This window comes from Sus scrofa, chromosome 6 (genome assembly GCF_000003025.6).
Source record: "Sus scrofa isolate TJ Tabasco breed Duroc chromosome 6, Sscrofa11.1, whole genome shotgun sequence".
Taxonomy (NCBI): domain Eukaryota; kingdom Metazoa; phylum Chordata; class Mammalia; order Artiodactyla; family Suidae; genus Sus; species Sus scrofa.
Genome location: NC_010448.4, coordinates 74,426,122 through 74,487,069, shown reverse-complemented (window position 1 = coordinate 74,487,069; position 60,948 = coordinate 74,426,122). Strand labels below are relative to the sequence as shown.

Below are 60,948 nucleotides of genomic sequence, written 5' to 3'. Positions count from 1 at the left end.
CAGGCTCTGGAGGCCTGGGTTCAAATCCCAGCTCTGCCACTTAGCAGCGGTGTGACAGGGGCCCCTTTAATGAAACTGATTCTCTGTGAACTAACCTATAACATGGTAGTAAGACCTGGCTTGGGTACGGTTGAAAATGGGATGAATATGGGAAGTGCTTAGCACAGCGTCTGCCCTAAACTAAATGTGCAGTATCTATTAGCCAGTGTCACTCTCAGCAGGGAGGTTTCTCCCTCAGCAAATCCGTTTTGGAAGCGCCGCTAAAGTAATTCGGCACCAAGTATATGACATATAAAACATTTTATTACAAAAAGCTCAACTGCACGGCTTTAGAGGGAACAGAACATCTCATACAGCTTTTCCTTTTTTGCCATTTCACATGAGACGAGTAAAGTCGACCGATTAAAACGAGGATCTTGTGCATCCTCAGGCCTTGGGCCCTCACAAGAACTGATGGCATTAGGGGCTCTGAGAACCCCTCCCTCCACCCCAGGCCTCACCCCCATGTAATCCTCCAGCCTCTCGTTTTGCTTAACTCATGAAACGGGCCCATGTCCTTTCTACAAAGCTGGTCCTATCTCCTACCCACAGTTAGGGACGCCAGTGAGAGAGCAAAGGCATTAACTTGTTATCTTTTGGGAACCAAACTGTCCTAGTGGAAGCAAAACAAAACCAGACACACTAAACCAGCTGCTGGGTATCCTTTCCTAACTGGATTGAGGAGGGCTGTCCTGGACCATTCAGAGCTGAGCAAGAACAGGGAAGATGCTTGTGTGCCGAGTCCCTGGATGGGGTCACTGCATCCCGAGATCCAAGGCAGCAGCTCTTTCCGATGCACCTGCTACATGAGGGTCTGGGGACAGCAGAGTCGCTCCTAAATCCCAGAACCTCTCACCTCCCCCACCCCCAGGCCAAACTGCTAAGTACACATCCGGCCCCTCCGCTTCTCAACAGTGACTGTAGTGGCTTCATCTGGGGTCTGTTGGTGCAGAGGATGAGTGACAGGAGGGAACACGCCCGGGAGGGTCCGTCAGTCGGGAGGCCGGGCATCGGGGGCCTTCTCCTGGACCTCCTCGTACTGTGGAGGGGGAGTCAAAGGCTCGATGGATGGGGGAGGCACATTTTTGTCTGGCAGGTTGATCCTAAAGTCTTTGAGGTGCAGCTTTTCGGATTTTATCCTTCGAACTTTCAGCGGCTTCAGGCGTTTGGCCAGCTTGGAGTTCTGCCTGTCGGGGGGGTTCCCTGGGCTGGTCTCTATGTCGGCCCTAGTTGTGGTGGGGGTCGTCTCGTCCAGCCCCGTCAGAGACTCATAGGAGGGGAGAGAAATGCTCATCCTGGGGTTCTGGTCCGGTTCCCTCGCTTCCGAGTAATTCGTGTTCATCACTTCCTCGTAGCTGGGGACATAGTACCTTGAAGAGGCCTCCTCCTCCTCTTCCTGGCTGCGAGACAGTGAACACAGACACGGGAGGGTCAGCATGTGCTCAAGTCATTTAAGATCACAAGTAGGTGGACTCCAAATCCTGTGTTGCCACTGTGACCACACATCCCAGCCTTGCAAACAACAAGCTTGTGTCCAAGGAGTAGTAAAAGCTAACACTTCAACAATTGGCCATAAGTCAGGCACTATTCTAAGTGCCTATGAACCAATATCATCTTGCTAATGACACCATGGGGAAGGTGCAGATGGAGAAACCGATACCTCGAGGTAAAGTGATTTGGTCATACCTCTAGGAAGTGGGAGGGCAGGAAATGAATGCCACACTGTCAGCTACTACACCATATCATCTGGATGTTAACCGCCAACTCCCACCCCAACACACCTCGCCTTTAAGCCTCACACTGAACCACAAGCCAGCTGGGCTATTCTGATGCCCAGCTGGGGCTCCTTTGACCAAAGGCAGCAATGGACATGCATGAAACAGCTGCTGATCTGAAGCAAAATGGTTGTCCCTGGGTAGAGAAGGAACATCTGGACTATAAAATTTACAGGTATCTCAAATTAGTCTGTCCTCTTGTCTTCGAAGTTCACCATTAGACTCAAAGGCTAGGTCAGATCCTCAGCCTTACTCTCATTTGAAAGTCAGGGCAATTTTTACACTTTTTTTTTTTTTTTTTTTTTTTTGGCTGAACCCATGGCATGCGGAAGTTCCTGGGCCAGGGGTGGAACCCTCAACACAGCAGTGACCTGAGCCACAGCAGTGACAATCCCGGATCCTCCACCCACAGAGCCACCAGGGAATTTCTTTTCACACATTTATAGGGATTAATACCAACAGCCATTTTCCACTGTCTTACACTTGAACTTGTGTAGGAGATAATGGCCAACATCAGAAACCTCAAGGTTTATCTGGGTTTTCCTCTCATCTCCTTTAGGAAGGAACTTGTGAGCTCATGGCCAGGATGGGTAATGATAGGTGACGGATTTTCTCTGTTCTTCTTTCTATTCCCCAAGTTTTCTAGAATATGCAGGATTAACTTTTACTATCGGAAAGTCGCTTTAACTTTTCCAAAACTAAAAACAACTCCCGTCCTGCTATACAGACATACCTAGCAGAAAATTCAAACAACACAGAACACTCTAATGAAGAAAATAAAACTACCTGATATCTTTCCACCTGGAGATAATCACTGTTTGCATTCTGCTGTGTACCTTTTCAGATCCTTCTCTAATCCCCCAGCCACAACACTGGATGCAATAAAGCCCTTCCCAAGCATGCTGGGTTATAGCCTCCTTTTCTCAATGTGGTGGATACGGACCTGCATTATCAAATATAGATCCACAAGGGCTGTGTAGAACTCCACTGAATGGGCCTGTCGTACTTCAGCTTGACTGATGGATACTTAGATTGTCTCTAAGTTTCTGCTATTCTAAGTGATGTTTTGATGAACATAGGGGTACACACCCTTTTGTACTTGTGTGACGGTCTCCCAGAGATAAGCTCTTAGGAACAGAACTGACAGGTGCACGCATCTTTCATACGGGCTCTTAGTGGGAATGACCCTTCAGTAAGATCAATCAACACTCTCATCACAACCCATTTCCCTACAGATCTCCAACAGCAGGGGCACAGTCTATCTTGGCCAATGGCACAGTCAAAGAATGATGATGCCTTATTTTGGTTGTTTGCATTTCCTGACTAATAAGGTTGCATACCTATTGTTCGTGTGTCTATGAAATGCTTCTGTCCTTTGTCCCTTCCTTTGGAAGGGCTCTTTTTCTAACAGGGAAATCAATCTTTATCATATATTCCTCCATTTACCACCTGTCTTTTAAATTTCTTCATGGGATTTTTGGTCCAACCGAACACTGTTTCTCAACCTTTCCAACTCAAAGCATAAACACAGAGGACACTGGGGTGAATGGACAAGCAGCCAGCCCGGAGGCTCCGGTCACCCCAAGCACCATGCAGCACCCCCCCCCCCAGGAGGGTGTCCACATCTTGGTACCCCTGTAATCCATTCCTACCACATCATTTGCCAAACTTTGGGCTGGAAGGACAAAGTTATTTGTAACATGATAAACTGTCTCACAGAAGCCATAACAGGAGGAAGCCTCGTGGGCGAATGTGGTCTCATCCTCACTGGGCCCTGTGCGTGCGGCTGTGCATGTCCATCCCCCACTGGGAGAGGGCCAGCCGGTCCTCACCTGTCTTCCTCCTGGGCGTGAGGCTCGACCCCCGGCTGCTGGATGTGCGCCAGCTCCTCGCCTTGCCGCTGCTTCCTCTTGTCCCGGATGCTCAGGCAGATGGACAGCAGCAGGAGCATCACCCCAGCGCCCACCAGCACGTAGGCCACGGAGAAGGTCTTGCTCTTGAGGATGCTGCTCCCGATTTCTGTCTTATTGTTCCCCTGAGCGGTCGGCTTTTCAGAAGCACTGAACCCGGGGACCAAGTTCCACATGGCCATGATGACCCCGAGGACAAGCATCCCCAGGCCGATGGCGGTCAGCGCATAGTGTGAGCCATTGGCCTTGGACTGGGCCATCTTGCCAGGTGGGGCAGGGCAAGAGCCGGGGTCAAAGGAAGAAAATAAATAAATACAAAGCAGCAGCAGCAGCAGCAGCAGCAGCAACAACAACAAAAAACCCTTAAATGCCCTGAAGGAAAACCCTAGTGCCACACTAAGAAGACAGCAGTCAGACTCTGGTTTCAAGGGCTGGTTTCAAGCAGATGCGAGGCATCCCAGGTGGACCGTTGCGGCTGGGAGGTCTGCAAGGAAAGCAAGAGAGAGGCGTGAGGAAAATCAGTTCTGATTCAAGCCCGTTTGCGGAACACAGGGGCTGTCCTTTCGAAGGGGTTAAGGCACAGGACTGAGTCACGGGCCAGCAGGGCTGCCGCTGATGCATTCCACAGCTCTTACGCTTCTGCTGCTCCTGGGAGCCCGTGGCAGGAGGGCTGACCCGCCTACCCCAACCCGAAAAGGAAAAGCCAGACCTTTCCCTGCAGGGGCTCAGAAAGATCAAGCTGCAGGTCCCGCAAACATTTTGTGGGATTTCATGAAATGCGAGGAGAGGGGGCGACAGGCATGCCTGAGCCGTGATCAACAGTCATAAGAGGATCGCCTGGGCAGCCAGCTTCGGTCAGGGATACGACCCAGCCCAGGCAGGTGTTGTTCACCACCCTCAATGCCTCCCCGTTTGTTGCAGGAGAAAATCCGGGCTCCTCAGAGTCACCCTCACAGCTGGCTTAACCGGCCCTGCCCCTCCTGCTCATCTCACACCTTGTTCTCCTTTGAATACACCCTCCCTCCCCACACTCAGCTGCCCTTCTGTGTGTCCTGCAAGAACCCAGCAACTGCTGGGACGAGTCTTTCTCTTCTCGTGCCTACATCTTCTTCGCTGTGCTCCCGGAACACGGCAGGGACTCAAAAAATGCCTGCCGAACCCAATGAATGACAGGAACAGAGGCCAGGTGAAGCTGTCCTGCAAGATACACTTCTTTTCAGCCACATGGAAGTTTTGCTTTTCTTAAAGGGGCAGAAGCCCGCACATCCCGCACCTGAGCTGCTGTGCCCAGCTGGATGAGAAACCCTCCCCCTGTGAAACAGCTCAGACGCTTTGGGCTAAGGGAGCTGTCAGCCATCCTGGGAGCCCATAGCCATTTGCTGGCTGCAAGAGGGAGCCAGATAAGCCAGTGACCTCAGGGCTGAGCTTAGAACACTTTTGGGAGTTCCCTGGTGGTGCAGTGGGTTAAGGATCTGGCATTGTTGTGGCTCTGGTTACAGCTGTGGAGTGGGTTCGACCCCTGGCCCGGGAACTTCTGCATACCATGGGCACACACACACACACAAAAGAAAAAAAAAGAAAAAAAAAAAAAAAAAAAGGAAAAACTCTTTCAAGGGGCAGGAGGACCATGGAGCAAGGCTCCTGATTAATTCCTCCTCACATCCGTTATTCCTGCCACAGCAACTTTTGCAGGACAGTAAAACTTTGTGGCTGTTTAGATGGGCAAGGTCCTATTTGCAATTCTGCATTCTTTCCATTCCTTGCAAAAGGATGGCTAACCAGGCCACCTGAAATCTGATGCTGCAGAGAGATTTTGCTCATCAAGCAGCAGGCTCCACCTGAAACTGGCCGCTTGGTTCAAAAATACTCTAAAAATATTTGGGCTAACAGCTTTTATCGGCTTGAAGAACATTCCTCCTCCTCCTCTTCCTTCTTTTTTTCCCACACTCAACAAATATTTCTTGTGCATCCGCTGAGCGGTGTCAGGCACTGGAGAAACTGGCGAGCACGTTAAGGATCCGGGGGGCTTCCAGGCCAGCAGGAAAGCAGGCTATGGGGAATAACAAGGAAGTGGGAAGGGAGTATAGGAACTGTGGCATTCAGCACCCGGGTGTCCTAACTCGGGCTGGAGGGTGCATGCAAAGTCTCGGGGAGGGAAGCCGCACTTCACATGATAGGGTCTGCCCCCTGAATGTGCTGCACCACATGTGTAGACACGGGTGTGTGTGCACATACATGCCCCCACGAGCACATGTGCTGGTGTTTGAACGTGCACGCAGAGCTCTGAGCAGGAATCCCACTGGAGATGGTGGCAGTGAGACCAGCTGGGAACAGTCTCCTATTACACACAAGGCTCCCTGCTTCTCACATCGCTCATGGGCTGCAAAGGGAAGGGTGAAGGGGTTGGTAGCCCTAGGAAAGCACTGGTTCTGCCAAGCGGATCAGAGGCAAGGCCAGACTTGGTGGGCTCCGTGGTGGAGAGATGCAGCCTGGGGCTCATGCTGGAAGCAGGAGAGATGAGAACACCTGCCGAGTACCTGCTCCTGACCCGACAAAGAGCCCGGGAGGCTGATAAACCTCCTTATTAAACTAGTGATGGGGCCTTGTTACCCTTGCTGCCTCTTGTTCTCATGAATTCTCAATTCAAGCTTTGCCTTATGCTGGCACGTGAGTAGAAAAAACCCCCTGATGGGAGATATGGGCCAAGATGACAATGTCAGAAATAACACATTTTGGGCCTGTTAAATTGCCAATGACAGAAAACAGGCATTAATAGTGTGGGTGAGGGTGTGGGGACGGGCAATTTCACACAATTTTTCTGGATGGCAAGTTTTGGCCTTTGTGGATCAAAAGTTTCAAAAATGTTTATACCCTTAAGCTCTGTACCTCAAGGAATTATGTACAAGGCAAGGATATTCATTATAGCCTTTTTTTTTTTTTTTTTTTTGTCTTTTTGTCCATCTAGGGCCACACCCATGGCATATGGAGGTTCCCAAGCTAGGAGTCCAATTGGAGCTGTAGCCTCTGGCCTGCGCCACAGCCACAGCAACACCAGATCTGAGCTGCATCTGTGACCTACACCACAGCTCACGGCAACACCGGATCCTTAGCCCACTGAGCAAGGCCAGGGATTGAACCCACAACCTCATGGTTCCTAGTCAGATTCGTTTCCGCTGTGCCATGATAGGAACTCCTCATCATAGCTTTATAGTAGTGAGAAACTAGAAAGTACTTAAATAGCCAATAAGCTGGATCTGCTTGAATTAAAATATGGTACCATACACATATTAAATTATGGTCTCAAAGCAGCTAATGATACCTTTTAAATCAAACAACAGTTTAGGGTTTGGTGTGTTGCTCATTTTAATAGAACCCTATACATGGGTATGTATATATGAATATATAGGGGAAAAGGCTGAATGATCCTATTTCTGTTAAAATAAAAAAGAGACAATACATTTTCATACGTGCAAAGATGTGAAAATCTCAGACAAGGGGCATGTTCCAAACTTGTGCCAACGACTGCTTTTGAGGATGGAGGGAGCTTGGAAGTGTAACTTTTACTCTATTTCTGTTTTGTTTTGTTTTGCTTTGCTTTTGCTTTTTAGGGCTGCACCTGTGGCATATGGAGGTTCCCAGGCTAGGGGTTGAATAGGAGATACAGCTGCCAGCCTACACCACAGCCACAGCAATGCCAGATCCGAGACATGTCTTCAACCTATACTATAGCTCACAGCAACACCAATCCTTAACTCACTGAGCGAGGCCAGGGATAGAACCCGCATCCTCATGGATCCTAGTCAGGTTTGTTAACTGCTGAGCCACGAAGGGAACTCTCTTTACTCTACTTCTGTATATTGAACTTTTTACAGCCAGATCATGTTGTTGCAAGGCAGCACAGCTCAGTGGTTAAGTGTGAACTTTGGAACCAGGCTACCTGGGCTCCCATCTTCACTCTGTACCTCCCCAGCTGTGTGACCTTGGACAAGTTTCTTAACCTCTCTGTGCCTCAGTTGCCACAACTGTCAAATGGAGCTAGAAGCTCTCTTAGACTCACCTCACAGGGGAGTTAGGATAAGCAAACAAGTAAATGTACACAAAGTACCCAGAACAGTATGTGACCAGCTCGCAGTGAGTCCTTATACTGAGGTTTGTTACTGAAGATTATTTAAAGCCTGCATTCGCAACGGGGCAAGATCACCCACCAGGGGGAAAACACTGGCTCCTGGGGATGGTGCAAAATAATCGTGGCTATTATCATCGCTTGCGATCCTCCGCAGTAATATAAACAGATACCCAGCACACGAAGGGTGTTAAAATTTCATGGGGTGGGACGTGGGTGAGCATTGCAAAAGGAATGTCTGAAAAGACTCCTTGGAGAATGACAGTGGGGAGAAAAGGTTGAGAAACCGCTGAATGTATTATATTCAATTTCCAAACACTCAAATCCTACATACCGTGATGTTGGTAGTTATTTTCTCTGCGTGGTGCGATTAGAATGATTTTGATTTTCGTTTGCTTTCCTGGGAGGACAGAACTTGGGAGACAAAGGAATGTGTTGCTTTTCGCATAAGAACATGCAATAAAGGTGTATGTGTTTCGGGGTTCACAGCAGCGTGAGGTGCCCGGTGGTAGCTTAGAATTGTTCACGCTTCCTCTGGAGACCAGGAACTCGAAGGTTCACCGGGGTGGGGGTGGGTGGGGTGGAAACCCAGCTCCCTGAGGTACAGCTGGTGGCTATTTATCTTGTTTCTGGCTTGTTGACCCAGGCTATATTTAGCACGGTGTTCTTTCCCTTCCAAAAATATGGAAAGAAGCTAATTTTGTGCTTAGAGGATTTGGACCTCACAGTTTCCAAGACATCCCTAAAACAGAACAGCCTTGGTCCCAGTGCTGCCAGACTCAACCCAGGACCCAGGCACTGGATCCATCAGGGCTCTGGTTCAAGGAGGCTCTAAGGGTTGAGTGAGTGATCCTGTATCTGGGTTTTCAAGAGAAACTGTTAACGAGTTAAGAGAGGCACCTACCTGTGGTTACCTGGGGAGGCTCTGGGCAGGCCTGACAAGTCTTCATGCTAAAATCTTGAATTAAGGACCCACCTGTAAAAAACCAGAAATGCAGCCTTCTAAGTAAGCTGTGAGCATGTCAATTTGAGGTGCTCATGGGGGACGCACGAGTTGTCTTTGCTTCTTAGGGGGAGGCTACATGCAAGAAAAGATCAAAAGATGCCAAGATCCTGTACCAGAGTGCCGTTACAGAAGGATGACAATATGGTAGCTACAGTGACAAAATCTCTCCCCATTTTTTTTTCCATCTTACACAAGGGCTCCAGAGGGTACTTTTTCAGGTCATTTTATGAGGAATGTATAAGTTTGGCTCCAAAATCGACAAGGCAGGAAAGGAAAATGACAGGCCGATCTGATCTGCCAGCAAGAAACAAAAATCCTAAACATTAGCAGATGGAATCCAGCAAAGTGTTTTTTTAAAAGATAATAAATATATTAGGAGTTTCTTTGTGGCACAGTGGGTTTAGAATCCGGCATTGTCACTGCAGCGTCCTGGGTTAGCTGCTGCAGTGTGGGTTCAATCCCTGGCCCAGGAACTTCCACATGCTGTAGGTGTGGCCAAAAAAAAAAAAAAAAAGATAATCTCAAGTTGGATTTATCCCAAGAATGAAGAGCTGATTCAAGATCAGAAAACCAAATAAAGTCATGTCCCAGGAGAAAGGATAAACCATGACAGTGGCCGACAGTGCAGTTACTATCCAGTGGAGTACTATGCAGCAGATAAAAGGAATAAACTGTAGCTATATGCACCAGCGTGGACCTTTCTGACACATGTGAAGCTGAACAGGAAAACAAACTGCAGAAGAACACACACAGCATGATTCTATTTATATGAACTTCAAAATCAGGCAAAACTAGAGAATATATTGCTCTATTTTTGTAACATCAGGAAGAAACAGAAAATTATAAACCATAATTTAGGATAAGAGCTACCTCCCTGGGGAGTGAGAAATGATGTTGGGAGAGGAATAGTGAAGAGCACATGGGTGTTTATTATATTATTCCTTAAATTCACATATATCTTACATATACTCTTTTTTTTTTTTTTAGGGCCACGCCCTTGGCACATGGAAGTTCCCAGCCTAGGCAGGCTAGGGGGTTGAATCATGCAGCCGCCAGCCTACGTCACAGCCACAGCAATGTCAGATCCAAGCCGCTCGTGTGACCTACACCACAGCTCACGGCAACGCCGGATCCTTAACCCACAGAGTGAGGCCAGGGATCAAACCCACATCCTCATGGATACTAGTCGAGTTCGTTATGACTGAGCCACAGTGGGAACTCCTTATATATACTCTTTTGGTTGGCTAAAATATTTTGCAGTAGGAGACTCTAAAAGTCCATCAATGTCTTTCCATTACTCTTAGCATCAAATCAAAACTCCTCTGCCATGGCCTTCAAAACCCACCAGGCTGGAACGGACTCTTGCCTCCCTCCTATCTTATCTCTTGGCTCACCAACCCTCAGTGGCTTCTTTTCTGCTTCTAGTCACACCAAGCACATCCTGCCCCAGGCCTTTGCACTTACTTTCCTGATACCTGAAACTGTTCCATCTGTCTCTCTCGTATGTCCACTTCTCAACTACCTCAGTCTCTCAGCTAATGCCACCTCCTCAGCAAGGACTTCTTTTTTTTCTTGCCATTTCTAGGGCCGCACCTGCAGCATATGGAGGTCCCCAGGCTAGGGGTCTAATCGGAGCTGTAGCTGCCGGCCTATACCAGAGCCACAGCAATGCTGGATCCGAGCCGCATCTGCAACCTACACCACAGTTCACGGCAACGCCAGATCGTTAACCCACTGAGCAAGGCCAGGGATCCAACCCGCAACCTCATGGTTCCTAGTCGGATTCGTTAACCACTGAGCCATGACGGGAACGCCCAGCAAGGACTTCTCTAACCACCCTTTATAATGTCCCCTTCCTCACCCAGCTACGCTCAAGCCCCAAGCTTAGGTCCTTATGACATTGCTTCCTGAGGGTGGATGGTGGTACCTCGGTCTAAGATAGCCTTGTTTTGCTTTCTTTTTGCCTCCTTGTCTCCCCCACTGGTGTATAAACTCCCCGAAAGAAAGTCTCCTCTGCCTTGTCTATCTGTTTGCCCAGCGCCCAGCACCCAGTACCCAGCATCACACGGCAAGAACAGAATGGATGCTTGGTATCTCTTCATAGAATGAATAAATGACGGTCTAGCAAGTTACAAAGTTTAACTGGTGTTCCATATCGATTAGGGGAAAATGCCTCGTCCAAGGCTGGCCCTGAGGGGGAAAGGATTAGATAAAACTAATCAGGATACCCAAAGCTTGTATCCATATGCAAATGATTTGCCAGCAACAAGGGAAAGGCACCTAGGTTAAATGGGACTTCCATTCTGACCTGAGTGTGAGATTCTATCAATAGTCTCTGGTCGGGGGAGCTCCCAGGTGGCCTAGTGGGTTGGGGAACCGGCATCACTGCTGTGGCTTGGGTCATTGCTGCGGCTCAGGTTCGATCCCTGGCTCAGGAATTTCTGCATGGCCAAAAAAAAAGAAAGAAAGAAAGAAAGAAAAAAATTCCCTGGTGGGTTCGAGGTTTCAGATGGCCCCTGGTCTTCCCACAAGGTAGAAGTGGGCAGGGCTGACAGCCCTGAATCTGTTCCGCCCAACCTGGGCAGCCGCTGTCTTTACTCCCACCAACATCTTTGGCCAACTACAGCCAGAGCCAGGGGGTTCCCGGGGGACGGGGGACGGGCTGTCCCTGGGGAAAAGCAGGCACGGCTCTGACCACAGGGTTGCTCACCTGGCTGGGGGTTACTCCCACCCACCCACACGTGGCCTGGAGTCTCTCTGAATCTAACAGAAAGACCGCGATTTCAATCAAACAGAAAACAGCACTGCTCTGGCTGAAACAGGGCAGAGGGTTCCAGGGGCTCACGGGCAAGCCTCCCCATGCCCTCCTCTCGCTGAATCCCGGCAATTCTACGGAACACAGTTTTAGAAACCAGGGCACTGATTTAGACCCTCCCGTGGCCTTGGAGCTCCAACCTCTGGCCCCCAAAGGCACAGTTCCTGAAGCATCCAGCCCAGCCGGCTGGAGGAGGGAAATCTCAGCAGTCAGAGGTGTCTGGCAGCAGCACCAGCCCAGCGACAAAGGGGCTCCTTGACCACTCTCCCTGCACCCCGACCTCTCCCTGCCAAGCTGCATAACTGGGAAAGGGATCCCTGGGCTCCATTCGCAGGGAGCCAGGCTGTGCTGCATCCCCGTCACAAAGGAGGAATTCAGTGGGGCCCTTTCGGCCAAGTTTGAGCCCACAGTCAACTTTTGTCCCATGCCATGGGGAGGGGACGGGGGCAGGAAGAAAGGCTCTGAGCTACCTCAGCCGCTGCCTCTGTCCCGCTTGGGATTTTCAGGCCATCAGCCGAAGAGTCCAGGTCAAAGGGTGTCAGGTTCCTGTTCTTTTAGAACAGGTCCTTGTAGACTGTGCACTCAGGAAAAACTGTGCAAATGAGTCATGAGGGTAGAGGAGAGGGGAGGGGGGCTGCCTGAGCCAGCGGGGGCTGAAGGGAAAAAGAAAATCAAAGGCTGTTGAGCAATCTGCCAGGCAGAGGGATGATCAGAGTAGGAACAGGGAGAGCAGGAAACAGGCACCCCTTCTAAAGGCAGCCAAGCTGAGTCTCAGAGAGGGTAAGTCATTTGTGCTAGGTCACACAGCTGTAAGCAACCGAGTCAAGATTCACAGTCACATCTAGCTGACCTTGAAGCCCACCTCCTCTCCCTTGCACCATGCCAGCCCCCACGAGGCCGAGTCCCTGTGGGCCACTCCCCGGGTGGGACCTGCAGGCCAGAAAAGGGCAATGCACAGCTCACCCCAGAGACACCTCATCACCAAAGCATGAGGGGTAACAGGTGTGCATTTCTTCTTTTTTTTTGGCCATGCCTGTGGCATTAAATTCTCAGGCCGGGGATGGAACCCAAGCCACCAGGGACAACAACAGATCCTTAACATGCTGTGCCACCAGGGAACTCCCAAGTGTGCATTTATTTTTATTTTGATTTTTTGCTTTTTAGGGCCGCACCTGTGGCATATGGAAGTTCCCGGGCTAGAGGTCGAATCAGAGATACAGCTGCCAGCCTACACCACAGCTCACGGCAATGTGGATCCTTAACCCACTGATCAAGGCTAGGAATCAAACCCACATCCTCATGGATACTAGTTGGGTTCTTAACCTGCTGAGCCACAATGGGAACTCCAAAGCTGCCATTCTTCTTCTTTTTTTAAATGGCTGCATCCCAGTCAGAGCTGTGACCTACACCAAAGCTGTGGCAATGCCAGATTCTTTACTGTGCCAGGCTGGGTATCGAACCCACACCTCCGTAGAGACCTGAGTGGCTACAGTTGGATTCTTAACCCACTGCACCAGAGTGGGAACTCCATCTTTTCAAATGGCTTTTTAAAGAGTTTGATTCCAATAATTTCCAGTTCCCTACTATGTGCCAGGGGCTTTGGGGGACACACAGTGTCTGAGACACTTTTAGAATCCAGCAGGAAGACAAGTGATTCCTCCTCTAGAAGGGAAGAGGGAACATGTGTTAAATGCCGACTCTGCGCCAGACCTTCTGCTGAGCTCTTTCCATGTATAGTCATTGAGTAGCTATTAGTTCTATTTATAGATAAGGATGCTGAGGTTCAGAGAGGTAAAGTAACTGGTCCACAGTCACACAGTTAGCATGAGGCAGGAGTATGGGTATGTCTGATTCTAAAGCCCTTCCTTTTTTTTTTTTTTTTTCTTTTTGCACTTTAGTGCTGCGGGTGCGGCATAAGGAAGGTCTCAGGCCCAGGGGCTGAATCAGATCTACAGCTGCCGGCCACAGCCACAGTCATGGCCACAGCCATGCCAGGTCTGAGCTGAGTCTGCAACCTACACCATAGTTCACGGCAATGCTGGATCCTTAACCCACTGAGCAGGGCCAGGGATTGAACCCGCATCTGCATGGAAACTAGTCGGGTTCATTTCCACTGAGCCACAATGCGAATTTCCTAAAACCCATGCTTTTCACCACTAAGCAGTACTGCCAAGATAGGGCATGTAAAGAGTGTGAAATAGGGAGCCTCCTGAAAGAGTGACTGATTCATTCTGCAGGGGGCGGGAAGGAGGAGGACAAAGCAGAAGCTGTGCAGGGCAGTAAACTTCCCTTGGGTGGAGGGTGGGGGCAGGAGAAGACGAAGCCTGAGAAACTGCACAGAGATGGGAGAGCAGACACCTCCCAGGATACACCGCCTCTTGCAGCGAAGAGAGGCAGCTTCCCCTCCCCAACGTAAGACACTGTGAATTTTACAAGACTTGGCATCTCTAGTCTCTTGCTAATCTATTAAGTGTTGGTGAAATTAAAGATGACAAGTTCATTCTGAAGACTCTGGGAGCCATAAACAGAAGGAGCAGGTTAACAAACCAGTATCTTTTCTTCAGGAGCTTGACCTGGTGTCTTTCTCTAAGCAAGTGGCTGGCACGTGACCCTCATTGCAGGGCAGGCACTGGGGATCCGATCTCCAGGGCTTTCGCCACACCCAGTATATCTTGGGAAATACGACATCTCTGTGTGTTTCCTTGCCAGGACGGAGCCTGTGGGATGCAGGACAGCAGCCAGAGCCCCCGCCACCATCAAAGCAAATCTACCACCTTGATCCTTCTCCAGGATCTGGGGAGCAAGGCTGAGCACAGGCGCTGACCACTCCCCCAGCCTCCCCAACCCCCACCCCCAGCCCCCAGTCAGCAACAGAAACACCTGCTGCCACTTCCTGGATGCTGACTGTGCTGGGCTCACACTAAGAGCTTTGCACAGGTTAGCGCGTTTGTCCTGCCCAGTGACTATGCAAGGGAGGTACCCACCTCTGGTCCACATTATCACTGAATACACTATTTTTTTTTTTGTCTTTTTGCCTTTGCTAGGGCCGCTCCCGCGGCATATGGAGGTTCCCAGGCTAGGGGTCTCATTGGAGCTGTAGCCGGCAGCTTAACAGCAACATGGGATCCAAGCTGGATCTACGACCCACACCAGAGCTCACGGCAACACTGAGAGGTTGAGAAACTTGCCCCAGGTCTCACAGCTTACAGGGGGTGGCCCCGAGCACCTTGTTCAGACCTTCCTCATCCAGAGGCAACAGAAAACCAGCCTCTCAGCCAAGCTTGAGTAACCGATGGGCACGAGGAAGAAGTTAAGTGAGATGTCAGAGCCGACCTTCCAGGGACCAGGAGTGCAGATATCTGAGTTGGGGGCGGTGAACTGAGGCCCTGGGGCATGGGGGGGAGCGCACCCCACCTCACTGCACACCCCACCCCCAGGTCAGGGTGCTGGCTGCTGGACACCTTCTGGATACATTGTTTGTCCTTGGCAGGTGGCCGCTTTGGACACCAACTCGATTCATTTGGCTTCTCCTCCTCAAGAGGCATTTTGCAGCACAAAGTAGAGGAGGGCAGAGGGGGCGCGTCTAAACCAGGGACTCTGGAGGGTGTCTGCAAGGACCAATTCCACCCACCACGTGATGGGCTGATTCTCAGTGTGGACTCCAGCCCAGAGGCTGTGTCTGCATCTCAGCTCTGTGACTTTGTCATCACCCAGCTGGCTGAATTCTTACCTCTGTCGCTGGCATCTACCTAGCTGGGCTCTGGGTGTTAAGAGCTCAAAGTTTTGAGTTACAAGTACTTATTTGTGCACTCAACACACTATTTTTTTTTGTCTTTTTGCCTTTGCTAGGGCCGCTCCCGCGGCATATGGAGGTTCCCAGGCTAGGGGTCGCATTGGAGCTGTAGCCGGCAGCTTAACAGCAACATGGGATCCAAGCTGGATCTACGACCCACACCAGAGCTCACGGCAACACTGGATCCTCAACCCACTGAGCGAGGCTAGGGATCGAACCCGCAACCTCATGGTTCCTAGTCGGATGTGTTAACCACTGCTCCATGACGGGAACTCCTCAACACACTCTTCCCTGAGCATCTACCATGTGCCAGGGCCTGCTGAGTGCTGGGGACAGAGGAATGAATAAAACAGACAGAGGCCTTGTCCCACAGACCTCACAGACCAGACCAGCCTAACAGGGAATATGCTATAGAACGTTAGATGGGGGCCTAAGCTGGAGAAAGGTTATGATGCTGGGCTGGGCAGGAGGGAGAGCTGGCCGTGCTGATTGCAGCTCTGGTGGTCAGGGAACACAGTCACGGAGAAAGGGATCTTGGAGCAGAAATCGAGGCAAGGCTTCCAAGGAACCAGGCAAAGATCTAGGAGAAGGGTACTTCCTTCCGGCAGGGGGACCCACAGAGGCCATGTCCAGGGACAGGAAAGCTGACCTATCAGTGAGTGAAGGCGTTAAGGGCCTTCTCCTGGTGCCTGGTGCCCATCAGGGAACACTACTCTAATGAGCTGTCATTGACACAACTGTGGAGGCAGGGGAGCAGCCATCCTCATTTAAAGAGGCCCAGAAGGGGTGAGGGGTGAACTCAAGGCTATGCCCACTGGGGACAGAGAAGAATCTGGATCCCAGTCTAGGGCTCTGTGTGACTCACCACCCTGTCTCAGAATTTGGGAAAAGGCATTGGGAGGCTGAATAAGGGCCCCCAAAGACATCCAGATGTTAATCCCCGGAATTTGTGGCTGTTATTTTATACGGCAAAGGAACTTTTCAGATGTGGTTAAATCAAGGATCACGAGATGAGGAGTGTAGCTGGGGTTATCCAGGTGGGTCCAATTTAATTAGGTGCCCTTATAAGGGGGAAGCAAAAAGTCAGCGGAGGAGGAGGCAGGAAACGTGATGATGGGAGGAAGGAGTGTGGCGAGAGGAGGGGTCACAAGCCAAGGAAAGCAGGCGGCCTCGAGGGCGGGGAAGGTCAAGGACCTAAATTCCACCCTAGGGCCTCGCAAGGAACCAGGCCCTCGAATATCTTGACCTTACCTAGCCCGTGAAACCGATGATAGGCTTCTGACCTCCAGAGAGAGGTAAGAGAGTAAGTCTGTGTGGTTTTCAGCCCCCAAGTTTGGGGTAATGCCTTACAGCAGCCACAGGAAACCAATACAAGCAGCGCCAGAGTTCACATCTTTCTATGGCACCTGCCCACACACAGACTCCTCACTTATTCTGATAGGTGGTTTCACTGGCCATGGTTTTTTACTCCTGATAAAACCAATCACTTGGTGAATTTTGCCCCCATTCCTCATGGGGCCAGTCTGGAGGGAGGCTGGGCCACCCGGCACTCCTCAACCTGGTTTACAAGTTAACCCATGATTCTGCTCGCAAGCCAAGTCTGCATCTGTTCTGACTTGGCTGGGGTAGAAACTCTGATAAAAGGCAGGCACTCTCGTGCTTTATCAGCATGCTCTCCTGGTGGCTTAAAACTGCAGTTCCTAAACCCTTAGGACAAAAACGAGGCTGATGTTTATTTTACGTGGCCCTTCTATGAGGGGTTTTAAACCAAAACCAGGGGTGTGTAGAGGCGGCACACAGACCTTTGCGGGATGAGGATCCTGCAGGACCAAAGCCCTCCCTGTTCCCAGGCCTTTATCAGACTGGCCCCGATTCTGGAGATGAGGTCACAGTTTGAGAAAGTTTATCCTGCCCATATCTGGACATTTTCTTTTTTGGCTACAGCAACGCTGCTTCCATAGAAGTGGTTCCCAAACCCTCTGCCAAGAGCCCTTTAGGAACCCAGCTGAGCAGTCCCACCCTCTCCGCACCCTCTGCTCCACTTTCCACCTGTGACTCCTACTTGAAGCATTTTAGCCAGAGCTCCTTTCTTGAGCCCCCTCGTCTCCTCCTACTTCTGATTTAGGAAGTCACCTGTCACACAATTCTTTTTCCAATGGTTATGTTTTGGAGCTGCAGCATCAACCGTGAACATTCCCTAAGCACTTACCAAGTGCCAGGCACTGTGCTGGGTGCTTGCCACACATTTATTAATAGGACTAATATGTACAATTATTATTTCATCTATAAGATTTAGTGAGTTTTATGTTAATACTTAATGATTTATTATTACTATTTAATATCCTTCTGAAAATTTTTAAAAGATTTTTATTTTTTATGTTATGGTTGATTTACAATGTTCTGTCAATTTCTGCTATACAGCAAAGTGACCCAGTCATATGTACATATGTATATATATACATTCTTTTTCTCACATTATCCTCCACCATGTTCCATCACGTTCCATCACAAGTGACTAATAGTTCCCTGTGCTACGCAGCAGCATTGCAATGTTTAGCCACTCCAAATGTAATAGTTTGCATCTACTGACCCCAAACCCCCAATCCAGCCCAGCTTCTCCCCTTCCCCCTCGGCAACCACAAGTCTGTTCTCCAAGTCCATGAGTTTGTTTCTTCTCTGTGGTTATATTTTAATCCATTATTTACTATCTTGTTTAAATGTCCCCACAATTCCAATGGAAAGTTTCTAGGATAAGCCCTGTTTCACAAATGAGGAAACTGATGTTCAGAGAAGTTAAGGTACCTACACAAAGTCACACAGCGAATGGCAGGGCAAAGATTCAAACTAGCTGTGTCTGACTCCAGAGCTAGCACACGTCACCACCCACTGCTTTCCAGTCCCCAGGCTTTGACACAGAGCCCCACCCCCCACCATGGCTGCTGGAAGGTCTCAGCCCTTCCTGGGCCGACCTCAACCTCTGTGACCATAACACAGAATTCCTTGTTCTCCTTCCTGTCATTTCTCCTCCATGAAAACCAGCTTCCAGAGTTCCTACTGTGGTGCAGTGAGTTAAGAACCCAACTGCAGTGACTTGGGTTGCAGCTGTGGCTCAGATTCAATCCCTGGCCCAGGAACTTCCATATGCCATGGGTGCAGCCATAGGAAAAAAAAAAAAAAAAAAAAAAGGAGCCAAAAGCCAACCTCCCCTGTGTGAGTCACTCAGTCCCCTGCAACCCTGATACTCATCTAGACATACTGTAAATAATTGACACTGGGATGTTTAATCATAAAACTGGAGCTGAGGTTTAAAACAGGGCAGCCTGCAGTAGAGGGGAAGGCGCGAAAGAGCTCATGGAGGTGGGCTTGCGCTGGGGGGCTTGGCACGTCTTTCATGCTGGGAAATCAAACAGACAAACACCAGCCCTGGCTGAGTGCTTACGACCTCCACGGCGTCACCAGCGCTTCCCAACATCTTTCCCTTTTTGCGCCCAGCAGCCCACGAGGAAAGGGCTACTGGAACCCCTGCCTGACAGAGGGGTTTGGAGATCCCTCTGGGTGCAGTGGTGATTAGGACAGCAGTGACCTCAGAGAGTTGAGGGGTGAATGTTTTAACCATGTTTAAGTGTACAGTGGTAGGTATACAGTAAGTGCCAAGACATGGTACGGCAAGGAAAGGTTGGGATTTGGACGCCCCCAGCCTGTTATGGACCTACACTCACCACCCCCTACTCCGGGTTTTTTTTTTTTTTTTTTTTCTCTTGTCTTTTTAGGGCTGCACGTGCAGCAAATGGAGGTTCCCAGGCTAGGGGTTGAATTGGAGCTGTAGCCGTTGGACTATGCCACAGCCACAGCAATGCCAGATCCGAGCCAAGTCTTCGACCTACACCACAGTTCATGCCAACACTGGGTCCTTAACCCACTGAGTGAGGCCAGGGATTGAACCTGCATCCTCACGGATACTAGTTAGATTCGTTTCTGCTGAGCCATGACAGGAACGCCTCCCCCAGGTTTTAAAGTCTCCTGGGACTTTCTTTGCAGCCAACAGGTGATACTGAAGTGGTCTCAGCATCTACAGATAAGCCCCATGGAACTGCTGAGGTGCAAAACGATTTCTCAGGGGCCTCAGAGGGCACAGTTGGCTGTTTTTCTCTCTGCCATCTGATCCATAAATGCCCATCAGGACCCAGCTGAGTGCTAGGAAAGCTGGTGACCTTTTCAGGGATGTGGCAGACACAGCTGGCTGAGGCGAGATGTCACCTGGAGGGCACAGCTCACCTCCTGATTTTTTTTCTGCTAACAATGCTGGAGAGAGAGAAGGTGACAGCTCACTAGCCTGATACTCGGTAGGAAGGTTTTGTTTTGCCTGCTCATGGTTCCCAATTGCCACTCTTCTTTTTCTCTGTTAAGAAAACTCCTGATGCTCAGTTTTCTGTAGTTTCCCAGTACAAAGACAGCATTATCCAGCCTCTTGGGCAGCTAGCTGTGCCATATGACTAAGTTCTGGCCAATGGGATACAAGGAGAATGTGTGTATCAGGGGAGGGGGACATCCAGGAAGGGTTCTTAAATGGAATGGACATGTCTCTCCTCCCCCACCTCCTCCCTTCTATTGGCAGTGATGCAGGTATGATGGCTGGATCTCAGCAACCATGCTGAAGCATGAGGCAGAGGATGGCAGAGTAATAAGATAGAAGGAGTCTGGGTCCCTAGTAATCAGAGAGCTAGCCTCTCAGCCCTGGACTGCTGACCTCTCTTTACATGAGAGAAAAATACAGGTTTTATTTTATTGAATTTACTGTTGCTGAGGGCTTTCTGTTACCTCAATCAGCCCAGACCTGGTGAATGGCAAGCGTGAATTTCTTTGTAAGACTCAATATGGGCTTTCAGAGAAAGCCTGAGCCACAGGGGTGGGGAAAGAAGGCAGCCTGGGCAAAGAAACTGAGATGTCCTCAGGTAGAGAAGAAGGTTCCCAGAGAGCATAGGTTCCAGGTGGTGTCAAACAGGGAGGGGCAGTGATCAGCCTCTCGGTCCCTAGAGAAGTTCAGAGGATGCTGTTGTTTCACCTGCCCAGTGACCTCCTACTCCTGGTGGAACAGCGCCCTGCTGTTCCTTTGCCAGGGCCTCCCTACTCCCAGTCCAGGTGCTTGACCTGAACTCTGGCTCCAGGGGTGGGCACATGTCCCAGGTATAGCAACTCAGGGCATTCTATGCCCCTGGGATGGTTGTCCCAGGGAGAAAAGATTAAATGGAAGGAGGATTAAATGGGGGAGGGAAGAGAAAAGAAAATGAAGTAATAACGGCAATAATGAAACTAGAGAGTGACCCTGCAAGGACCATAGCTGTTTTGAGGTGGCACAAATTAAAGGCTGGATTAAACCAACCTGAGCTGAGGCTCAGCACCTCCACCTACTACCCAACAAAGAAATGCTGGTCCCCAAACTGCACCACACCCCAGCCACAAGAAGCCACAGAGATGTGTGGCCAGTGCAATCCCAGGCTGGATGTGGTAGGGATGGACTGATGGCTGCTCAGCTCCACTGGGCAGTGCAAGTGACACCAGTCACACGCAGGTGGATGCTGGGGTGGCCGGTGGGAATTTGCTGCATGCAAGAGCTGCACTGCCTAATATAACGGCCACCTATCATGTATGGCTGATAAGCTCTTCAAATGTGGCTGGGCTGTGCTGAGATACAAACCAGATTCCAAAGACTTTGTGGGACAAGAAGAGCTCGTGAACATTTTTATTTAATTCCATGTTGAAATGATCTATTTCAGATATACTGAGTTAAGTAAAATATATGATTAAAATTAACTCAGTCTGTTTCTTTGTACCTTTTAAAAAATGCGGGTACCATTTTAAATTACAATTTTTATTTTATTTATTCTTTATTTGCTTTTTAGGGCCATACTGTGGCATATGGAGGTTCCCAGGCTAGGGGTCTAATAGGAGCTGTAGTCACTGGCCTACACCACAGCCACAGCCACGCAGGATCCGAGCCCCAGCTGTGACCTACACCACAGCTCACGGCAACGCCAGATCCTTAACCCACTGAGTGAGGCCAGGGATCAAAGCCGCAACCTCATGGTTCCTAGTCGGATTCATTTCTGCTGCACCACAACGGGAACTCCACAATTTTTAGTTTAAATTTAAAATGACAAGGAGTTCCCATTGCAGGTCAGTGGAAACGAACTCGACTAGTATCCATGAGGATGCAGATTTGATTCCTGGCCTTGCTCAGTGGGTTAAGGATCCAGCATTGCCACGAGGTACGGTGTAAGTCTCAGACTTGGCTTGGATCTGGCATTGCTGTGGCTGTGGCGTAGGCTGGCAGCTGTAGCTCTGATTTGACCCCAGCCTGGAACCTCCATATGCTGCACCTGCAGCCCTAGAAAAAAAGTAAAAATAAAAATTACAGATGGGGCTCACATTCTACTTCCATTGGGCAGAGCTGTTCTGAAATGTCAGCTCTCAAGGGTGGGCATTTCTTTCTGCTTTGTCTGCTGCTTCCTCTCAGTCCTAGAACAGGCCTGGTCCACGTGGGAGGAGCCAAATAAACATTCACTGAATGAATGAAAAGCGTGCCATAGTTATCATGGGATTTAACGAAAGAACCCGTAGTTGACCTAGTGAAGCTGTGGAAAATAGATGGAGTCTGTTGGACCTCTGTTCAATTTGGTACTCTCCTGGCAATGCACTTCACCTCCATGAGCCTGTTTCCACATCTGTAAAAGGGAGACGCTGCTTCTGAGGATCCAGTGATGTAATGGGTGCCAGGTCTGCTGCTGCTGCCATGTGGGGGTGGGGGGTGGGGGGAACCTGGGGAGGCGAGAGGCTGCAGGGCTCTGCTGAGGAGCTGTGGCTATCTGAGGATGATAAATCTAAGTTACCCACCAGGTTGTGGCCTCCAGCAGCTGCTAAGAGATTTATTCCCACCCAGAAGTGCCTCTATTGCTCCGGTGCTGGAACCACAGCCCGTTTCCCCATCCAGACAGGCAGCAGTGGCTTGGAGAGTCGGTGTCAGGTGTGACTGGGGACCAGGGGAGGCACGCTCCGTGGGGACCTGGAATGGCCTTGATTAGGAACCTCCAGGGTGACCGGACAGGCTGTTCCATGGGGCTTCTCAGAGGCTTATGCATCTGTGTTTCAGATGCGCTCCACGGGAACATTAGGCTCTTCCCGAGGAAGAGGGAAGCGGCTGCAGTAAAATCCAGCAGGGGATTCACAGGTCAGGTGGGAGGCTTGGGACCAGTGACGGTCCATTAACTGACTGTCAACATGGGTGAAAATCTGATAAACACCTCCAGACACTTCCTGGAGAAGGGCTGTGTTAGTCTCCTGTTGCCACTGTAACACAGTTCACAAATTTAGTGGCTTAAAGCAATGCAAATTCATTCCCTTTATGGTTCTGGAGGTCAGAAGTCTAAATCCGAGGTGTCCGCAGAGCTGCATTGCTTCTGGAAGGTTTAAGAGAGAACCTGTTGCCTTGCCTGCATTCCTTGGCTCCTGGCCCCTTCTTCCACCTTCCAACCTCTGCTTCTTTCATCACATCTCCTCCTCTGACTCTGACCCTCCTGCTTCCCACTTAGAAGGATTCTTGTGACTACATCATGCCCAGTTGGATAAGGTGAATCTGCTGAGGCCCTTTCCTCACATAAAGTAACGTGTTCACAGGTTCTGGGGTTAGGATGTGGATGTCTCTGGAAGGGGAGGGTCATTATTCATTAATAATTTCATTATTCAGCATACTGTAAGGTCTCCCAGGCACAATCCTGTACAATTTCAGGGCTTCACTGGCCTTTCACCGACTGCTCCAGGAAAAGAACCCCTATGCAGGCATCAGGAGCAGGGCTCTCAGAGGTTCGGGTACAGCAGGATATAGACAAGGTGTGTCACTACAGAGAGGGGGTGTTAACACATTTTACAAGAGGGCCTTTTGTTTTTGGAAGCCTGGATCTCCCAAAGCTAACATGCATCGAATGCTTGCTCTGAGCCCGAAGCACCTCATTTCATCTTCATAACCACGCTGCCATCATCCCCATGCTGCAGGTGCTCAGAGAGGTTACATGACCTGCCCAAAGCCTCACGTTAATAAGTAGCAGAGCGAGGCTGTGAACCAGATAATCTGAGTCCAGAGTCCCCCTAAGATCCTGTCTCCCACCTGCCCCCCAGCCATTCTTTAAAGAATCAGCTTTTAAACGTCTACCTAGTGCTTCCATGAACACGGCAGTCCTTTGTTCAACATCAGAATCAGAGATGTGCTGATGACGGAGAGATGGAACAGGTGAGGGGCTATCTGGGACCACTCGGTGACAAAGACGAATGTCAGTGACCTAAGTAACCTGCTTAGGAGCTAAGAGTCAAGGCTGAGTGTTGACCTTGCACCTTTCCCCACCTCGGCTCAGCCCTTCGGACCTGGGGCTCACGGGGCTGCTGGAAGCCCTGTCTCACGTCTAAGGACTCTGCCCTCTCTGAGCTGCCATAACACAGTGACCCAGAGTCCTTCCTGCCCGGGCACCAAGCTGGACACTCTCAAACATCATCTTTGTTATGCCAATCATCAAAATGCTTCCTGGCTGCCCCCTCACCCCCACTGTAAGAGGAGGGAGGGGCATTGAGGGTGGTGACAGTCCGAGATAACAGACTCTGTCCAGATCCGAACCCAGATCATCCACCTGGAAGCCCCAGGGTGGGGATCCCAGCTCCCGTGTGTCTGTGGGTGTTCTCATCATGTCCTCTGTCCCGTGAGGCCAGGAGTTAGGCCACACTGCCTCTGCCCCACGGGGGGCCTGGAAAGCACTGGAGGTTATTAAATATCTGCCAGGTCTGGCCCTTAATCCACCCTGCAAGGTATTTAGATCTAAGGATCAGTGGAGGAATCATCCCTCCACACATTTTGGGACTGAACTTTATCACTGAAGCAAAATAGCCAGAGCAGGTGAGCGTGGTCAAGGGTCAAGACGGCTCCTTGAGCCAGGAGAAACTTCTAGGCTGAACAACTGCCATGACCATGCAATTATAAGAGTGACAACAACAATGCCAACCAATAATTATAATAATCATAAAATAGCTGCTATTTTCTGGAGTTGCCTGGTGGCTCAGTGGGTTAAGGATATGGCACTGTTGCTGCTATGGTTCTGGTTACAGCTGTGGCATGGGTTCAATTCCTGGCCCAGAACTTCCACATGCCAATGGCCGTGGCCAAAAAAAAAAGGTGCTATTTCCTGAGTGGCCCTGACAAGCTGGGCAGGGATGGATGGGTGATGCTGCCCAGTGAGGATGGGCCTTAAAGGGCAGGAGCAAGGCTTGCTGTCTCCTCCAGTCACTGATTCCATAAACATTAACGACACACCCATGACAGGCCAGGCAGGAGTCCAGGTGTGCTGGGACGTGGCAATAGGCATCTCAGAGAAACCAGACAGTGACAGGCATCCTGCAGGTATGCCCTCTCTTTGCAAAACTCCAATATCAAATAGGGAAATCCCAAATGGGTAACCCAAGGATGCTTATTGTTATTCCAGAAGTCTCTACAGGGATGCTTCAAATACTGCGCCAGAGCCTGTTGCACTAGTAACTCCCAGTGAGGGTCAGGGGAGGCCCAGGGGAAGGGCCACACTGGACTGGTGGAGCCAGGCTGTCAAGGGCTACCTGGACAAGTGCATAGATTGTAAGGGCAGGGCCACCTTGTCTGGGCTCTAAGACTGGGCGTGGCCAGGCCTGGCTAATCAGATTGCCCTATTTCCTAATGGGCGGGGCTCCAGCTCAGCAAGGACCAATCAGACTCAATTCTCCACTGAGGAGGAAATGCTGGTGCTGGGGTCTGCTCTCCCTTGTAGGGTTCACTTGAAGGACAAGATGTGGCCCCCTTGTTGGTGGCCATCTGGTCCTTGAAAGGGGAGAGGATGTCTGAGGGAGGGGGGCCAACATGAAGGAAACAAGAACTGAGGTGGGGAGTGAATCCCATGGACCTACCAGTTTCCCTGCGTGAACCAACACACACCCTCTTTGCCCAATAAAAAAATTTAAATCAATAATGACTAAAAACCCAAACCCAAACCAAACCAGCCAGTTGCCCCTAACCTTCCCTCTTCCAAGGCGAGCTCGTGCTGACAGAGCCCACAGTCACCACTACCTTCCCCTTGGACATCCCTCTCCGTGTCCCCTCAGATTGCAGTCAGGCCACAAGCGGGAACTCTATGTGGGGTGAGAGTCAAGTTCGGATTCCAGGGTTCCTGGGTCTTTTCCCTTGGCTGCAGTGTTTTGAGGAGGATGGTTAGGGTCTCTAAGAGAGGCCCGTGGCTGTGGCAGTGACCAAAGAAGGCCACTGTCACAGGGCAGAAAGTTGGCAGATCTGTCTGTCGGGCACTGTCCTAGAACACACCATCCGACAGATACTGTCATAAATCACCAGTCTGGGACTGCCTCTAGGTGGTTAGCAGGAAATGAGGGCGGAAGAACCAGGCCTGCCCTTGAAAACATTATTGCCAAGGTTGTAATATACATCTAGCAAACGGAGACACAGGTAGGAAGAAAAGAAGCGGGAAGGGAATGCATTGGAAGGGCATGTGGGGACAGGGAACAGGAGACATGCCCGAGGGGATCCCGTCTCTGCTCTGTGGCCCTGGCACTGTGCCGGGCACTGAGATAGAAATCAGTGGCAACGTGTCTTCCGCCTTGTGGGCCTGAGAGGGGCAAAGAGAAGAAAAACAAGGAGAGCTGACAAACTGGAGTCAGGGACCAGATGGAACAAAGAGGCAGAGAGAAAAGTGAGCAAAAACAGCGTGGGCGTCCTGAAGGTGTGGGACGAGGAAGGAGGGAGAGGAGAGGCAGGAGAGGAAGCGGGGCAGCCGGGACACTGCTGGGGGCCGAGGAGCAGATGGGGGGGCTTGCTTTTTTGGAAGGAAAGGTGGATCTGGGAGTTCCCATCATGGCTCAGCAGAAATGAATCTGACTAGGATTCATGAGGATGCAGGTTCGATCCCTGGTCTTGCTCAGTGGGTTAAAGATCCAATATTACCGTGAGCTGTGGTGTAGATCACAGATGCGGCTTGGATCCTGAGTTGCTGTGGCTGTGGTGTAAGCTGGTGGCTACAGCTCTGATTTGACCCCTAGCTTGGGAGCCTCCATATGCCTCGGGTGCTGCCCTAAAAAAAAAAAAAAGAAAGAAAAGAAAGAAAGAAAGGTGGATCGGTGCTGGGCCTCCTGCTCCCACTGGGCAGCTGCTGCCTCTCTGGTCAAACAGCCAGGCTCTGTTGTTCTGGCAGCTGTCACAGGGGCTGGCCTGGGATATGGTTTGCGTGCACAGGCACGGTCATGGACAGTGCCTGGGTGTGCTTGCTGGGACCCATGCCCTTGTCATCCTGCATTCATCGCAATGGTCACTCAAGCACAAGCAAGCTGGGCCCAAGGGAGAGGCCGTGCTTCAGAAGGGCCCACCACCGCCTGCTCGGTCCAGGCTGACCTCACACCTCATCTGGATACTGGCCACAAAGGTTTCTTCTGTGGCCTCCGTGCCTCTCTGCCTGCCGGCTCCCCACTGCTCTTCAGGGGGTCTTGTGATCCCACCACTCTGTCAAGACCCCTCCATGGCTCCCCATCACCCCCAAGATAAAGCCCTCTTCACAGGCCCCTGGCACCTGCCTGCCGCGCCCCTGGGGCCTGGGCTGATTAGCACGCATTTCCAAGCACACGCTCATTCCATCTCCCCACGCTCATTGCATCCTCCCCACGACCCGGCCTCTGGGGGCTGGGGTCACCGTCCTCTTCTGGCCGGAAACTCAGCCCCTCCGTGACTCCAGCTCTCCCTCATCCAGGCCCGAATCCTGCCCACTCCTTCTCATCGCCTCTTCTGTCTCCACTGCAGCCACTCGAGAGTGCCCTCACACTGCCCTGTGCCCAGCTGGCTCCCAGCCCCCAGCATCTCCTTTCTGTCCAGCCCCTCCAGCGTGCTGCTGCCACTGTAAGCTTCTGGAAACGGCCTTTTTCATTCTGTCTCTGGCTTTAGTCTGTGGCCTATGGAGGTTCCCAGGCTAGGGGTGGAATTAGAGCTGCAGCTGCCAGCCTATACCACAGCCACAGCAACGCCAGATCCGAGCCGTGTCTGCAACCTACACCACAATTCATGGCAACGCCGGATCCTTAACCCACTAAGCAAGGCCAGGGATCAAACCTGAGTCCTCATGGATGCCGCTAGTTAGATTCGTTTCCACTGAGCCATGACAGGAACCCCTAAAAGGATTTTTGCACTTACAAAAATCTTGGGCCTCGGTTTTTCCATTTGTGAAATAACCAGTTCTAGTGGGATTAGACTATCCAGAAGTGTCTTTAGGTACTGAAATTCTGAATTTCCTGAATTAGTTCAGTTTCAGGGGCTGCCTGAATCACAATGTGCAGTTTTCAAAGAGCTGCTCCTGTGGCATATGGAAGTTCCTGAACGGACCCTGAGTCACAGCTACAACCTACACCACAGCTGCGGCAACAATGGATCCTTTTAACCCACTGCACCAGGCTGGGGATTGAACCCGTGCCTCCATGCTGCTGCACTCAGATTCTTAACCCACTGCATCACAGCGGGAACTCCTCAAAACGCCCTTTGGAGAAAAGAAAGAATATTACACTTTATAGAGGATTGAGGTTTTAGGCCATGTGCCCACCTCCCACCCCTCTGGCTGGGAAGGACCTTCAGTGGGTGGGAACACATGGGCTCAAGGTGCCCAAGCTCTGAGCATTTCCCTGGCATCCCTTCCAGGGCGGGACCTTTTACAGGAAATCTGTGTATACGATATGCACAGAATACCGCCCGGACAGATGGGCAGCAAACTGCTCCCAGGGGTTTTTTTTGGCACATGGGGCTGGGGTGAGAGGAGGGGCTCTGCACGTCTGAATTCTATGTCTCTACACCAGGCTTTCCCCCCCTCGGCACCATCGGCATGCTGGGCCCCAAAACTCTCTGCTGGGACGTCATCCTGTGCATCATAGGCTGTCAAGTAGCCTCTCTGGTCTCCATCTACTAGATGCCAGTAGCATCTCCATCCCAGCTGGGACAGCCAAAGTCTCCAGACAGAGCTATGTTCCTGGGAGTAGGGGGAGGGGCAAGACACCCCCAGCTGAGAACCACTGCTCTAGACTCTTGGTCTGAAATATTTTAAAATGAGAGTTCCCTGGTGCTCTGTGGGTTAAAGATCCAGTGTCGTCACTGCTGTGGCATGGGTCGCTGCTGTGGTGCGGATGTGATCCCTGGCCCAGGAACTTCGGCATGCCGCAGGTGTAGCCAAAAAATATTTTAAAATGAAGCACGTATAATTACATGTATTACGATTATGAAGAATATCTATATTCCACACCTCAGCACGTGTTGTCAAGCTACTTGCCCAGAGTTCTCAAAGAAACCTACTTCCTGCAGTTCCCGTCATGGCTCAGCGGTTAGCAAACCCAACTGGCGTCCATGGGGACATGGGTTCGATCCCTGGCCTTGCTCAGTGGGTTGAGGATCTGGGGTTGCCGTGCGCTATGGTGTGGGTCTCGGACGCGGCTCGGATCCTGTGTTGCTGTGGCTGTGGCGCAGGCCCGCAGCTGCAGTTCCAGTTGGACCCCTAGCCTGGGATCCTCCATGTGCCGCCAGGGTGGACCTAAAAGACAAAAAGACAAAAAAAAAAAAAAAAAAAAAAACCAAAACAAAAAAACCTACTTCCTGCCTCTTCCTCTGCTGCTGCTGTCACCTGGCATCTCACTGGCCTCCTACCTGGCCTCCCTGCTGCCACCCTGGCCCCAGTAAGTCTCTTTATACAGTAGACAGAGTGAGCTGGTCCTTCAGTCATGCCATTCTCCTGCCTGGCTTCCTACTGCCTTTGAGAACAAACTCCTCACTCCCCACCCGCCTTCCACGCAGCCTGCCGCCTGGACCCTCTGCTTTCTTCCAGTCCTGCCCACTCACGGTGTGGTCCATGGACCAGCAGCCTTGTCAGGAGGCTGGAGCCGGTTAGACAAGCAGAACCTCAGGTCCCTCTGGGCCCGCTGGAGTGGAACCCACATTTCCGCAGGTGGGAAGGAGGCGCATCCCACCCCGTGCTCCTACCACTCTGCCCGCATCACTGGCGCCTCCTCATCCATCACATAAATGTCACTGTCACTCGGAGGCGTTCCAAGCCAACCGTTCGTAAGCAGTTGCCCTACACAATCCGACATCCTAGCTCCCTGCTGGTTTGGGATGCAGCTGTGTTGGCAACTTGTCATCATCTTGTTTGTCCAACGTATGTTTTGTCTGTCTCTCCCCTCCCCCCATACTGCACACCCTAGGGTGAGCGCCACGAGGCCAGGGACAGGGCAGACAGCACCGCGGGCACAGAAGATGATCTGTGAATATTTCTGGAATTAATAATAACCGCAAGTATCATTCCCTCCCTATGGGGCATTAACTTTGCTTTACATGGATTATCTTGTTGATTCTTGGGGAAACCTGTGAGGTGAGATAGCTACTATTTATGATAATCCCCATTTTACAGATGAGGAAATAGAGGCCCATGACACATGGTCTCATAGGCAGAGACCTATGAGGCAGAGTCGGGATCTACCTGCGGCCAGGTGGGGTGCAATCCGGCTGCCACGACCACACCCGCTGCCAATGCGCAATCCTGCCTCCTTCTTCCTAAATCTAACAGCATTTTACACGCATGAGGGGGGCTTGACATTAAGAATTTCCTAGTGAGTATTTCTATAAAATAAAGAATTCTGCTGTTGGGGAATCATAATCCCTTCATGTGCTTTTTGGGTAAATGACATCTTTGTATTCAGAGTCTGTGTAAGCAAGGCCTGTCTATCCATATGCTCCCGAAGGCTGTTGCCATGAAACATTTTACTCCTAGACACGTGTCCAAGACAAGTCCAACAAGGAAGTCCCAGGGACCCTGCGAGCTGAGAAGCAGGCCGTATTTCTGTGCCCTTTGTTGGCTGGCATGCCTTCACCCTTCACCGCCCCCAGGTAAGTGACCGGGGTTCATCACTGGAGATCTAGAGCTTTTCTCCTGCGGTCCTGCCTGTCTGGCCTCTCCCCCACTCCAAAGAGCATCAACCACATCCTTTCTCACTTGGGCTGTACCAGGTACCCCCACCATTGCAGCTCCGGGACACTCCGGGGGATACCTGCAACTGTGTTCGACCTTCCAGAGAGTCAAGGCCATGTGTCCCCACCATCATATCGTCAGCACAATCACTTGAATGTCCTAAGCACTGCACCAGGCTGCCTTCCTCAATTCAAGTTATCTTGATAAATGACATCAATTGATAACTGATTATCAATCATCTTGACAAGATAATTCAGGTTATCTTCCTTAATTCAATCCTCAGGACAAGACTTTACACAGGGAACATGGGGGTCTCGATTTTGCAAATGAAGAGCTTGAAGCTCAGAGAGGTGAAGTAATTTTCCCAAGGTCACAAAGCCAGTTGGCGAGGGACCCAGAGCAGTTCAACTCAGAGTGGGCCCAATAATCACATCAGCTTCTCCTTGTTGAGTCTGCACCGTGTGCCAGGCACTGTGCTCAGACTGTCACTGCCTGACCTCACAACAGCCCAAGAGGTGGGTGCCACGACCATGCCCCTTTCACAGACGAGGAAACCGAGGCTGAGGGAGGCAAACCGGCACCTCCTCAGGGTCTCATAGCCAGGTAGAGCACAGGGGTTAAAATCCAGATGAGACACGCCTTGCTGTGTGGCCACAGCCACTGTATAGCCTAGTGAGGTCACACATTTTTCATGTATAAACCGGCCCCTGCAGAGTCTCCAGAGGGCAGATGGATGTCATGGTTTGATGGTTTGCTTTTATTCTTGTTTTCAACCCAGAGGAAACAGAGCAGCTACAGAAACCCACGTTGTGGTTCCCAAGATGCAGGCCAAAGAAAGAAGGAAAGAAAGAAAGAAAATCCAATGATAAAACAAAATCCGCAAAGTCATCAAACAAAAGGGTTGTTTGTGCACCTTGAGCTTGGTCTTGTCCAGCACCTGCTGCCAGCCCTCCCCAAATCTGAGAGCCAGCTCAGTGAGGCAGGAAGCCTACCATTTGTTTAGACATGACAGTGACCATCGGCCCCAAATCTCTTCTGATGGAATAAACATGATGGTTAGGAAATATGGGACAAGGCCAGGACAAGGCTTTTCATTTTATTATATTTCATTTTTATGCTTTTTAGGGCTGCCCCTGCGGCATATGGAAGTCCCCACGTTGAATCGGAGCTGCAGCTGCCGGCCTACACCACAGCCACAGCCACAGCCACGCTGGATCTGAGCCGCATCTGTGACCACACAGCTTGAGGCAACACTGGGATCCCTAGCCCACTGAGTGAGGCCAGGGATCGAACCCACATCCTCATGGATACTAGTGGCTTCATAACCCACTGAGCCACAAGGGGAACTCCAACAAGGCTGTGAGATTTTTAAACGAGAGTACCCATGAAAGGGTTTAGCCACAGAACTTCTTTCCTGAATGTGGTTCAAGAGGCTTTTTGCTCTGCTTCTTGCCGCAGGCCACCCTGGAGACCGTCCTGTCACTTCCTCGAAGTCGTGAAGGACACCTCCCATCCTCCTGCAGCTGGGGCCCCACCTGGCTCAGTCATCAGCTGAGAGAGGCGTGTGCCCTCGTGCTCACTGACACATGGATGGTAAATGCAGCTGACAGGTCTGATGCGCTTACAGGGGGCCGTGTGCCACTCTGTGTGCCCTCCACATACTGACTCATTTCATCCTCACAACAGCCCTCTGAAGGTGGCATTTGTAAGCCCATTTTACAGATGAGGCTGTGTGCGAACCAGTGCACACAGCCTTCCTGAAGGGGGCGCAGCTCTCGCTCAACCAGAGGTGGACTCTCACTCCAGGACCCAAGTGTCTTCTGTACTGACCCCCACCCCACAAAGCTGATGGCTGTGGGGGCCAGTGGAAAGCCCTCAGAAGGGAGTTCCCATTGTGGTGCAGCAGAAACGAATCTGACTAGCATCCATGAGGATGCAGGTTTGATCCCTGGCCTCGCTCAGTGGGTTAAGGATCCGGTGTTGCTGTGACCTGTGGTGTAGGTCACAGACTTGGCTCGGATCTAGTGTTGCTCTGGCTGTGGCGTGGAACAGTGGCTATAGTTCCAATTAGACCCCTAGCCTGGGAACCTCCATAAGCCACAGGTGCTGCCCTAAAAAAAAAATCCAGCTGCACGCAGTCCTAGATGTATGACTTTGGACCAGGGACGTGACCTCTCCGAGGCGCGGTTTTTGCTCTGTAAAATAGGGGTAATAAGAATGGCACCTATGGAGCTCCCCCAGGGCACAACACGATTGGCAGCGTCCTGGGAGCACTGGGATGCAGGTTCGATCCCTGGCCCAGCATAGCAGGTTAAGGATCTGGTGATGTTGCAGCTTTGACTTAGGTTACAACTGCGGCTGAGAACTGATCCCTGGCCAGGAAATTCTATATGCCGAGGGGTGGCCAAAAAAGAAAAGAAAAGAAAAAAAAAAAAAAGAATAGCACCTAAACCCATCGGTTTATTATAAGCATTAAATTAGATAATAGTCATTCTAACAGCAAATATTTGCTAAAATGCGCAAGGCATTGTGATGAAATACTATCACCTTCTTCAATTCACAGATGGGGAGCTCAGAGAGGTTACATCACTTGCACAAAGGCACACAGCTAATCGTGGAGAGTTGGGGACTTGAGCCTAGGCTGACTGTGAGCCGAGGTTCCTAAGAACTACACCGTGCCTCCTTTTATATAACTCAGTGTGTGCACAAAACCATATAACACAACAGTTCCTCAACACGCAGCCAAAGTCATCCTTTCCTGGAGGCCGGGGAGACAGAACCCAGAGAGGGGCTATCCAGCTTTGCCTGAAGGCCAGCGCCTGGCGGACCTCTACAGCCCTCAACAGGAGCTCTGCCCTCTGTCCCCAGCAGAGCAGACCCTGTGATGGCTGGCACATGGTCAGGATCAGCCTGGGGACTGAGGGTGCTTTGTCCACAGCTTAGAGCTGGTCTTGCTGATTATCAGGAGTCAGCCCTGGGACCAGACTTTGACCCCAGTTAGGTTTAGGCTTAAAAACAGACTAACAGTAAATGCCTGACATCTTCAAAGACTCAACTGTTCTGGCCAGACGAGACTTTAGCAATTAGGAGTCTGGGGTGCCCACTCCAGGCTGTGGAGGGGTCAACACTGCCTGTGGCACTTGTTGAAAATGCAGGTGCCCCGGGCCCCAGCCAAGAGAGCTGACTCTGAGTTGCCAGGACTGGGGCAGAGGCACCTGCTCGTTTACTCATTTACTTAAAGTATAATTTCTATCTAGCGGAATGCATAGAAGTTAAGCGTACAGTTTGTCAAGTTGTAACAACATATATCCATGAAAGTGCCGCTGAGATCAAGACAGAAGCCATTCCCAGAAAGGCCCCTGCGTGGACCTACTTCCATCAACTCCCCACCCCAGGCGATCTCTGATCTGCTTTCTGTCACCATAGGTTAGTTTTGTCGGCAGCAGGAGTTTACATAAATGGGCTCAGACAGCGTGTGCTCCATCTGCCTTTTCTTGTCCATCCATGGCATTGCCTGTGTCTGTAGACAGTTTGGTTTCTTTCTCTTGCTCAGAAGTCCACTGTGTGAAGTCCACTGTGTGGTTACACCACTGTCTGTTTATCTGGTTACCTGCGGGTGGACACCTGGGCTGCTTTCTCGTTTGGGCTGCTGTGCACAAGCTGCTATGAACCTTCATTGCATCTCCAGTGTTGGCCTTTCTCTCCATAAATACCCAGGAGTGGAATTGCGGGGGAGAAGCATTTACTTTCACCCTCTCTCCAGGGGCTGCAGCCCAGCTGGGGTAGGATCCTCTGTTCTGCTCTCTCTTTTTTTCTTTTTAGGGCCACACTTGTGGTATATGGAAGTTCCCAGGCTGGGGGTGGAATCAGAGCTGCAGCTGCAGGACACAGCCACAACCACGGCAACACGGGATCAGAACCACATCTGTGACCTCTGCCGCAGCTTTCGGCAATGCTGGATCCTTAACCCACTGAATGGGGCCAGGGATGGAACCTGCATCCTTACAGAGACTAGTTGGGTTCTTAACCCTCTGAGCCACAACAGGAACTCCCCATTCTGTACTCTTTTAAGCCCTCTATCCAGGGGAGAAGCCCCCAGAGGTTTAAGGATCTGCTCTGGGTCACAGAGGACTCTGTCTTCCTGGCTGAAGATCCCTGAGTCATTCCAGCTTGATTCACACAGCGCTTTGAACGCTGAACTGACTTTGAGGTCTGACTCATGATGTCAGCTGTTCTCAGCAGCGCTGAACAGCCCCTGGAGATGATGCAAGGAGTAATCTGGCAGCCAAGGCTTTAACCACAGCTTATGCCCCCTTCTCCATTGTCTACAGACTGAATGTGATGAAAATGCATCATTCATGGCCTTTCCTCTGAACCCCACCGGGGACCCCCAGGGACCCCAAATGCCAATGTAGCAAAGGCAGCCCAGCAACATAATTAGAATCAGTGGTATTTAACATCCAGGTCTGTCTGGCTTTAGGCAAATTGCCTCACCTTTCGGAGCCTGGCTTTCCTCACCTGTGAAATGGGAACACCTGCAGTATTGTGAGAGTGGAGTAAGGACTGGACAACCTGAGGTGTAGAAAAGGGGGTAGCTAAGCTGCAGATGGGGGTCAGGGAGCAGAGGAAGCAGTAACCTGAGACCTGCTCTTATCCAAGAACTGTTATGGCCCCTACCTGGCAGAGGTCTATGGGGGTCAGGGCGGGGGGTGCTGCTAAATATGCAGATTCTAGGGCCCCATTGTGGACTTAGAATCAGAATCCGGGCTGGAGCCTGGGACCTGCTTTTAGCAAGCTCCCCGAGGAATCCTGATGCTCACAAAAGCCTCCGGACCCTCATCCCGCGTGTGGACCAAGGTGGAGCCTGGGAAGTCAGCTGGGCACGAGGATGCAGAGACAGGCGAGGTGGAAGGACCCAGTGGGGTGGATGAAGCTTGCAGGAGCCACAGGGAAGAACTGGGGTGGGGGCGGGGGGGGCAGCAGGGACTGATTTATTTCTCCACCAGGGCTGCCCCTCAGCTCTGCCCCAGGAATTCCAGCCACATGTGCCTCATGTGGCCTGTGGGTCAACTCAGCCAAGTCCTGACATCTTTGCAAGGGTTAAAAGTTCTGGCTCCTAGAGGTTCTAGGTTCAACTCCCAGCCATACCACTTCCTGGCTGGCTGGACTTGAATGAGGTATTTCAGGTGAGCTGTAAAAAGGGTTTAATAAAAAGGGTGTCTCGCTGATGGAGCTGCTGGGAGGAAGTCATGAGCTGGAGTGGGCCAAGCATTCACCACCCCGCCGGGCGGCCTGAACCATCAGTGGTGCTGATGCAGCACTAAGAATTTATCTTACTTCCGCTTTGGGGGGTGCAGCTGGTGACTGAGAAATACTCCCTGCCGCACAGGGGCCACTCCCTCCAGCTGTGCCCTCCCTCCACCCGGTCTCAGCATGAGTCCACCTTCTCCATGATGCTCTGAACACACTGCATTTACTTAGGTCTCTACAGTGAGAGCCAGGAGGTCCAGTTCTGCAACCCAGCGAGGGAGGGGAGCAAGTGACTTCTCAGCCTCAGTTTCCTCATCTGTAAAGTGGACGTCGTAATAGAATCTCCTTCAGTGCATTATTGTGGACTTAGGTAAAACAAACATGATAAACCAGGTAAGCCAGGGCCTGGCCCATAGTAAGTGCTCAACAAATGTTACCGCAAACACTCTAGTCTGTTTTCTTTTTCTTGAATAGCCTGTGTCACCCTCCCTCCTGCTAGAGACTAGACACTCCGTGAGGACAGGGTTCTCATTAGGACAAAACTACCTCCGAACTGGCGTCCAGGGCCTGCGGCTGTTCTCTGGCCAGCCTGACCAGGGAGGCGGCGGCTCACTGTTCTTCAGCATCTGTCTCTGGGGCAGGGAGGTTTTTCTGGATGTTGAGGATGTGCTGTGGCTCTGGGAGGCCAAGGGGAGCAGCCACACTGGGGCTCAGGCAGGACGAATGGAGCCAGGAAGGACCCCAGGGGCAGGTTGTCTGAGCCCCTAGGTTCAGGAGAGAAGGCTGGGGCCCTGCAGGGGTGAGGGTTGTGTCAAGACAGCTATTTCAGCACATTGTGTGGGGCATGGGGACCTGGGAAGGGGGCTGGGGATGCATCCCTGCAACCCATCCAGGACAGCATTCCAATCCAGATGGGACAGAGCCCCAGGAAAGGGGGTCCCGGAGGGACGCTGCCCAAGGGGCTGACCTGGGATTCGAACCCATATCTTGAAGGCTCTCAGACCAGTGTTCTTAGATTTGCCTCCAAGCGAGGTGCAAAGCAGGCGATCTTTTTTTTTTTTTTTTTTTTTTTTAATGGCCACACCCACAGCATATAAAAGATCCTAGGGTAGGGGACGAATTGGAGCTGCAGCTACAGGCCTATGTCACAACTATAGCAACATTGGATCTGAGCCTCAGCTGTGACCTACACTGCAGTCTGCAGCGATGCCGGATTCTTAATCCGCTGAGTGAGGCCAGGGATCGGACTTGCATCCTCCTGGATGCTATGTCAGGCAATCTTCACACACTGAGCCAAACAGGAGCTCCCAAATCAGGCCATCTTGAGCAAAGTCTCACCAAATCCAAAACGGAGTGATCCCCTTACAGAAGCATCTGGGAGAGGGTCCCACAGAGGCCACGTCCGTACCCATCACCAGATAACCACGCCAACAGGCCCTCCCTCCAGCCTCTAACCAACCACTGTGCTGTTTCCCCAGAAAAGCTTCTTTTGTCAGCTGTGTCCTCCTCTGTCCTACGACTGTCCACATCCCTTCAACAACTTCCATTCCCTGCCCTGCCTCTCCTCCAGACTTCCTAATTACAGTGCAAGAGGCTACCAGGCTTCCGGTGACCTGGCTTGAAATCTCAGTGGCTTTAAGCATCCGCTCCCCTCCTCACTCCACCCTCAACCCAGGCGCACTCCCAGGTCTCAAACAGGCAGCCTCCAGGCTGTATCTGGCCTGTGGACATACGTTATTTGGCCCATGAAGAGTCACTTATTTTATAGAATAGAGAGTAGTTGCCAACATCGAGACGTGGGTGACCTCATATACAAAACCTGAAAACCTGGTAACTCTGGCCCCAGTCATAGGTACCAAGCAGCTGGTGCTGAGGCACAGCTGTGTCCTATGGAAGGGGCCTGCCTTCCACTTTGCCACAAGCCCCACCATTCCCTGCTGCCTCACGCCTGGCCAGACTCCCTCCTTCACATCCCCTACTGCGTCCTTTGAGACAAGTGCATTTGCAAGCGCTGCCCAGGTTCACATTCCGCTGGTGCCCAAACGTGTTTCTTCTTCCTTCTCAAAGCCTTTCTTTGTGGTGATGCTTCCTACCACACCCACCCCCCTCTTGGTGCTCAGGCCTGGGTGATGGCAGTACGTACTAAACCCTGCTTCTCTAAGGCTTTCTCAGCCTGTATGTGCAGCCACGCCGACCCTCCAGCTACTGTGTTTGTCAAAACATCAAAGGAATCCCTCGCAGCCTACAGGACAAAGTCCAGCTCTCCCAGGAGGGTGGGGACCGCCATGCTCGACCTTACTTCCTGTGTTCCTTGAGTGACAACTGGGGACAGGACCCTGTGCTGGGCACCACGGCCACCACGGCAGATGAGGAACCTGCTCGCTCCCAGGAGGAAGATGAGCGCAACGTCAGGGCCACATCCAAGGAAGGGAAGCTGTCCTGAGGTCACCCCTCCAGCCTCTGCACCTGGGAGTCTCTCTGCCTTGGCTTTCTCCCCTCCCCCAGCTAACCGGGAAGGCCTCACCTCCGTCCCATGAAGCTCTGGTTCTCCTTCTCCGGGAAGCCCGGGAAGCACCGTGGCCACCCCCGCCCTGCCCCAGCCTGCAGGAAGCAAGCAGCTCTCCTCTGAGCCATCAAAGAGGGTTTTCTGTCTTAGCCAACTGCCCCTGACCACTCTCAGAGCTCTAGAGGGAGTCATTTTCATTCCCACTTCCTCTCTCTTTATTTTCTTTTTATAGCTGCACCTGCGGCATATGGAAGTTCCTGGGCCAGACGTCGAATCAGAGCTGCAGCTGCAGGCCTACACTACAGCCACAGCCACACCAGATCCGAGCCACATCTGTGACCTATGCTGCAGCTTGTGGCAATGCCTGATCCTTAACCCACTGAGTGGGGCCAGGGATCAAACCCACATCCTCACAGAGACCGCATCGGGTCTTCGACCCACTGAGCCAAGGAGAAATGAACTCCTCTAATTTCTCTCTTTAACTGAATTTAATGTCAGCAGGTGGGGCTTAAGACCTATGTTCTCTGGACGGCCGCCTCTGGGCCTTTTCACGTTTCTCTGGGACTCCTCAAACCCTGGGCATGCGACTGGCCACGTGACATCCCACAGAGTCTCAAAAAATCTCATCTGACTTCATTCATTCATTCATTCATTCAACACACGTTCACTGAGCAACTCCTGGGGGCCCAGCATGAAACACAGGCGTGGATGAGTCAGAAAGACCTGTTCCCAGGAAGCTCTTCTCTCTACTGAAAGAGACAAACACACGGAGGGGTGGATTAACAAGACATGTTCAGAAGAGCGTGTCAGACAAAGGCGATCAAGGAGGGTCTCTCAGGGGCGGTGACACTCAGCTGAGACCCCCATGGCAGCAGCATGGCTCAATGGGGAGGTGGGGGGAGTCCTGACAGGAGAAGCAAAGATAATACCTTCCCATTCTAACATGGTAGACGCTGAAATATGAAGCCTTTTTGTTGGCTGTACAAACAAAAGTCCCCAGACCAGAGATAGAACCTAAGCCACAGCAGTGACAATGCCAAGCCCTTAACCACTAGGCCACCAGGGAACTCCCATGGGCTAAGTCTCCGAGGTCTCTTAAGTTGGTGGGATGTGGGGCTGTTTGCACAGAGTAGCAGGCACACTCACTTTCCCCACTGTAATGAGGATCAGGAGTCAGGAGTTAACACGTGCAAAATGCTTAAAAGAGTGCCTGGCACAATCGCTAGAAACATATAAACTCATGTTAGAAATACCTTGTGAGGTTAGACCCTCTAACTAGCCAGCCCCTCACCCCCCACAACTCTGTAACTCCATCAAGGATACTGACCCCAGGAAGGATATTTCCCCAAATATCTGTGACTTTCATCCCCAACCGGATATGGCTCTGCCTCCCAGGAATTTCCCTAAACTCTTTTTGAATATTTTTCAGCCTGAAACTCTCTTGTAGGCAGCAAGTTCGTCTGCTCCTCTCCGTGAGAAGTTCCCAGTAACCGGGCCACTTCATCCCAGTTCCCAGTAACTGGGCAAGAGCATACATGTGTCCTAAAGCTGCTAACATACTTCCCCACATGCGATGAGTCAGGAGAGACACCCAGGGCTGAAAAGTTCCAGGAATTTCATCCCTAGTGGCTCAGCCAGCCACACTCCTCTGGTTCAGCCTACAGCTCCATCAGCTTCCAACCACAAAACCAAGCGCCATAAATCAGAATATGTACCCACTCCCCCCAACTAATTACACATTCATCTACTGTTTATCTGTAAAAAGTGGCTTTTCTTATACCACTGGCCAGTCTTCTTCCTTTCTGGGGGTCGTGGGGGGGTGCAGAGGCTACTGACCTTCTGCAGGAAAATGCAGAGATGGAAGATTTGGCAGAAAATTTCAGGTGGTTCATGGGTCCTTAACTCACTTCAGAGGACCCTGATATGAGTTATTACAAGTTTAAAGTCACCCAACAATTTCATAAGGATCCAGACAACTAGAATCCTTTATTGTTTTGATTTCTAGGAGGACATAAAAAAGTGGTGTTTGTAAGCGTCACTATAAGCACAGAAAACTTCTGGAAGCACGTAAAGAAATTATGAACCTTGGCACTCTCTGGGAAAAGGACTAGGGGTCTGGGATGAGGAGGAGATTTACCTTTTTTTTCACTATCATTTTCTTTTGGCTGCACCCATGATATATCAAAGTTCCTGGGCCAGGGATAGAATCTGAGCCGCAGCTGTGTCCTATGTCACAGCTGCAGCAACACTGGATCCTTAACCCACAGTGGGAACTCTCTGGATACCATTTCATACTGTTTGTTCTTTTTCTTTTGGCATGTCTCAAAATATTTTTTAATTAATTTCTAATTAAACAAGAAGTTAATAAAAAGTTTTTTAACTTAAGAATGATTCATCACCCATTGTTACTTCCATTCCCATGATGCGGAGAAGGAGGAGGTCACCAATGGAAAAGTCATTTACTTCCTGGCAGAGGTGAACCCACATCAGTTGGGGAAAAAGCAAAATATCCCTCAAGGAGATATGTTTCCACTGGGTGTTCAACATTGGTCATTCACGTCCTTCACGGGAGGAGAAGGTGTTAGGTCCCCCCAGACAGCCGTGGTCCTGGGAGTAAGGGCTGGGAAAAATCTTTTGGAAGTTTAGGGGGTGTACATCCAGCAAAGTGACTCTGAGCTAGAGTCGGGGTTATAAAGATGTGTAAGTGCTAGAATAATGCTGGGGGAGGAAAGATGGGAAAAATAATGGAATCTAAATAATCTCCGACCACAACCCCACTCCACCCCCAGGTTCAAAGAGAGGACTTCTGCATTTATTAGGGTGGATTCTGTGAAATGGCCTTTTCTGTGTTTTCTGTGGGTCACCTGTAAAGGGGGGGGGTAGCCCATCATTTCCTAGGCCATGGTGAGGTTGCAGGTGTCTAAAGCTCCTGGCTCTGTGCAGGGCACACAGCAGGTGCTCAATACGAGTCCATGTTCTTCACCCCTTTTTGCCCTGAATCATTAGCATGAAACTCTCTAAGTGGGGTGACTTCATGTAAAGATAAATATACGCTCAGCATACACACCCAGCAACCCCACCCTGGGGTATCTGCCCAAGAGAAACGAGAAACGTAGCTTCATCCCCAAACCTGTATGCAAATGTTTACGACCGCTTTAGTCATAATTACCCTAAAACTGAAACAATGCAAACATCCCTCAGGATAAACAAATTGTGGTCCATCCATGCAGTGAACAAACCAACACAGAGAAATCTCACGTGCCTTATGCTGAGTCAAAGAAGCCAAACGCGAAAAGCTTCAAACGGTATGTTTCCTTTGTATGCCATCCTGGAAAGGGCTAAACTATAAAGACAGCAAATATTAGTTGCTAGGGGCCAGGAGTGGAAGAGGGGTTGACCACAAAGTGGCAATATGAGGAAATGAGGAAATTTGGGCCGGGGGTGGGGTGATGAAACTTTTCTATGTCTTGATCACAAATGGCTGTGTTTGCCTAAACTCACACAACTATATATGAAAAAGGGTAAATTTTACTGTTTGTAAAAATACACGTGGGAGTTCCCATCGTGGCTCAGCGGTTAACAAACCTGACTAGCATCCATGAAGATGCAGGTTTGATCCCTGGCCTCGCTCAGGGGGTTAAGGATCTGGTGTTGCTGTGGGCTATGGTACAGGTCGCAGACACGGCTCCGATCCCTCGTTGCTGTGGCTGTGGTGTAGGCCGGCAGCTACAGCTCCGATTTGACCCCTAGCCTGGGAACTTCCATATGCCACAGGTACAGCCCTAAAAAGAAAAAGAAAAAAAAAAAGCAAAACAAAAAAACAAACAAAAATACACAAACACCAACACACACTTCAGGTTATGTGTGTGTGTATGTAACACAGGAGTTCCTGTTGTGGCTCAGTGAGTTAAGAGCTCAACTAGTATCCATGAGGACGTGGGTTTGATCCCTGGCCTTGCTCAGTGGGTTAACCATCCAGCATTGCCACAAGCTGTGGTGCAGGTCGCACACGCAGCTCAGATCTGGTATTGCTGTGGCTGTGGCGTGGGCCGGCACCTGCAGTTCCGATTTGACCCCTAGCCTGAGAACTTCCATATGCCACAGGTGTGGCCCTAAAAAGGAAAACGAAACCACAAAAAATCCCATAATACCAGGAGGGTGGTGTCTTAGCTCAGGCTGCCATAATAAGATGCCACAGACCGGGGGGCTTAAACAACAGACATTTATGTCTCATAGTTAGGGAGGCAGGATGTCCAAGATCAAGGTGGTGGCAGATTTGGCATCTGGAGAGGCCCCACCTGCTGGCTTGTAGACGCCTACTCGCTGTGTCCTCGCGTGGCCTTTCCTTGGTGATCTGCCTCTCGCCCTCTTAAGGGCATTCATCCCATAAGGACAGTCTCATGCTCAAGACCTAGTCTGAATCTAACCATCTCCCCAAGGCCCTGCTGCTTCCTAATAACCATCACATGGGGGGTTAGGGCTTCAACATACGAATGGGGCGGGGGGGCACAAACATTCAGCCTGTAACAGGGGAAGGGAGCTCTGTGGCTTCTGCCTTGCTCTGATCTCGGCTTCCGAAGTCGAGGAAGGGAGGCCCAGATGCTCAAAGTTAAAATAGTAAAAGGATCATCTGGAACAGTAGCTAATATTTGCAAAGCCATCTACAGCTCCCAAAGAACCCTACCTAGTAGTAACCCGAGGGGATCCATAAAAAAAAGGGGGGGGATTTTAAAAAGTAAAAAAAAAGGCTCTCTTGTTATAAAAACACCACTTATTCATTAAGCAAAAATTAATAAATCTAGATTAGTAGAAAAAAAATTAAAACCATCCATTAGCTCACCCTCCATAACTACGGATGCTATGGATGATGATCAGACTTCCTTGAATGCTTTGAAAACACACACACTTTTAATTTTTCTTACAAAAATGAGATCTGACTGCAATATGGTTTTATTTTTAAAATTTGATATATAATGAACAACTTTGCCCATCATCAATATTCAACTCCGCTATAATTTTTAGCAGTTGAGAAATATTCCAGTATATGGAGGACTCATAATTTATATAACCAATCCTCTACTGCCAGACGCACAGTCGGTTTCTAATTTTATTGCTATTATTAAAAAAAAAAAAAAAACTGTTGAAACTAACTCCTATTCCTCTGGAGACATTCCTGGTATTGAAATCACTGTCTCTGAAAGCTTTGACCTGCATTTTCAGAATGTCTTCCAATTTACACTCCCTCCCTGAGCCCATGAAAGCACTACCTCCCCATATTAAACTTGCTTTTTTTAGCTTAAAATTTTCAAAATTTTCAAAATATTTAAAATTTCCTAAATTTGCTGTGAAAGACAGCACTGTTCTCTTTTGCTTTCTATGGCCACACCTGTGACATGGATGTTCCTGGGCTAAGGGTCGAATTGGAGATTCAGCTGCCGGCCTATACCACAGTCACGGCAACGCGGGATCTGAGCCGAAACTGCAGTCTGCACTGCAGCTTGCAGCAATGTCAGATACTTAAGCCACTGGGCAAGGCCAGGGATCACACCTGAATCCTCATGGATACCAGTCAGGTTCTTAACCCGCTGAGCCACAGTGGGAACTCCCAAAGATGGCATTGTTTTAATTAGCATTTTCTTTAGTATGATGGTTGAATGCTGCTTCTCTCTTTCCTCTTTCTTTTCTTTTCTTTTTCTTTTTTTAAATGTGCTTATGGGCCACAGCATTTCTTCTTTTTCCCATTTCTTGACTAGGGCATTCAGCCTTTCCTTACTGACCGGAAAAGATCCTGTATGTGTCTAGAACACAGCCCCTTGTCTGAGTGTGTTGTAAATACTGCTCCAGTTTAATATTTGCTATATTTAAGTTTTTAAATTTTAGGAGCCTAATCACTTTCAAGAATTTCTTTTAGGAGTTCCCGTCGTTGCTCAGTGGTTAACGAATCCGACTAGGAACCATGAGGTTGCAGGTTCGATCCCTGGCCTTGCTCAGTGGGTTAAGGATCTGGCATGGCTGTGGCTGTGGCATAGGCAGGCAGCTGCAGCTCTGATTAGACCCCTTGCCTGGGAACCTCTATGCTGCAGGTGTGGCCCTAGAAAAAACAAACAAAAAAAGAATTTCCTTTATAATTTGACTTTTCACTATCATGCTTTAAAAGCCCCTTCCAAAAAAGGGGCTTGAGTAATTGCATAGTGGAAAAATCTTGTAGAAACCACTTTGACCAATGGATCAAGATAAAACCTCCAATAAGCCAGGCTGATATCACGTAAATTCTGACATAATGTAATGAGGACACTTCACCTCTGCAGTATTCTTTCCTCCAACCTCAAACCCCATCTAATCATGAGATAAACAGATAAACAGACATCAGATAAACCCAAAGTCAGGGACATTCTGCAAAACACTGACCAGTCCTCATCAAAGCTCTCAAGGTCACAGAATTCAAGGAAAGACTGAGAAACTGTCACAGATCAGGGGAGCTAAGGCGGACGTGAGAACTCAGTGCAAGGTGGTATCTTGGGCTGGACCCCGGGGCAGACACATGACAGTGGAAAAACTGGAGAGACCCCAAAACAGTGTGTCCCCTCATCAGGGGTGATGTGAATTTCTTAGTGTTGACACGTACACCAGGGTTCTGTACTAAGAGGCGTGCAAGTATATGGAAGCTCTCATTACTATTTTTGCAACTTTTCTATAAATCTAAAATGACACACACACCCCAATTTTTTTTTTTTTTTGTAATTTAGTTTTGACTAGGTCAGAGAACAATCCAGGCAGAAAAGCCATCAAAGTTTGGGGCGATGAGTAGAGGGTGGAGGAGGAAAATGAGGTGGGAAGTGGTTCCTGATGCCTTCTGACCAAAGCACTGGGAGTGCAGAGAGGAACTGGGGCAGCAGGAATGGGTCTGGAAAGGTAAACTGAGTCTCAACACCCAAGACTCCAGTCTTTAGAGCCTTGAAAGCACAGGGGCTTAGCCCAGACTTGAGCCTGCGGGCAGCGGGGTAGCAGCAAAGGTTTTAGTTCAGGGCCTGATATGGTTATTGGTTTATGTCACTTGTTTTGTTTCCTTACTGACCCTTCCCCCCACCTGATGAGGTATAAGCTCCTGGAGAACAGGGACCCACCAGGGCTCACTTATGGAACATCTTCCCTGCAAACTCTGAACACCTAGCCTGCAGCGGGAACTCAGGGAATACTGGTTGAATGAAAGATGTCCTGGACTTCCCTGGTGGTGCAGTGGGTTAAGGATCCGGGGTTGTCACTGGTGTGGCTCAGGCCCCTGCTGTGGTGTGGGTTCGACACCTCCACCTCCCCATCCAGGAACTTCCTCGGGCTGTGGGTGTGGCCAAAAACACACAAAACAAACACTCCAACAAACAAAAGATATCCTGTGATGGTATTACCAGTCTGTGTGAATTAAGCTGTTTTAAGCCACTGGGCCTTTGCACAGGCTGCGCCTCTGCCAGGTACTCTCTTTGCTGCTGACTTTCTGGTCCCCCTTCAGATGCAGCTCGGACTCTGCCCTTGCTGAAAATCCTCCCTTGCCTCTCGGCGTGTCCTCCTCACTGGTCAGCTGTACAGTAATGGTGACTCCGGGGAGGACTGGCCCATCCAGGAGGCGGAGGTGGCCTCTCTGGTCACCACTGGCTGTGTGACCAGCACACAGAAATATTAGTACCTTTGTTTAAAATGACAGCCGGTGGCAGCCAAAGACAACTTCCTGCCCACCCCCTCCTCCATGGCATAATTTGCATCTGTCACTGTTTGAACACAGCTCCTCAAAGGCAACTCCAATATATAATTGCCACCCACCACACTGCTGCTGCTGAAGCTGTAATATTTCGAGTCTGAAAGTGTGAGTGATTTGCTTTTTATCATATTTCTCCCCCACCGTTCCCCACCCAAGTTTTAAGAAAGCATGCCCACACCCGAACCAACGCAAAGCCCGGCCACGTGCACGTGGGTTACGTCTTCAATAAAAAGCAGAACCTTCTGGAGACATCCAGAATTATACATCACAGGAGACCAGGATCTTCAAAAAAGACTTGGCTCACTGGGGTGAATTCTCATCCTGGTTCTGCCAGGATTGGCTGGTTGACCTTGGGCCCATCGCCTGTAGGATGTTTCCATTAGTGAAGCTCTGGGGACATTTAAAAAAAGAGAAGAAATGCCAAAACGGGCTTAACCAACCCTGCGATGGGTTTTAAATGCAGGATGGAACAAATGACTGTTTTGTGCACTGTGGCAATTTAAGCCGGACCGTTGGCATGAAGTTACAGGCTTTATTATAAATGCGAATTCCCAGGGCACATACCAGTGTGGCCCAGAGGAGACTCAGGCAGCAGGGCCAGTAGCTCTGTCTGACATTGACTTTAGTGTTTCATTTGGAGACCCACAATGTTAGGCCTGAGAGCCCACCTGCCTGCACTGGCCCTGGTCACTCTATTTTCTGGCCTGTTTCTTCTAAGAATCGAGGCCGCTAGACCAGAAGCAGTGTCCAACTTGCTGTTTTGATTTATTTTTAAAGTTGCAGACTCTCTTTCCAGGGATCTTTTGCACCCTGTCATCTGGGACATATCTATGCAGAGTTTCTTTCCAGTTGGCCCTGCTTCCCACCACTCAGCCCTGTCCCCACAAACCCTGAAGTTGCTTCTGGGATCTGTCCAAGGAATCCTGAGTTTTTCCGGATCATGGTATAAAAACCAGGGGACCGGAGCAGTGCTGCCCAAGGTTCTCGCCCTGCTGCTGGAAACAGAATTGTCGGGTGACTCAGTGCAGAGCCACCTACAAATAACAGAGATGAAAGTTTTACTAAAGACTGCTTCTGGAGTTCCCATCGTGGCTCAGTGGTTAACGAATCCGACTAGGAACCATGAGGTTGCAGGTTCGATCCCTGGCCTCACTCAGTGGGTTAAGGATCCAGCATTGCCGTGAGCTGTGGTGTAGGTCACAGACAAGGCTCGGATCCTGCGTTGCTGTGGCTGTGCTGTAGGCCAGCGGCTATAGCTCCAATGTGACCCCTAGCCTGGGAACCTCCATATGCCGAGGGTACAGCCCTAAAAAGAAAACAAAAAACAAAAAACAAAGCTTCGATTCTGTTAGAGGAGGAGAGACGCCAGGAAATCCTGCCTGCAGGGTGAAGTAGCTGACCTCGTCCCCTGAACAGGTAACAAATTCTCTGCACATCTTTGCCAGTGAAACGCCTGCTTTCTAAGAGGCAGGGCTTGGAAACAAGCAAACCAAATACTGATTTTTCTTAGGGACATACACTTGCCACCCCTGTGCCTAGTCCTGGGGAGATTTAGGGCAAGGGGTGATGACGACGATAGGGCTGGAGGGGGGAGCATGTGGCTCGGTTAACACCAACACAGCAAGAGATCAGAATAAACCAAGCCTTCTCCCTCCGTCCTGTAATCTCCAGATCTCACCCACCCCACTCCCAGGGCTGATGTCCTCCACTGCCAAGAGGCTCACTGAGAGTCAGTGTTTGCTTTAGATTTTGTAAACACAGCCCTTTCCCCAACACCCACAGCAATGCAGAGACATGGCCCCCTGAAGCCCCAAGGGGGCGAATAATTTGCATAGGCTTACAGGATTTGGGCTGCTGGAGTGCTCTAAAGGAGCTGATCAGGCCTTCTAAGTACCTTCCAGGGAGACTGGCAGGTTAGAACTGGCGTGAAAAAAATACTGTCACACCGGGAAAATACACATGATGATGAGGAATTGAAACATAAGGGTATGAAATAGCAGAACAAGCAAACAACAAAGAGTCTGAATGAAATAGCCCCCGATCCGCAGGGGTTTCCAGCCACTCGTGATGTTTTCCTTCTGCGTTTTCTACAATTACTTCCTTTGTAATCTGGGGGAGAAGATGCCTTTAAGAGCCTGTCTATCCAGAGGTCCATGATAAAGTAAGGCTCAGGGAGTGGCACGGAAGTTTAATCACTAGCTAAGTCCTGGCCTGAACACCAGTTTGCACCCAGCACGGGTGGCTGGGTGGCTGGTGCACTCTGTCGAGATGTACTCCTTGTCTTCCAGGGGCCCCAGCGTTTCCTCCTCCCGGTCATGTGACATATGACAACTACCTGGCAGGGTGGAATGTAGGGAGAAAGGGGCTCCTGGAGGAGGAGTGTGCTCTGTTTTAGTTTGCTTCTTTTCTTTGCGAACCATCCTCAAAATCACTCAAAACAGAATGGGGAGACCAGGGTTCTAGTCCTGGCTCTGATCTCAGGCCTAGCCCATCCATTCCCTTCCCTGGGCCTCCATTGCCCCTATCTGTAGAAGAAGTGGGGGAACGAAAGAAAGAGAAAAAAAGAAAGAAAGAAAGAAGCAGAGGACTTTCTGATGGCGAAGGTCCCTTCTGGCTCCAGTATTCTAAGAGCAAAAGGGACCGGCATCTGGGTTCAAGGGCCGCAAGGTCTGAGAAATCTAGGGCAGGAGAGAATAGGGAAATTTTCAGCTGCTCAGGCTGAGAAAACAGCACGGACTAGAAGCCCAGGGCCAGCCCAGCGTCTAAAGGCAAGGGTTGGGGCTGAGGCGAGGGAGGGGCTCAGACTCAGCCGGAGGCACTTAGCAGGGACCCTCAGAGCCCCACCCCAGGCCAGCAGCATGGGGCTGTATGGGAGGGCAGGGCTGTTTGGCCTGGAGCAGAAAAACCAAACAAGAGACCTGTTTTCTTATGGAGCTGGAGCTCCCAGCATGGGTGGCTAGTGCACCCAAAGCTCAATCCAGGAGAAGGGAAGGGGGGAAAAAAAAACCCAAAAACCAAAAACCAAAACACATCACCAGGCTAAGCTGGGCCACCTGTCCAAACTGGGGAGGAGCAACTCTGAAGCGGCTGGCAGGACAGATGCTGAGAAAATCTCCCACCCTGGACTATACTGGGGCCTAAAACAAGTCTCTGATTTGAACATGGCCAGGCCTCCTGGGATAATGCAGAGGACCCAAGACCCAGTTCTGCTGCTGACTTGCTGTGTGGCCTTGGGCAAGTTCCTTCCCCTCTCTGAGTTTTGTTTGTCAAATGAGAGGACGTTCTAGAGTCCTCCAGTGGCATGTGAAAGGTCACGAGTGGTCCGCCTCCAAGGAAAGTAGAGGGATAGCCAGGAGAAGGATACTCTTAGAGATGTCCATGGCAAAAAGGACTCCTCCAGGGTTCAGAGCAGACACAACAAAAGTGAAAGCAAAAGCCAGCTGTCGGAAGCAGACCCTTCACCACAGTCAGAAGGCATCTGAGATTCTGGAACTTTCTTGGCACTTAGGAAGAAAATCTTTCTCAGTCCCTGAAATTCCATCTTAATTTGGAGCTGGGGGAAGAGAAGCCCAGAGCCAAAGGTTTTGGAACGCCAGTGTCCTCCAGGTCAAGTTCTGAGGGCTTTACTGCCAGCCCCGCAGAGGGAGTGAAGAACACTAAGCAGAACCACGACCCAGTAAACAGGAGCCCCCAAAGGGGCAGGCTGCCCAGTGCAAGTGCCAGGAGGAGACGGGCTGCTGGCTCGCCTCTGGCTTTGTCATTCCTCAAACAGGCACAGAAACTCCTGGGCCTCATGACTACTGGAGCCAGAGAGCTTGAAAGCCACAGCTGGAGGGGCTTGGGCCCTGTCAAGGTCCCAGCACCACGTACCACCTCTCTCTGATAGAAGACACACTGGAAGTTTGGGCCTCACACCGAATCCACAAATCTCACCCTTGACCAGAGGTCATAAGTTAAGACCACATGCTAACCTCTGCCTCCTGTGTGGGGCTCCAAGCCAGCCCCCTTTTTCATTCCTGCTGCCCCCACCAACCTGCAGGCCAGCCTTCTACAAACTCCCACCCAACTTCCAGGCCACCAGAAGGATCTTCCTAACACATCAGCAGGATCAAATAACTCTCCTGCTTAAAGAATTGGAAGAGAATTTGTGTCTTGCTTTGTCTTGCTTGTTCAGTGGTCTGAGCGCCTAGAACAGTGCCTGGCCCACATAAGACATACAGTCAACCTGGTTCCGAGATGTCTCTTCATCACAAGTCCCTGCTGATCCAGTCCAGTTCCTCCAGCCCCTCCACTCCCTTGACTTCCCCCACCCTCCCACAAAACCACCCTCTACTACCTGAGCACCTCCCCTGGCCCAGCACCCCTTCATACGGCCACACCTTTGCCTGTGCTATTCCCATCTGCCCAGACACCCTCCCTGAGCCATCCCCCCACGACACTCCACTTCGATGTTTAATATACCAGCACTCTTTTCTTAGCAGGACCTCCTGGTGCACCTTCCCGAGTTACTTCCTCTCTTCTGTTCTTCTCTAACCCTGTACCATTGCTTCCTACAGAGCCCTTGCTCCGTGCAAGGCATGAAGGAAGGTAGTTTCCTGGGACCTACTGAGAAGTTCTGCTCTAAGCACCGGTGGAGGGTGCCTCTTTAGCCAAGCATTCGGAACCCTAGGTTATCACGCCCCTTGTACAGATGAAGAGACTGAGGCTCAGAGAGGCAGAGTGACAGCCCCCTGTGGGTGACTACACCACCATCTCTCTAAGACACTTGCCATTTACTATCCATTAGGCTGGGAGCTCTCTGAGGCCCCTTGGCCCTATATCCCCGGGGCCGGCCTGGCGCTGTGTGATACTTGAGAGGCCCACTGTCGGCTCAGGACGTCGTGAGCATCAGATGCACCAGGAGCGCTCTTCCCTTTCTCTTTTCTGCCTTTTCTCCCGTTCTGGGCAGGACCTTTGGGCAGCTGGCGAGGGACAGATGTGGAGGGCAAGGGGCTCCCTCTCAATTCCATTTATGACGTCTCCAACGTGTGAAAGCCTTTCACAGGTCCCAGAGCCGACCTCTGACCTTTTGCTAGCGACATGACCCCCTCAAAATGAAAGCCAGAAGCCAGCCTTTGAAAGCAGTGCCTCTGCCGCCGCCGGCCTCGGCGGCCTCCGGCCCCGCCCACCCAGCTCCGGCCCCGCCTCGGTTCCCCGCCCCCGGACCCCCGAGCGGTAAGGGAACGACTGGTCCAGGGACCACGAAGGCCTCTCAGAGCGCTGCACAAGTGCCCGCGGCCGACACCCCCCTGGGAGGACTCGAGAGGGACAGGGAAAACCGTAGGGACGTCTGGGCTTCCTGCACCCAGTCCTCTGGCTGGGAAAGATTTCTTTCCGCAAGTGACCATCCCTCTTAATCAGACTTGGCGTTCCCGGGCCACAGGCCTCCCCTCAAGGCGCAGACGAGAGATGTGATTTGGAGCTGGGTAGTCCTCGCTGTGCGGTAGGCACGAAGGCCCCACCTCCCCCCGGGAGATCATCACTCCCATTTTACAGACGAAGAAACCTGAGTTACACCCCGCTTTGCTACGCCCGATTGCTCACTCTTTGCCTCTAGTACCTAAAACACACGTACACACACATGCACGCGCGCTCGCGAATCTAAACCTCTTACAAGTCTCCATTTCCAAAAAGGAGAGTTGGGGGCAAGGGCTTATGCAGGCAGCGCCAGGGTAGTTTCCTGGGACCTACTGAGAAGTTCTGCTCTAATCACCGGTGGAAGGTGCCTCTTTAGCCAAGCGTTCGGAACCTGCCAGGCAGATGGCACCTGTCCCCGCCAACAGGGGGCCCGGAGGCCGGCTGCCTGCCCCAAGCGGAGGCCAGCTGGCCCCACCGCGATGCCGGGGAGGCGGGTGGTCCCGTACTGGCCCGCCGCGGCTTCAGAGGGTGCGAGTTCGGAGTCCTTCCGGCGCAGACACTGGCCGGGAAGCTCTCAGAAGAACCGAGAGGCAGACCCAGACTGCCGTCGACCCCCTCGGGGGCCCCGTGGGGAACAATCCCTCCGCGGGGCGCGGCGGGGAGGAAGGCGCAGACTCACCGGGGCGGCGGCGTCCAGCTCGGTCTCGGTCTGGAGGCGGGGGGCTGGGGGCTCCACGACCCCGGCCCCCCCAGGCTGCTTCCTTCGGGCGCCGCGATCCCGGGGCTGGAGTCTCGGCCGAGGGAGCACGGTGGCGGAGAGCGCGCAGCCACCCCTCCCCGGACCAGGATGGGGACGCAGGAAGCACCGCCGCGGAGCGCCGGCGTGCGGGAGGGAGGGACCGCGAGAGGCGGAGGGCGGTGCCGGCCCCGAGCCACCTCCCGCCCCAGAGGCACCGCCCACCGGCCGACCCTCCCCCAACTGGCCCTCGGCACCACCCGCCAGGCCTACGGCGCGGGGCCCCAGCCGAGCAGAGCCGGCACCCCTCCGTCACGTCGGCTGCGGGAGTGCGGACCGGGGGCTCTGGACCTAAGTCCAACCTCATCTCGGCCGCACAAAGTTGGCTAAACTGGCAGGGCGGGGCGGGTGGGGAGGGCTTGACCCCTGCCGCCGGGGGCCGCGGAATTGGAAGTGTGGGGCTGGGGCGGGGAGTGGTGTCTCGGCCGGGAATCTGAGTATTTAAGGGTTAAGGAGAGTGGAGAGACCCCCTCTCCCTACCAGATCCCGCGGCACGGGTGCGGAGGTAAAGCTCCGCGGGGCCGCCGCGCCTTTACCTGATCTAGCACTCACCTGGCCACCAAGAGCCCTGGCCAACCCCTCCTCATCCTCCCGGGGAGGCCGCCGCCTCCCTTTCCACCTTCGGGCAGGATCTGGGCACTGGGGACCGCCTGCACCGCCAGGAGCTGGTGCCTTGTGAGTTGACTGAGGTGATTGATGGGCGGAGGTAGGAAAGGAGGAAGCAGTTTTTGAAAAGCGAGTCAGCTCAGGCCCTCCACCGGGCTTCTCACCCTCCGGGTGCCCTGGGCGCGCTCTGGGTCGTACACCCGGGCCTTGGTGGGGTGGAGCCCATTCCAGGTGCCCGCGCCTGCGCACGTGATGAGGGCAACCTGGCTCTGGAACCTCCCCAGAGGGGGGCCCGTTCCCAGTTTGGCGGAGAACTTGCCCCAGGAGGCACCAGCTCGCGTCCTGCCCACCAGGTGGCTGGCGGGTGGCCGCCTCTGCTTAGAAGGGCAGAGCGGCTGCCCAAGGCCTGCTTCTGGAGAGGGTGATCCACTGCTGGGGAGGGCGTCTCTTACCTGCGGCTCTGCTTCTGCCCCATGCCTGGAGGTTGCCCTGGAACTGCTGCTGGGACCCAGCCTGATTCTGAACACAGAGCGGGGTGGTAGCCCCCGTCCTCTCTCAACTTAAACTTGTTTTGAATTCCAGGAGAGGTCAGGCTGGGGTCCCCTTCTCCGATGAGTGTCCAGCCCTTTGAAGTTCAGGTCCTGGGAAAGGCTGATAGGCAGCTGGCGGGGTATCAGAGAATCTGAGGACAGAAGGCGCCTCCTACTGGGAAGCTGCCCTGTCCAGGATGGAAAATAGATACCCTAGTGGTAATTGCAGTAAATTCACTTCCAAACAGGGCCTCATGGGTCACATGGTCCCCACAGGCCTATACCTACAGAGTGGTCGCAGGTGGGTATTTTTTCCCATTGCTGCTTCTTAACATTCAGGGTAACAGTTCAAAAGACCCTAGTGTCTACAAAGAGGTCAATTTGGGGCTGTCACGTGATTTGGTGCTGGGCGGGGGGGGGGGGGGGGGGGGGGAGGAAGAGGCATTTGAAGAAAGGAAGCAATGAGTCTCCATAAGTATAGCAATAACTGGGATTCCTCACATCCTTGCCACAGACGGAGCACCAGCTTATCACATGCTTCCCTCGCACCATCTCATTTAATCCTTATAGTAATCCTGGAGGTGATTATTGGTTATGCCCACTTCAATAGACTAGAAGGCTGAAGCTTAAGGGGGGGGGGGTGAGGTCATTTGCTCAAAGTCACACAGCCGAGAAGTATCAGGAGCTTGGCCCAAGCTGGTCCATTCCAGAGCCTGTGTTCTTACTGCTCTTGAAAAATCCCTTCTAAGTCTGTCCATGGTCTTTGCCCTGAAGCAAGCTTCCACTGCTTCTCTTATCTGTCACTCAGGAAGAAGATGCCATTGTCACACTCTCTGCAGAATGATGTCATCCTTTACAAGTCTGCTCCTGCTCAACTAAGGACAGGGACACCTGTCCACCGCCCTCCTCAGCCCTTTGCCTGCCCCCGGCGAGTGCTTTATAAATATTTGCTGAATGAATGAAAGCCCTAAATAATACATTATTCTAGCAAAGGGGGAGAACCTTTGTGTAGAAGGAACCTATAATAACAGGCTTGCATTTGAGAGCTGTGTGTATCCATTGCAAAGTTTAGTGAATTTGGGAACCTTCCAGGCTCCCAAGGAGTGATGGGAAACAGTCACGTAGTTCTCAGATAAGACCAGGAATCTGGTTTTCATTTCACTCTGCAAGACCAACTTTGGAGAGGCCTGGACACTGGGGATGATCATTTCAGACAGCTGCTGCAGCTCCGACCGGGAGGCAAAGGGCCTCAGTACTTTTCCATGAACTCCAGATCCGCCCTGCTCTGCTGCACACCCAACTGGGCAGGTCTTGTCTATCTGAGAATATCATCTTCAGAGTGTTCTTTTCAGGCAGGCTCACCCTGGCTAATCTGGGGAGAGGCTGGAGAAATCCTCAGAGCTAAGCCGCAGGCAAAACCAAGAAGCTGGCGAAAGAAGCGCATTTCTCTTTGTCATCCTCCCCTTCGAGCCATTTCCCTCTACCTTGTTTGTTTCTCCAAATCTTCCCAGGTTCTCTCAGTCCCATGGAGGAGCCTGACTAAACTATCAACTTATCCCACTAAATGTCTGCTGACAAGGGCCTGAGATATGTCCTTGGAGAAAGAGCCAAAAAAATAAACCTTGAATAGTGGAATTTCTGTTACCTGTTACCATAATAGATAGTGGGGAGGATGCCAGTTATCATTTATGTTTCAAGGGCTCTGCAAACATGTTATTCAATCACCACAACAACCTTAGAAGGAAAATTCTAGTATCACTCTTTTTCAGGTGAGGCTAAGACTCAGCGAAGTTATGTGCCTGGATTCATTAGCAAGTGGTGGAGCCGAGAATCGAACCAAAGTATATCCTCACTCTGAAGCACTATGATAGGAACCCCATGTGGCAGGCAGAATGATGGCTGCCCAAAGATGTTTACCTCCTAATCTCCAGACCTTGGGAACATGTGACCTTACATGGCCAAAGAGACCTTGCAGGTGTGATTGAATTAAGGATCTTGAGATGGGAAGATTATCCCGGTGTATGTAATGTGATCACGAGGGTTCTTTTAAGGGAGGTGAGATGGTCAGAGTCAGAGAAGATGTGATGCTGAAAGCAGAGGCCAGAGTAACTTAATTGCTGGAGGAGCCATGAGACAGGAATGTGGGCTGCCTCTAGAAGCTGGACAAGGTCAGGAGCGGATGCTCCTCTAGATTCCCCAGCATGAGCACAGCTCTGCTGACACCTAAATGTTCCCCTCATGAGACCAAGTTTGGACCTTTGACTCTAGACCTGTCATCTAATAAATGTGTGTGGGTCTAAGCCAGAAAGTCTGTGATAATGTGTTACAGCAGCAGTGGGAAACTGATACATCCTGCAAACTCAGCCACCACGTAGGCAGATGTTTATTTCACCCTATTCGCTAACTCTTCACTGTGAAGTTCCTCTCAGGGGAGGCCCCATGATACAGCCTGTATCATAGGTTTAGATCATCAGATCTGGCTTCGGTTTCTAAGTCCTCTGACACATAGGAGCCGTGTGACCTTGGGCAAATGTCTCATTCTCTGTGAGCCTCCGTTTCTTCATCTGTAAAAAGAGTAATGCCAGGTAATACCTATTTTGCAGGATCAGGTGAACCGGAATGTGAAAAATACCTTACAAATTGTCCGGTGACATCTGAACACAAGTTGTTTGGGGCATTTGCTTATTCAGCTCTAAAAGTCTAGAAGTTCCCATTGTGGCTTAATGGTAATGAACTCAACTAATATCCATGAGGCTGAGGGTTTGATCCCTGGCCCTGTTCAGTGGGTTAGGGATCTGGTGTTGCCGAGAGCTGTGGCATAGTTTGCAGATGTGGCATGGATCTGGTGTTGCTGTGGCTGTGGCCAGCAGCTGTAGCTCTGATTTGACCCCCTAGCCTGGGAACTTCCATATGCTGTGGGTTTGGGCCTTAAAAAGAAGAAAAAAAAAATTCTAGGAGGATTGGATGCTGTTCCAAGCATTCCCTGGCATACATTTTACTTGCTCTGCCTAAGCGGGCAAGTAACTAACGTAAGATATTAGACTGTCTCTAGTCAGTGACAAGACCTCACTGAAAAGCAAGGTCTTATAAAACCTTATAAAGTAAGGCTGAAAAATCCACTTGGAGAAAGATATCTTGCAGAAGAACTCCCATGTGTGCTCAAGAAGATATGTTCAAGGATTTCCACTGCTGATTATTTATAATGGTGAAAAATTCTTACCAACTTTAATGCCACCAAAGGAGATTTACTAAACTGATTACAGTGCAGGCTCATACTGGAATACTATGCAGTCACAAAGAATGAGGAGCTAGAGTTATCTGACAGGGACAAATATCCAAGATGTATCGTTAACGGAGAAAAGAGACAGATATCCATTTGTGCTTTTAATATATATTGCCATTTTATTTTTTACTTAAAAATTTAAAAGTATAATTGATTTACAGTGTTGTGCAATTTCTGCTGTACAGCAAAGTGACCCAGTCATACATATATATATACACATTCTTTTTCTTCTATTATCTTCCATCATGGTTTATCCAAAGAGATTGAATACAGTTCCCTGTGCTATACAGCAGGACCTCATTGCTTATCCATTCTAAATATAAGTTTGCACCTGCGAACCTCCAACTCCCTGTCCATTCCGCTCCCTCCCCCCACCCCCTCTGGAATCACACACATATATATTTGTAGCTACAGGCACGTATATATTTGATTATGCATAGAAAGTGCTCAAGAGGGACTAAACCAAACCAAACTGTAGTTATACTTAGAAATTGAGGTGTGGTAATTATTATCACTTCAATAAGAATATATTAAATGTAATGTAAAAAATATTAAAAAATATAAAATTTAGAAAAAATGGAGGGGACAGGAACGACCTGCATGGTCCTCCAGGAGCATCCCCTCTTCTTCTGCCCCATGTCTTCCCTTTCTTGTTTGGTCTTTCGCCACCTGCCATTCTTCCTTTGCTGGGTTCTGAGCAGGTAACCCCTTCTTCCCACTTACCTTTTACTCATTTCTAAGCTCTGAGGATCTGAGCGATGTCTCCACTGTGTGACTCTTGCCAAAGTCAGCAGTAAATCACGCACCTGTATTTGTCAGCTGGCCTTCCCCTGGAGTGGCTCCCATTAGTCACCTACCGGGAAAGGATGTGCCTTGCGTGCAGGTATCATTGGGCCGTACTGGCTCAGCCTCTCTGAAGGTTGAATCAGGCCTGCATAGTGAGAAACTGTGCACAGCGAAATTGCGAAGTTGGACCATTCATTTAAATAAAATCATTTCTTCCGGAGTTCCCGTTGTGGCGCAGTGGTTAACGAATCCGACTAGGAACCATGAGGTTGCGGGTTCGGTCCCTGGCCTTGCTCAGTGGGTTAAGGATCCGGCATTGCCGTGAGCTGTGGTGTAGGTTGCAGACGCGGCTCAGATCCCGCGTTGCTGTGGCTCTGGCGTAGGCCAGCGGCTACAGCTCCGATTCAACCCCTAGCCTGGGAACCTCCATATGATGCGGGAGCGGCCCAAAGAAATAGCAAAAAGACAAAATAAATAAATAAATAAATAAATAAATAAATAAATAAATAAAATCATTTCTTCCTATTTCCTGAAAGTTTTTCATTAAAGAAATTCATCTCTACCTGAGTTACCGGTGGGATAGGGTCTGTGTAGATGGATCAGATGGCCCGCAGTGGAGCTAGTGAGGACGTCAAGGTTTTAGGGTTCAGGTTCTTGGGGCCCCTGAACAGAGAACCAGGAGTCCTACATCCTTATCACCCCCAATTCCTTTGCGCCCCCACCGTGTAGAACCTTCCTCTAGGTCTCAAAATCAGTCATCATGCAGCTACTTCCTAACTGAGGTCCTGCTCCCAGGCTCTCCTCCAGGAATCCATTCTCTCTTGGATGGTCAGAGATGGGAAACAGATCTGAGCAACAGTTGCCCACTGCCCTGGGCATCAAGTCCAGACTGCTTGACGAAGACACACAGGGACTTCTGATGTGCTCCACCCCTTACTCATGCTGCCTCAGGCTCCCTGCTCTGCTACTCTCTTCCTGTAGGTCCCTTTTCCATCAACGATGAAACCCTTCCCAGAAGCTCCCAGCAAACTTCCTCGATAACCCCCTTGCTGGAACTGGGTCACATGCACCCTCCTAAAGCCATCACAGTGAGGATGCTCCAGACTGGGCTAGACCCTCTGGATTCACCTGGAGTCACGTGAGCAGGCTGGCGAGCCCCAAGGCAGGAAAGCCCTCTGCAGAGAGAGTGGGAGAGAGATGCTCCCTGGATCGCTGCTGCCTTCCAGTTCTTAGGGCTGAGCAGTATTTCTGTTTGGCTGGGTTTCCTTTTTTGCTTAAACTAGTCTCATGAGTTTCCGTTTCCTGCAACGAAAGGACCCTAAGAAAATCCCTTTGAAGCTTTTGTAAGCAGCCTGGAAGCAGGGCCGGGAGCCAAGTACAGATCCCCTGATCCTCTCCCAGTTAAGTAACCGCACTGAAAGCTCCAGCTTCAATATGAAGGAGACGTGGGGGGCCTGTGGGACCTGGATTTCAAGGAGACTCGTTCACTTCTAGGACAAGTAACGAATACCCGCAGCCGGCATTCCCACGGTGCTCGCAGACTACATGGTGGGCACTCTTCTACCTATTTTTCAAGTCCTGTCTCATTGAATCATCCTCATAACCACACGAAGAAGATATGATAGTCACCCCATTTTACAGATGAGGACACTGAGGCAAAGAGAGGTTCAATGACCTGATCCAACCCACTCAGCTAGTAAGTGGAAGGTGTGGCTCTGACCCCAGCAAGGATGGAGCCCGTGCTCCCACCTATTTCTCTACTGCCTCTCGTATGAGTGGTGTTTATAATACCCTGAGGGACCCCTTGATTCAGATTTGGAGGACGGACATGAACCTGAGGACAGAGGTTCTGCTTCTCTGGCCGAGAGGGGCCATCAGGAAGCGCCCGACCCTGTCTGTGTCTCTCAGGCCTGCCAGGGTCCTGGTTGCCCCTTCATTCCACTAAGGCTGTCACACTGGGCTAATAATACTTAGTGATACTGATGAAAGTTGTTTTTCTCCCTTGGGCTCTTTCCAGACCTTTCCTTTGCTCTTCGTACTTTAGGGGAAGCTTGATTCAGCAGAAAAGCAGAGAAAACGCTTTTGAATTTCAAGAACCAGGACTTGGAAGAGTGTGGACTTTGAGTTGCAAGAACCTGGGCTTTGAGTTTCAAAAGCAGATACCCTAAAGCCCTCTGGGCATAGCAGTTTTTGTCATTAACAAAAGATTTGGGGATGAGCTCCAAGAGCCATTACTCTCAACCCAGATAAGGTCAAGTGTCCTAGTGCTGGTGGGGCCCACACAGAGGGCAGCAGAGAGAGGAGGAGTTAAGGGTCTCCAGAGAGGCCAGGGTGGCCGAGGCAGCAGCCCTGTGCTGGCTTCATGAATGAGTGTGGCCTGGGAATGTGTCCCCTCATCCAGCATGGCACAGGACCAGGGGAGGGATGGTCACACGGAGCGTGTGGCAGAAGGGCAGAGACAGCCTTGCAGGGGGTTTGCCAGGCTTGCCAATGTCTCCCGTGTGCCCAAGAGGGGAGAAGAAGCAGAGAGAGGCAAGAAAGAGAAGCTAGGCACAGAGAGGGCTTCTGGGAGGCCTAGGAGGGCACATCTGCCTCCAGGAAGACAGAAACTAACCCATCTCAGCAGGTGCCATCTCAGCATCTCACCTGCCATCTCCGCAGGAGCCAGGCAAGACCAGACCGCTGCAGCCCCTGCCCAGGCAGAGCCCTTCATGAGTGCCTTCTCTCCCCCAGGAAGAGACATAGACACAACCCAGCATAAGAGGGAGGGAGACTTGGATTAACTAGGATTAAGTTTCTTCCATTCCAAAATTAAGTAGAGAGCAAGTCTCATTTTGGAAACTGAAGCAATGTTTCTTGTACACTTTGTGGTGTGGATTGAATGTCTGTTGTTTCCCTGCTGTTCCTGCCCTTTCTGCATCCTCTTCGGGAGCATTTAAGTTGTTCCTGCATCCTCATCTCCTGCAGCAAAGCCTCCCAGTATGATATGGTGGAGGTGAGGTTCTTTGTACTTCCTTCATGAGGCCCCTCCATCAGCCCCCAACTAGTAATGCACCTGCTCTAACCATGCCTGTCAAGCACACACCTGTGTCCACCTGGGTGGAAGTTCAATACAATACTACATTGTCTAAGTAGCTGTTGTCTTTGTCCATGACACTTATGGCTTTTAAGACTAGAGTTTTGCAGCTTTAGCACTGCTGACGTTTGGGGTGGATAACTGGTGGCTGTGGGGGCCGTCCTGGGCATCGTAAGTTATCTAGCCACTTCCCTGAGACTCTATCTACCAGATGCCAGTAGCAACCCACTCTCAAGTTGTGACAACCAATGATGACTGCAGACATTGTCAAGTGTCCCAGAAGCATCGGCGGTGGGGGATCACCTCCAGTTAAGAACCATTGCTTAAAACATCACACACAGGATTCCCAGCATGTGTTTTTGCCTTACTATTGATGCCAATGAAGATAGAAAAATATAACCAGGAGTTCCCTTGTGGGGCAGTGGGTTAAGGATCCGGCGTGGTTACTGCA

At 50.9% G+C, this 60,948-nt stretch overlaps 1 protein-coding gene across 3 annotated transcripts; it reads right to left on the bottom strand.

Moving 5' to 3' along the window:
* Positions 286 to 53,458, bottom strand: TMEM51 (transmembrane protein 51). 3 transcript variants are annotated; one of them, XM_021093407.1, is made up of 4 exons: positions 53,275 to 53,458; positions 8,752 to 8,823; positions 3,647 to 4,208; positions 286 to 1,439 (listed from the first exon to the last, which is right to left on the bottom strand). In XM_021093407.1, the coding sequence occupies exons 3-4, from the start codon at positions 3,982 to 3,984 to the stop codon at positions 1,031 to 1,033; spliced, it is 747 nt and encodes a 248-aa protein (XP_020949066.1). In that variant the 5' UTR covers positions 3,985 to 4,208; positions 8,752 to 8,823; positions 53,275 to 53,458; the 3' UTR covers positions 286 to 1,030. The 3 variants fall into 3 exon arrangements, with proteins under 3 accessions (XP_020949066.1, XP_020949065.1, NP_001231126.2); XM_021093406.1 differs by lacking the exon at positions 53,275 to 53,458 and adding an exon at positions 52,769 to 53,015; NM_001244197.2 differs by lacking the exon at positions 53,275 to 53,458 and adding an exon at positions 52,100 to 52,320.

Coding starts and splice junctions, on each gene's coding strand:
- TMEM51 (XM_021093407.1), bottom strand. CDS start 3,984: ATGGCCCAGTCCAAGGCCAATGGCTCACACTATGCGCTGACCGCCATC. Junction 1,440..3,646: donor CACGCCCAGGAGGAAGACAG/GTGAGGACCGGC, acceptor ACTGTCTCGCAG/CCAGGAAGAGGAGGAGGAGG.